Source organism: Vulpes lagopus, chromosome 5 (assembly GCF_018345385.1).
Source record: "Vulpes lagopus strain Blue_001 chromosome 5, ASM1834538v1, whole genome shotgun sequence".
NCBI lineage: Eukaryota > Metazoa > Chordata > Mammalia > Carnivora > Canidae > Vulpes > Vulpes lagopus.
Window position 1 is genome coordinate 20,336,130 of NC_054828.1, and position 72,089 is coordinate 20,408,218.

At 39.7% G+C, this 72,089-nt stretch overlaps 1 protein-coding gene and 1 pseudogene across 1 annotated transcript; both read right to left on the reverse strand.

Moving 5' to 3' along the window:
* Positions 1–28,252: 28,252 nt before the first annotated feature.
* On the reverse strand, positions 28,253–29,267 carry LOC121491646 (annotated as a pseudogene).
* Positions 29,268–43,199: 13,932 nt separating this feature from the next.
* LOC121491740 (N-acetylglucosamine-1-phosphotransferase subunit gamma-like) lies at positions 43,200–44,208 on the reverse strand. Its single transcript, XM_041756935.1, is given in 2 exon segments — positions 43,200–43,386; positions 43,389–44,208. Coding segments are annotated over 2 exon segments (876 nt in total). The 3' UTR covers positions 43,200–43,330.
* Positions 44,209–72,089: the final 27,881 nt, after the last annotated feature.

The following is a 72,089-nucleotide window of genomic DNA, read 5'->3' on the forward strand; positions in this document are numbered from 1 at the left end:
AACAACCAGATACCTCTGAGGGAAGGAGAGTAATGTACTCTATTCTCTTAATATTCCATTGGTGTCATTTCCAGGATGTGTGCCTTCTTCTGAACTGGTGGGTCTGGGGCAGTCAAAAAAATGGATGGACATAGATGTAGAGTCTGGTTCCACTAAATGGCTCTTGTTTGTTTATTTCTGGTTTCTTCAGGACTGTTTATTCAGGTCATTTTTCTTACATAATGACTTGGAATGCATGAGTCCAACTGTGTTTACTTGCTACTATAAATTTAGGAAATTGTATCTATTTTTTCCTAATTGACAGTAGCGAGGAAAGAAAAACAATCTGTTGTCTTCACCCTCTGTATGAGTTCCCCCATTTCCTGTTCCATATCCTTTGACAGTTCTCTTTTCTCATTGCCATCACCTTGAATTTGGGGTCCATATTGTTATTGTGCATGTGATTTGGTAATTAAAAGTTTTCAGCTCTTTATAAACCTTTAACATATGGTGTGATTATGGACATTGAATTGTGATATCATCTTTCAAAAATGTTTTTTATCTGCACAATATACTAACAATGCATATTTATAATTCATTCTTGATATAACTGGCTACATTTGTACCTGTTAATTTTTTTCTACTATATTTTTCCACTCTTGAATTCGTTGATAATTATTTCTTGGCTAAAATATGCATTTTTTCAGGAAGGGCTCAGGAGGGGGCATGCCTCATGCACCCTCCAAAAGGAAATTCTATTTTTATATTCATTTGCATATGAATGACAACTTGGAAATCTTGAAACAGACACTATTTGGTAATGAAGAAAGGAGGTCTAAGGTGGCCAATTTAAATGTAATTGAATATCCATGATTTTTTTCTATTTGTCTTAGGCTGAAAATTGTTACTGGTTCATTTATTTTAAATGGTAGTTTGTGAGCTGTTGTACCCTCTGCTTTACTGGAAAAAGGTTCTTCTATTAATTTGGGAATCCTATAAAACATTATCTCTAATTCCAGGATCAGTATGTTTGATACCTTTTCTCACCCCCTTTTCCCCCCCTTTAAATTCCTTTAAATCGCTCAAATCATCAACACTTTCTAGACAAAATAATTTCATAATAGTTTTAATATGGAATTCCTGTTTTTTAAAATTTTTCATTTGCATTTTTCTGATCTTAGACATCTTTCTCCTCAAAAATGAATGTGCCTTAACTTTCTTTGTGGGCAGACTAATCAGTAATTTTCTAGTTTTTCTCCTGTTTCTTAGAGTGAATCTATTTCAGAGGGGATTATATACCATGAATCTTCATAATGTTTTGTTGTTGTTGTTTGTTTTTTTGTGTGGATGAAACATCTTTATTGATTTGTCTGTCAAACACAAGAACTGATTTCCCCCTACTGAAGATAAGAAACAGCTGTGGCCTTACAGCAGAGTCTGCTGGGTCCACTAGGGGCCGTGGGGAAGACTGAAATGGTGTCAGCAGGCCTTCTCCAAGAGGGCTCTGCAGCACTCACACATTGCTTTTCAAAGTTGCTTTGACTTGCTGTTATCTCCTCACATGTAAAATACACTTGCTTTGTTTGCTTCCTTATTATGAGGATCTATGACCATCTCGTTGCTTTATAAATAAGAGTCAAGAGTGTGTCAGAAATTGCTTGGTTGGTCTCTGCAGACCCAAAGGAGGTAGAAGAAACCCATGGATCTGTTTTCTGCTCATTGTGACTGACAAACATTGGAAAGCATATCTGCAATGACATTTTTACTTCCTATCTCTCTACTGTATCCCTTGTTTCATTCACAGAAGGTAGGTTCATGAAGAAAAGTGAATACATTGATTATTAAGAAAGCTCTTTATAAAATTCTACATCTGTAGGTAATTTTAGAAAGGTCTCAGTAGGTTTTCATGTGCCAAATTATCCCTATTATCCTCTATTATTATGTCTCCCCAAAATGTATGTTGAGGTGCTAAGTCCTGCTACCTGTGGATGTAACCTTATTTTAAAATAGGGTCTTTATAGATGTAATCAAGTTAAGATGGGTTATCCTTATCCTGAATTAGGTTAGTCCTAATCCAATGACTAGTGTAGTTATAAGAAAAGGAAATTTTGTACATGGATACACAGGGAGAAGGCCATGTAAAGACAGAGGCAGAGGTTAGAGTGATTTCTACAAGCCAAGGAATCCCAAGAAGTGCCAACAACTTTCAGAAACTAGAAGAAGCAAGGAAGGATTCCTCCCTAGTGTCTTTACAGGGAACACAGCTCACTAATACCTTGATTTTGGACTTCTAGCCTCTGAGTTGTGAGAGAATACATTTCCGTTGTTTTAAGCCACCTAATTAATTCTTGCCTTCTCCTAGATTGCTCTCCTGGGCAAAGCCAGGTGCCATGTCGTGAGGCAGTCTTGTACATAGTTTCTCATGGTCAGGGATTGAGATCTGCTAACAGCCACTTGAGTAGGCTCAAAAGTACCATACCTTGTCACATTAGAGCCTTCAGGTGAGGTCACAGCTCAGGCCATCTTGCCTACAACCTCATGAGAAACATGGAGCCAGAAGTACCCAGCTAAGGCATACCTGCATTACTGGCTCAGTAGGAACCGTGCAATAATAGTGTTTGTTGTTGAAAGTCATTAAGTTTGGGGGTAATTTATCACACAACAATATATAATTAACATATCTAGGTACATCTGACTATGTTCACTTACCCATCTATTTCTATGACATAGACCTGGAATGAAATCAATAGCATATGAGTCTTCATGCATTCATTCATGCATTCACTCTATTTTGTCTTGCCAGTTACACTCTATCCTATATCTATAGCAGTGAACAAGTCCCAACTCTTATGGTTCTTAGGGTAAGCTACGTCATTTACTATAAAACTTAACAGACACCTCTGCTGAGAAATAAGAATGAATAGGCAAAGGAAAGCAACAGAACCTAATATTTGAGTGCCAATTGTGCTGTTTTAGGCATTTTCATGTATTTCATTCAATAAATACAAGTCTTTGAGATTTAAAAGGAATTGTCATTCCTTCTTTGTATATAAGGAAACTGTGCCTCATAAAGTTTTAGTTGCTTTATAAGTTTCCAAAGCTAATAAATGATGACTCTATAAGCCAAATCAGGCCTATTTTACTTATTTGCACATCACTCATTTATGAAAGTACCACTAAGTTAAAATCCTACATTTTTGTTAATAATGTGAATGCTAACTAGCATTTTCTGAGCATGTACTATATAACAGACATAGAGTTATAAATTATGCACACATTCTTTTACAAATAGATTATTTTTATAAAACTGGCATGGCAAGGCAGAGATAAGGCAAATCACATGGTATATAGAAATAATTCTATCAAAAAGTGACTGTGCCAAGTTAGCAAATGTTTTCAGAAAGGACAATGCAGTCAAATCCCATCCATTTGTGTATATTATCAATATGTCATAAACTTAGATACTCATTAAAATAAAAATAACCTGAAGAATGACCTACCTGACACAACCCAGAGGAATTTATTAAGCAAAACTGCAAGTAGCAACAATCTTTATATAATTCTGAAAAGTCTCTCTCTGAGATGGTAGACAGGAAGTGAGTTTGATGAGAATTATATTTTCCCCCAGATTTTGCTTTCATTAAAATGAGTTCCATGGTTCCCATGTGCCCATATGCATGGTTTTGATTGCTTCCTTGCAATTTTCTGCATTTTTCCACAATAAGCTATTACATTGGTAATCACAGAAATAGAATTTAAAAGAAAATTAAAATGGAACCATGTGTTTTTTGTTTTATTTGATTTTTTTCCCATCACCAAAATTTCTAGAGAAAACGTGCATACAGAAGGTGAGTCATATGACAGGCCATTCCATACTGTCTTCTTTGTTATTACAGTTCATTGATTCCAGGACAAGCACCTTCAAACATCTCTCAATTTGGAATGCATATTACAATAAATGCCGTGGCACAGTAAATGGTAGCATTTATTTTCCTTCTCAGTGGCATGTAAAGTAATGGTATATCTTAAAAATGTTGGCATCTTAGAACTGATAAAATTTGAGAAACCCGTACCAACCTTTTGCTCCTTTGGGAAAATTTCTTATATATGTAAACTCTGCTAACTATCTACCTTCTCTAACCAGGGCAGAATTGGCCTATGAGAACACAAGGCCAAAGGCTAAGCCCATTAATAAACTGATCTAAAATTTGCACAGCCTTGCTCAAAATAACAATCTCAGAAAATCATATTATCTTTCCCACTTGATTAAAAACCAGTTGTCAGCAAAGCTAACATGTATCTGGTGTGCAGCACTATGTCCCTACTACTTGCCTAGGACTCAAGTTCCTTCTTGTGTTCATAGCAGCTAGTTGGGGAGTATTTAGAATGCTGCCCCCGGGTGGTGCTAGATATTGTCTGTTGCATATTCTGTGTTTTCTCCTACTTGCATGCCTCTTCTCCCCAAAAGTCCCTTCTGATGATATCTCCTCCTACACTGGTGGCATTTCATATTTGTAGAAAACACCCTGTGTTTTTCTATGAATTCCCGAATTGAGGGGCCACTGTTATTGACCCAATGGCTTCCTGCAGTCTCCAGACCTGTGGCTGACCCAGAGGTAGTGGCCTAGCATCTGCCCCAACAGCATTTCCAATGACCTTGTGAGTATCTATTTTCCCCAACGCTTTCTGCTTGACTATCTGGAGTAATGTATAGGTATCCTGTGGCTACTGTAACAAATTACCATAGTCTTTGTGGCTTGAAACTACACAGTGTATTCTCTCACTGTTCTAGCAACCAGAAGTCCAAGATCAAGGTCTGGGTGAAAATGTGTTGCTGCCTCTTCCAGCTTCTGGAGGCTTCTGGCCTCATTTCCATTTCTACTTTGTCTGCACATCACCTTCCTCTGTGTATGGGTATCAACCACCTCTGCCTTCCTCTTATAAGGACACTTAGGATGGCCCACCCTGACAATCCAGATAATCTGCTCAGGTAAAGATTTTTAACTTAATATCTTTTGTCTAAATAAGGTAATTTTCACAGGTTCCAGGAATTAAGACGTGGATACATTTTGAGGAGCCATTTTTAGCCTACCACAAGCCCTCTCTGCTTCCTAAATTAAATCCTGATTGCTAGCATCTGTATTAGTTTCCTAGGGCTGCTGTAACAAAGTCCCATAAACTGGGTGCTTAAAATCACAGAAGTTTATTCTCTCACAGTTTTGAAGTCTGGACATCTGAAAGCAAGGTATCATCAGCAAGGCTGTTCTTCCAAAGATTTCCTTGACTCTTGTGGCTTCTGGTGGTTGCCAGCCATTCTTAGTGCTCCTTGGCTTGTGGTTTGAGGCTAGAGGACAAATCTCTGCATCTCTGTCCTACAGGGCTATCTTCCCTCTTTTAATGCTTATGTGCAAATACCCTCTTCTTAAATGGGCACTATTCATTGGATTAGCACCTACCTTAATCCAGTCTGGTCTAATTTAAATGATTACATCTGCAAATACCCTATTTCCAAAGAAGATCACATTCACCACTCTGGATGGACATGAATTTTGGGAGGACACTATTCTTCACAGTACAGAGTTACAAATACATGTGGCTTTGGGAGTTGGGGCAAACACTAAATGCTAAGGCAAATGTATAAGCAGTGGGATCTGTGCAAAGTAAGAAAAGAACGACCTTGATCCCTTTCAAATATCATGAAGCCCAGTCATACTTCACATCTTTAAGTTCTTGTGAGATTCTGGGACCCTCAGACAAACTGGATTCAAATGCTGATTCTGTCACTTAGTGGCTGTGTAAGCTTGGTTGAGTTATTAATCTGGTCACACCTCAGTTACTTCATCTCAAAAATGGGTATAACAACAATACTTGCTTTAGGAAGTTGTTGTGAGGAGTAAGTGAATGCATGTAGTAAGTACTGCCATCAAATAGTAAGTATCTGTTACAATTTTTTTATTATTTATTCATGAGAGACACAGAGAGAGAGAGAGAGAGAGAAGGGAGGGAGGAGAGAGAGGCAGAGACACAGGGAAAGGGAGAAGCAGGCTCTGTGCAGGAGCCTGATGTGGGACTTGATCCAGGATCCCAGAATCACGACCTGAGCTGAAGGCAGCTGCCCAACCACTGAGCCACCCAGGCGTCCCTGTTAGAATTGTTAAATGAAAACCTCACTAAAGTGGACCGAAGATACTAGAAAAGAGGTAGGGAGGGAGAGCCATACTGCTCAGTGTCAATTACAGAGCCCTAACAGAAGAGTCTCAACAGAGGAGAATCATCAGTTACAAGCCCCAACAGGGATTGATGTACATTGCATTTCCCGCCCGAAATCAACCACCCCTGCAACTCAGCCAATGAGGAACTGTTATCACTCTGAACCCTTGCTTCTCTCTAGTAGACTTTTGTTCAAAATAGCCCTCCCTACCTCGACCTCTACCCCCACTGCCGTGCCCTTGAGGAGCCTGGGTGGCTCAGTCAGTTAAGGGATGGACTCTTGCTCAGTTCAGGTCTTAATCTCAGGGTCATGAGTTTAAATTCTGCTTTGGGCTCCATGCTGAGTATGGAGCCTACTTGAACAAACAAACAAACAAAAACACTGCCCCCAACTTCCTCCTTCTTGACTATAAAATAATGAGCCTCTTTCATTTGTTGGACTTGCTTATGATTTTCCTATAGCTTGCATGGCTGGGATTGCAATTTTCTGCTATTCCCAAATAAACCGTTTTTGTTAGTATAATAACTGGCAGTTTTGTTTTTAGGGTTAACATATCCAATATATGTTAGCAGCTCTCATTGTTGCTATTGTCCCTAGGCTTTAAAGCTACTTAATTTGGTCTCTCTTTCTTGTAGTAAAAGAAACACCAAGTAAATCACGGATGGACATGGCCAACCTCTTAGTCACTGGAGAAGCATAGAACTCAGTTTTGAATTCTAACATATCGTCCCTTTGTTACTATAGAAATAATTTAGATTTTAATGCTTAAAATAGCAAAGGGTGCTATGTGCATGTTAATAGGTGTCTCTGGGTCTGTTTATTTTAGGCAAAGGCTCAGCCTGGGACCTTGGAGGCTCTGGAAGGTAAAGGAAGGCATGTGGATCAGTTAAGATACCTCAGTGATGGGACTCCTGGGTAGCCCAGTGGTTGAGCACCTGCCCCTGGCTCAGGGCGTGATCCGCAGTCTCAGGATTGAGTCCCACATCGGGCTCCCTGCCTGGAGCCTGCTTCTCTCTCTGCCTACATCTCTGCCTTTCTTCTCTGTGTCTTTCATGAATAAATAAATAAAATATTTTAAAAAAAATAGATACCTCAGTGATGAGAGGAGTTGGGTGATTGGGGAGCTTAAATATCCCTGCTGCCAAATAGCATGTCAATATTTAACATTTATAGAATTCCTTTATTGAAAAAAACAACACATCTTCACCTCCACCCCCTGGAGACATCATTGAGACAATGCAATCTTGTAGGGGCCAAGGGCAGGCTGCCCCCCCCCCCAAAAACGTGACCCTTTGGCATATTGGTTATTTAAAATAAAAGTTACAGAGTGCCTGTGTGGCTCAGTCACTTAAGCACCTGCCTTTGGCTCAGGTGGTGATCTCAGGGGTTGGCCACTCCTTTGGCCCCTCCCTGCTTTCATGCTCTCTCTGTCTCTCTCTTTCAAATAAATAAATAAATAAAATCTTTAAATAAAACAAAAGTTACATAAAAAAAAAGCCAGTGCAATAACACCTAGACTCTCTCTCTTCTCTGTCCTCCTGAAAACAGGAAACAAATCCCCTACATGAACAATACTGTCCTTGTGCTAAGACATGAAAAGACACCCTTATCACCAGAGAGAGGGACTTTAAAGACTAGAAAGCTGTAGAAACACACCTTGTTTTTGTTGTTTTGTTTTTTTCTTTACTACCTCAGCCTAAATTCTGCTTAAAGTTCCCCACTAATTAGGACTCCCAAACAACTGTTTTCTTTATCTCAACTCCTCACAAATCTATTGCATCTTTATGAAAATGTATAAAAACTGCCTGCCATAGCCTTTTCTTCAGGTCTCAGTTTCATTATTGGGTCTCCTTGTGCCCAAAATAAAAACTGTTTTGTTTTGTTTTTTGGTCCTATTTCATGTCAGCCTCTTTGTTTACTTAAGGACTCATTCATGAGAAAGACCCAGTGGAACGAGGGGTACAGGGAGAACAAGAGAGAGACTGTAGCTGACTGGGTGCTGAGCCTGGACTTGAGTAAGGGGCTAGATCCCACAACCCTGAGATCATGACCTGAGCCAAAACAAAGAGTCAGATCTCAGCTGACTAAACCACCCAGGTGCCCATCTCATGTCAATTTAATTCTTAGTTCAACTGCAGGACCCGACAGTAGAGGAAGAATTTTGTTTCTCTACAGTATCAGCACTGTTGCACTGATTTCAGCCACATTTTAGTTAAAAAAAAAAAGCCAAACACATGATAAATTTCATCTCTATCAACCAGAAGAGTTAAAAGAGGCACATTTCCTTAAAATTTTCTTCAATCATTCAGCAAACAGGAAGGATTTCCTGAGATTAAAGCCCTTCCCCCTTCTTCCTTTATGGCAGCTACAAATGGAGGTGTCCTTTCTCACACCCCGTTGTTCAAGTGAGGAAAATACAGTAGTGTAAGGCCCTTGCCAGGATCCCCAGAAACTCTGGGAGGCTGTAGAACCACTCTGCTTCTCAGAAAGAAAACAAAAAATGTCTTTTGAGAGCTGAGGGATGGTTCAATTGTAAGCTATTTGTCTGGCAGAAGTAAGGAACATTCATTGAGAATAACAGTGTTCTATCCCCTAAAAGTGGTCTTCCTACTTCTGGAGTTGCCCTTTAGACATGCCTGAGGGACAGGTATTAATATTGTAAGAACTTCAGAATGTGTTCAACATTCCTTCAACCTCTGAAACATAATCTTGCCAAGCCCTTTTAAAACACAAAGTTCTTTTTGTACTGTACCAAATAAGATTTTTAAAACTAAGCTCTTTGGGTTAAAAATGTTAACTATGGCAAAGAAAAGTCTTGTGGAGAATATTTTTAAATCCCTGTCTCCCTCACTCCATGGAAATGTGAGAGGCCACAGACAGGACCTGACCAGCCTTGCCCATAGAAGGCAAAATCACAGCACTGGGATGTCATCAAAAAGGTCTTTAGTCTGCACCTAAAGACTCTCTGGATTTTTGAATTTTAGCAACTCTGAGTTATCTTAGTGTAGAGGGACTAGACCACTAAATTGAGACCACAACTGACTCATTCCAGAAAAGCAAGACACTCATGATTAATAGAACTTGAACACTCTCCAAGGTTAATCCATTTTGGCCACAAAAAACTCCAGAGAAGCTGGGAACCTCCTTTCCACTTAGGGACTAATGATTAATGTTTTTGTAACCTTGTATGTAGTTAAATATACTCCCCCCCCCCCCCACACACACACACTTATTTTCCTTGCTCTTTGCTCTACTGTGAAAACCTCTTAGCCATGTTTTTTTCTAATAATTTATCTCCCACCACTCCCTCCTTTCAAAACATTCCACAAGACCCTAAAGGATACCTGTTACAGGATGAACACACTCCCTTAACACTTCAAATTCCTCATCAAATGTTCCTTTTAATTTTTTTTTTTTATCTCAGCAGAAGACCTGTTTCTTTCTATAAGACACCACATTCATTCTAGCCCTCCAAGTGTAAAGAGTTTTTTCCTTCCTATGGTATTTTCAAGACAGGGCTTCCCAGTGGCTTCTTAGGGTATCAAGTCTTCATTGTATAATAAAGACTGAGTATAGATAGGAACAAACACTTGACAGCTCCATCCTGGGGGGGAAGGCATTCCTTTGATACCTATACAGTCTCTGTCACTTGGTGTCCCTTTTCATTTTGAGCCTCTTATGATTTCCTATTCACTGAAGACAAGGGCACAAGGTCTAAACCTTTCTTGATATCCCAAGTACCGCTATTAATGGAACGATGTCTGTGACGACAAGGACACTTCACACAACACAATGTTCCTACTGGATCCTTGATTCTTCCTCTCCACTGGCCTAGTCAACTCAAATTTAACCACAACTTTACTCCTCCCTCCTGTTCCTCAACAACTGTATTGAAAAGACATAATGCAGATGGGCAAGCGGAAAGGGTTGAAATTCTCCTCTTGGGACTCAGAAGTGGAGAATGACCATGACTAAGATCTCTGTATTTAACATAGATTATGTACCCTTATGCAAATTAATTCCCAGTGCTCATCTGTGAGATTCTAGAATTCCCGAGGGAAGCACACAAAATAGGCTCTAGTCTGCAACTGAGTGATAACTATTTCTTTTATTCCAGATTTATTAGAAGAGGAGGAACAGGAAATAAACTGGGAGTGAAGCAGAGGAGCAGGAGTTGAGCCATCTGATGTAAAACAGTATGATTTAGGAGCTGAGCACATAGGGTTCAGAGGAAAAGACATGGGGGTAAGTCCCAGTGGTAAAATCCTATCCACATGCAATCTATATTTTTTAAAAGTTACGTAAGCTTCAGTCCCCTTCTGTAAAATAGATTTAGTGGGACCCCCTCTCAGGGAGTTATCCATGAATGAGATGTATATCAAGCATGCAGCATAGTGTCTACAACACAAAAAGTCCTCCAGAAAGTGAAGTTTGATGGTGGGGAAGATGATCATGGTTTCCAGACCTCGGAAGAGTCTGCAGTTTTGTGAGCTCTATTACTGACTTGGGTTCCAACCTTGTCTTTCCCACTAATTACTCAATTTGGTTACCTTCTTAGAGTTTCATATGCATCCTGTCTACAATGGGGATAATGATGCCTCTGCATGGAGATCTGTGTGGATTAAATAAACATACAGCATAGCTCATGGCTCAGTAGAGTTCAGTAGATATCTCTACCTTCCATCTCAAGCCCTATGCCAACCCCAAAACATACATAGTGTTTATATTTCAGACTGGTGGTTAATGTGGAGTCATTGATATTGAGCCAAAATAAATAAGTAAGTACCTTCCGTAGGTGCAAGAAGAGCACTATGTGAAAACCATGGCTATTGTTTATTTTATATTCGTATGTTTCTCTAATTGTTACATAACCTCATCTAGCATTCTGCACTTTTAAAGCCTTCAATGAAATGACTCTGCAATTATTTTGTTTTCACATCCAAATTCATAACACTAGATGGCTGTGGGCTTTTAATAATTAATTATACCTTGATGGATCAAATCTTAAATGCAGATGTATAGTTTTTACATAATAAGTGTGTTCCTGGAAAATTGTATGTGCTTTTGGATGTCAAATCAAACCATGTTTTATATGGACTTTAGTAACAAATACTATCAAATTGTTTTAGAATGCAAGAAATTATCCATTAACTTATGTCTCCTCTAATTCTGGGTTTTACGTTGGAGTTTTCTTTAAAGTGAAATTTGCAATATTGTGTATTATTATATTGCAGTTGATATAAAATCTTTTTTATGTAAGAACTGGAAATAGCTTTTCTTCAGAGAAGTGGCTTCCTCAGGTCATAAAAATGCGAAGAACTCAGCACAAAATCTGGCTTAACATCCATTGACTCAGGATTTAGCTGCCTATAAACATTTGCTGATCTATTCTATCTTCATAATTATTAATGTTATGCAGATATGCAAATATCAACCCATGCTGTTTATTTATTCAAATAGTCAAAATAAGTATAATGGGAAAACTGTAATATTTAAATTTTGTTCATTTTATTTCACAGAGTTCATGTCACATTTGAACCATCACCAAGAGTAAAAGGGTAAAAATGACAGCAGGCTTGGGATTTGATTAATTTCATTTTATGGCTCAAGTTAAGAATTAATCCATTTCTCTCTTGATAAATATGCAGAGAAGATTATGAAATGACACTTGATTTTCTCACATCTTAAAATCCACCTATTTTCTTATTATTTTGAGTGAGATGCTGAAGGGGCTGAGATTTTCAATCAATCTTCATTTCCATTGTTAACTTCCTTGCCAAACAAACAACAAAAAAAGAATGCATAAAACATGAATTTCTTACTTATTAAATGTTCATCCTTAAACTGTCAGCTACTTGATATTGGTTATTTGTGCCCCTTTCAGGTACTTGTATAACCATAACGATGTTCAGTGTTCCCGTCTGAAACTATATAGTCATTAATCAGTTGTCACTTCTCACCTATGATAGCAACTCCTTTACAAACACCTTACCTGGCAAAATTACACAGTAGAAGGTCTTCATTTTTCCTTATATTCAACATTTTCTTTTAGCTTTCCCAGATAACTTTTTAAATATGTTTTATATTAAAGAAGTTGGTGAGAATTGAGGAATGTGAGTTCTGTATTCAGTTATTTTATACAACTTGTGTTGGTTGTGTACAGTGTACTTTACTGGCCCAAAACATTTCCTGGTAAATTTTCTCCTCCCCCTCTACCCTCAACTGGAATGATTTAACTCCTATAATGTGCCAGACAGTAGGCACACAGAGATTAATAAGACGGGATTCCAGCTTTCAAGTTTAGTCATAGTTTTATAAAAAAGACATGCACAAATTACAGTGCAGTATGATAAGTTCTAAAGCTAATATTTGTCCAAAATATTAAGGCACCAAGGCAAAACAATTCAGTAAAATGTTACTTGAAAGTAATATTTGGCTTGGATTTTAAAGGGTATATAGGGGATTTGTCAAGTGAAAGATTGAAGAAAATAGTCCAACTACTTATGTTATTAAAAAAAAAAAAAAACTAGAGAGACAGATTTATCAAGTGAAAACTGAAGCCACCTAAGAATTAGGGTTTGGAATCACTTTGAATGGGATACAAAATACTATTAAATCTCATGTTCCTTTGGATTTGTAGCATGTCTGCATATCAAGGGATTCAAAGGTAAGACTGTCTTTCTTATGACTCTAAGTTATGTATGAATCATAGATTCCTTGGGTCCTTGAAGATTAACATTTTCCACAAAACTGTTAACAACCACAAGAACCAGGTTGTTTATGTTCAAAAAATGATCAGCTGAGGTTTTTGGTCAGCATTTCTTCGTGCATTTAGCCATTGATAAATGTTTATCAGCCACTACCATAACACTACTGTAACTGTCTACATTCCAGATGAAGAGTAGTTGTGAAGGGGCACCTGGCTGGCTAAGTCCATAGAGCATGAGACTCTTGATCTCAGGATTGTGAGTTTGAGCCACACATTAGGTTTACAGATTACTTAAAAAATAAAATCTTAAAAAAAAATAGTTGTAGTGGAAAACAAAGAAATGCTATTCAGCTGTGTTACTTATATGAAGTTAGAAAGGATTGCCAATATTTTGCAAAACTAAATGAATATCTAGAAGTATCTCTATGTGCTTGGACAATGAGTCACTTGGTGTACTTTGAATTAAAAGACAAATCTGAGAAGAAAGTAGTAATGATAATTTAACAATACTAATAATTAACATTTATAGAGTTTTTCCATGTATCAGGACTATGTTGAGTGCTTTATTTGGGTAATTTATCCTTACAATCTACATGGAAAATATTATTGTTGTTATGTTTGAGTTTGGTAATAAGAAAACTAAAACCTCAGGTATGCCAAAATTCAATCTGAGCACTCTGATTCCACAGTTTGAACTATCAACCTCTGACCTAACTCAACTGCTACATATGAGCTATAGTCTAGAAATTTTAGTACTCCATTAGTTTAGAATTAGTTAACAACGTAATATAGCCACCAAAAAGAGCTAATGTAACGTTAGCTATTAAGACGAGTAATAAATGCTGGGCAAGATTGGGTTAATCCAGTTGGGGTTACTCTCAGTCTTTCTGAGTCAGACTAAACATTAAGTATCCAAGTTGTTAGAGTCTCATTTTATAAAATGGAGCGTATAAAGGATGCTTAGTTTCTTAAACGTGGCTCCTGGGGTAACACTGCTGGTTATAATTGGAATATACATCACCTTTCCTAACACCACACCTGGGTACTAATCTGACACTGAGTCAATCGTGAATGTGGCCAAGTGAATGCCAGTTGCATTATTTAGGATCTTCAGGCCATTCAAAGTGATTATTCTTCATGTATCTGTATTTCCTGGTCACTTCAAGAAGTAGGAGCTGTGCTCAAACATTGCTGTTTTGTATTCTTGTGTCTATCCTGCTTTGTATTTCCTCTTTCTTGTCCTGTCCTCTTGCAGTGAAGACCCCCCAGCCAACTCCCCTGCAAAAAATATTTCTAGTGCTCCAAAGCCTCTATTCCATACTAGCCAAACACCAAATTTGATTCTCAGATTCTCTCTCCTCCATTGCTCAACCCAAATGAATTTCTATTTATTTATTTATTTTTTTTTGTAAGTAATCTCTATGCCCATCATGGGACTTTAACCCATGATCCTGAGATCAAGATTTGTAGGCTTTATGACTGAGCCAATCAGGTGGCCCTTTACCCAAATGAACTTCAAGTTCAGATTTTAGGCAGGGTCCCAGGAATGAAGAAGAACCATTCTCAGATCATCTGGAGCCAGCTTCTCTAAAGTTGTCAATCTGCTTTTAACTGCTTTTCCTCTTTTTCCAGGATTGAAAGCACAAATTCTCGAGAACAACTTCAAGATTTTTGCGACTATTAACTCATTATTGACATTATGTCTCCTCATTAACACTGCTAGGTGGCACAACAGTCACATTTATTTTCCCTTAGCTTTGCTAATCAACAATGGGCATTAGGAGCTAGAGGGGTTTGGAGGAAGTCAGAAGGCAGTTGGGAGATTCTGCATAGCAAAGAGGTTACACCTCTAAATGGGACTGTGGACTGTAAGAGACCTTAGAGTGGGTCTTCAGTACCCAGGCAACAGCTAGAACCTGAGACTTTGGAACCCTTGTTTAAAAGCTAGGAAAAAAGAAAAAAGACCTTTTTATTTATTTTTTAAAAAGATTTTATTTATTTATTTTGAAAGACAAAGTAGGGGTAGGGGCAGAGGGAGAAGGAGAGAGATAATGTCAGGCAGACTCTGCTGAGTGCAAAGTCCAATGTGGAGCTCTATCTCAGGACCCTGAGACCATGAGCTGAGGTAAAATCAAGAGTCAGACACTTCAATGACTGAGCTAACCAGGAACCTCTGGACCTTTTTATTTAAAGCTAAAAGATGCTTGCTAAAATTGTTAGTGGGACTTTTTTTTTTTAAGATTTTATGTATTTATTCATGAAAGAGAGAGGCAGAGACAGAGGCAGAGGAAGAAGCAGGCTCTCTGCAGGGGAACCTGATGTGAGACTCAATCCCAGGACCCCAGGATCACAACCTGAGCCTGAAGCAGATGCTCAACCACTGAGCCACCCAGGCATCCCTAGAGAGATTTCCCTAAGCTGAAAATAAAGGGTGTTAATTAGAAATTAGAACACATATGAAAGAATAAATCTCACTGGAAAAGTACACATATAGTAAAGGAAGTAGATTAATTACTTATAAAGCAGTATGAAGGTGAAAAGACAAAATGGTAAAAATAACTATGCTTATCATAATTAGATAAGGGGTGCACAAGAAGAAAAAATGTAAAAAGTGACATCAAAAATATAAAATGCAAGAAGAATAAAAATGTTGAGTTTTAAAAAGGGATTGAAGTTTTTATTAACTTAAAAAAACCATTACAGAGATGTTGTTATATGTAAACCATTTTAACCACAAAGCAAAGGCTATATAGTAAATACACAAAAGATAAAGGATTATAAGCGTACCAATAAAGAAAACTATCAAACTACAAAGGAAGAAAGCAAGAGAAGACAGAAACAAAGGAGCAATAAAAACAATGAGGAAACAGTGGGGTTCATGGGTGGCTCAGTTGGTTGAATATCTGACTCTTGGTTTCAGCTCAGATCATGGGGTCAGGCTTGTGGGGTTGGGATGTGTGCTCAGCTCAGAGTCTGCTCAGGATTCTTTCTCTTTCCCTTGCCCTCTGCCCTTCTCTCTCTCTCTCTCTCTATCTCTCATAAATAAATAAATAAATAAATAAATAAATAAATAAATAAAATCTTTTTAAAAAATAACTAGAAGATAATTAACAAAATAGAAAATACACATCTATAAATAACTACTTTCAATGTAAATGGACTAAATTATTTAATCAAAAGACACAAAGTGGTTAATAAAAAAAAATCCACCTATATGCTATCTTTAAAAGACACGCTTTAGATGTAAAAACACACACAGACTGAAGGGAAGAGATATTCCATGCAAATGAAAACCAAAGCTGGAGTAGCTCTACTTCTATAAGACAAAAGAAACCTTAAAACAAAAATCATGATAAGAGACAAAGAAGAATGTTAAGTAATGATAAAGTGGTCAACTTAATTAGAGGATATAACATTTATAGATATTTATGCACCCAACATACAAGGCCCTAAGTATATAAAGCAAATATTAATAGACCTGTAGGGAGAAATAGACAGCAATACCATACTAGTAGGGGTCTAACACTCCACTCACATCAATGGATAGATCATCTAGACAGAAAAATCAATAACGAAGCATTGGCCCTAAACAATACATTAGACAAGAAGGACCTAACAAATATATACAGAACACCATGCACAAGCAGCATGTGTACACTCTTATACACATGGAGCATTTTCAAGATAGATTTTATGTGTTGGGCCACAAAACAAGTTTCAATAAATTTAAGGGGATTGAAATCATAACAATCATTTTTCCTGACCACAATGATATGAAAGTAGAAATTAATTACATGACCAAAACTGGAAGATTCACAAATATGTGGAGATTAAATAATATGCTACTGAATAAACAGTGAGTCAATGAAAAAATCAAAAAAGAAAAACCTTAAAAACAAAAGAAAATTAAAATCTCAAAAACCTAATTTTATAAATGAAGGAATTAGAAAAAGAAGAAACAAATGAAGCCCAAAGTTAGTAGAAGGAAAGAAATAACAAAGATTAGAGCAGAATTAAACAGAGACTAAAGAGACAGTAGAGAGATCGATGAAACTAAAAGCTGATTCTCTGAAAAGATAAATAAAACTGACTAGCCCTTTGCTTGACTCACCAAGAACAAAAAAAAACATTGGCAACATCAGAAATGAGGGGCAGCCCAGCTTATGTCAGGCAGCCGGCTAAACCCTGGCTCAGCGGTTTAGCGCCACCTTCGGCCCAGGCCTGATCCTGGAGAGCCGGGATGGAGTCCCGCATTGGGCTCCCTGCATGGAGCCTGCTGCTCCCTCTATCTGCCTCTGCCTCTCTCTCTCTCTTTCTGTGTCTATCATAAATAAATAAATAAATAAATAAATAAATAAATAAATAAATCTTTAAAAAAAACCAGATATCACAACTGATTACACAGAAATACAAAGGATCACAAAATACTATTACGAAAAAGTATATGTCTACAAATTGGAAAACCTGGAAAGGATAGATAAATTTCTAGAAATCTACAATCTTCCAAAACTGAATCATGATGAAAGAGAAAATTTGAAAAGACTGATTACTGGAGAGCAATCATCAACAATCTTCCAACAAACACAAGTCCAGGACCAGATGGCTTCACTGGTGAATTCTACCAAACATTTATTTTTTGAAAGATTATATTTATTTATTTGAGAGAGAGAGAGAGAGAGAGAGAGAGAGAGCACGAGTGTGCAGAGGAGCAGAGGGAGAAGCGGACTCCCCACCAAGAGGGGAGCCTGACATGGGGCTTGATCTTGGGACTCCAGGATCACAACCTGAACTGAAGGCAGATGCTTAGCTGACTGAGTCACCCAGGCACCCTCTGCCAAACATTTAAAGAATTAATTACAACCCTTCTCAAACTCTTCCAAAAAATAAAGGCAGGATGTGGAGGACTCTTCCAAACACATTTTATGAGGCCAACATTAGCCTGACACCAAAACCAGACAAGAATGCCACAAGAAAAGAAACTTAGAGATCAACATCCCTGATGAACTTAGATGCAAACACCCTCAAACAATTTTAGCAAACAAAGTTCAATAATACATTAAAAGGATCTTATACCATGATCAAATGGGATTTATTCCAGGGATACAAGCATGGTTCGACATGTGCAAACTCATCATGGTGATACACTACATGAACAAAATAAAGAATAAAAATAATGTGACTATTTCAATAGATGTAGGAAAAGCATTTCAAAAAAATCAAAATCAATTTATGATAAAAAAAATTCTCAACGAAGGAGGTATAGAGGGAACATGCCTCAACGTAGCAAAGGCCATGTATGACAAGCCCACACCTAACATCATACCGAACACTTTTCCTCTAAGATCTGGAAGAAAACAAAGATGCCCACTCTTGCTGCTTTTATTCAACACAGTGAGAGAAAAGAGGAAAGAAAGAAAAAAGAAAAGAAAAGAAAAGAAAAGAAAAGAAAAGAAGAAAAGAAAAAGAAAAGTCATCCAAATTGGAAAGTAAGGAGGAAAACTTCCATTATTTGTAGATAATATGATGTGATAAAAAGAAAACCCTAAAGACTTCATCAAAAACCTGTTAGAACTAATAAACAAATTCAGTAAAGTTTTGGGATAAAAAAAATCAATACATACATAGCTGAGAGAAAAATGAACTCTCAGGAGGAGATATAATAAAATAATCCCATTTGCAATTGAATCAAAAAGAATGAAATACCTTGGAATAAATTTAACCAAAGAGGTGAAAAACCTGTACTCTTGAAAACAACAAGACATTAATGAAAGAAATTGAAGAAGACACAAAGAAACAAAAAGATACTCTGTGTTCTTTTAAATGTCTATACTACCCAAAACAATCTGAAAATTGAATGCAATACTTATGAAAATTCCAATGGCATTTTTCACAGGAATAGAGCAATCTTAAAATTTGTGTGGAACTACAAAGACTCTGAATAGCTAAAGCAATTTTGAGAAAGAAAAACAGAACTGGAGGCATCAAGCTACATTACAAAGCTATAATGATAATAATTATTTTTTATAGATTTTATTTATTTATTTTAGAGAAGCGGGCAGAAGAGGGAGAAGCAGAGGGGTAGGGAGAGGAAGAGAGCAAGAATCCCAAGCAGACTCCATGCCCAGCACAGAACCTGATGTGTGGCTCAGTCTCATGACCCTGCGATCTCATGACCTGAGTAGAAATCAAGAGTCAGATGCTTAACCGACTGAGCCACCCAGGTGATCCTAAAGCTACAGTAATTAAAACCATACAGTATCAACATAAAAACAGATACATACACCAATGGAGAAGAATAGAGGAGCCAGAAATAAACTTATTACATATATGATCAATTACTTTGTGACAAAGAAGCCAAGAATTTGCAATGGGGAAAGAACAATCTCTTCAATAAATCATACTGGGAAAACTGGACAGCCACATACAAAAGAATGAAACTGGACCATTACCTTACATTATAGACAAGAATTAACTCAAAATTGTAAAAACCTGAATGCAAGACCAGAAACCACAAACCTTCTAGAAGAAAGGGTAGGTGGTAAGCTCCTTGATATAGATCTTGATGATAAGTTTTTGAATCTGACACCAAAAGTAAAAACAACAAAATAAAAAATTAACAAGTGAAACTAAATCAAGCTAAAAGGCTTTTACACACCAATAGAAACCATCAACAAATGAGAGGGCAATCTACTGAATGGAAGAAGATCTTTGAAAATAATAAGGGGCTAATATCCAAAATGTATAAAGAACTCATACAACTTAATAGGAAAACTGGGCAGAAGATCTGAATAGACATTTTTCCAAAGAAGACATACACATGGCCAACAGGAACATGAAAAGATAGTCAATATCACTTATCATCGGGAAAATGAAAATCAAAACCACAATGAGATGTCCCGTCATGTCTGTCAGAATGGCTACTATCAAAAAGACAAGAAATAACAAGTTTTGCATAGGATGAAGAGAAAAGGGAATACTTAATGCACTGTTGGTGGGAATGTAAGTTGATGCAACCCCTCTGGAAAACACTACAGAAATTCCTCAAAAAATTAAAATGAGAACCACCATATAATCCAGCAATTCCACTTCTGGATATTTATGTAAAGGAAACAAAAACACTAACTTGAAATATATATATATATATATATATATATATATATATATATATATATCCTCATGTTCATTGCAGCATTATTCACAATAACTAGCATATGGAAACAACCTAAGTATCCACTAATGGACAAATGAAGAAATTTTAGTACACACACACTCACACCCACATACTCACAGAGGAATATTATTTAGTCATAAAAAGGATTGGGATTTTACCACTTACAAAACATGGATGGACACTGAGGGCATTAGGCTAAGTGAAATCATGTCTTGCTCATCTCACAATGAGATTACCTCGCAACAAACTTATCTTAAGTTGAAAACATCGTGCTGAAAATGTATTGAGTACACCTAAACCAGCAAACATTATAACTTACCCCAGCCTACCCTAAATGTGCTCAGAACACTTATTGACCTACAGCTGAGCAAAATCATCTAACACAAAGCTTATTTGATAATCAAGTATTAAATATCTCATATAGTTTATTGAAAAATGTACTCAAAGTGAGTACAGAATGACTGTCTAGGTACACAATGTTAAGTGTATTGGTTGTTTACTCTCAAGATTGCCTGGCTGACTGAGAGCTATGCTTCAATGCCACCACCTGGCACCATGAGAGTGTCCTACTGCATATTGCTAGCCAAGGAAAAGATCAAAATTGGAAATATGATTTCTACTGAATAAGTATTGTTTTAACAGCACCATAAAGTCAAAAAAATTGTAAGTTGAAGTATTGTAAGTCAGTGACCTTCTGTAAGTCATACAGAGAAAGACAAATATTGTATGAGCTCTCTTGTGTGTGGAACCAAGAAAAAGAAAAAAGAAACCCAATCTCATAGATACAAAGAGCAGATTGGTGGTTGCAAAGAGGCATGGAGTGGGGGAGACAGGTAAGCTGTTGTTATTGGCTTAGTTTAAATAAATAGAGTAAAAATTTAAAAATACAGAATTATACAGATTTAAAAAAATGTAAGTCTCCACAATCCCATCAGCAGCACTATTACCTTCCCAGAGACTACTACTATTTAAAATTTATTGTGTATCCTTCTTAAATCTATTTTCCTAAGCATTCATATATATGTGTGTGTGTGTATATATGTGTGTGTGTGTCCACAATATATAGAATTGTTTAAAATGTAATGTATAATTTTGCAACCCAGAAAGAATCTCTGACCAGAAAATAAATAATATTTTAAGTTAGAGACACTTTCCTGTTGTTGAAACATCACCAAAATGGAGCTTCTATATATGCATGTAAAGCAATGTCCCTTCCTATAACAGATCCAAAGTTCAGATATTTAAAAGTGTTTTGAAGATGAGTTTGTTTTTTTTAATAAAAAGAACATGAATTAACTTTGTAATAAAAAATAAAGTTGTAGGAGGACTTTATTTCCAGTCTGGTATAAAAGGAGTTTGGAAATTGTCACTTCCATCCCCACAACAAAAGACAAGCTGAGCACCATGAAAAATCAACAACCACTCATAGAACCATCAGAAAATCAAGGTCACATGAGCTGCTGCCCCCCGAAATTGGCAGGTACAGAGAATCATGACTTACCAGAACACAAGTTCAAAAGCAGAAACTTCCATGGGCTCTAGTACTGGGCTTGGGGTTGGGAACTTCAACTATAGTTAATGAGTTGCTAGAGGCTTAATTTAACTCAAGTGTGAGAGTTAAAAACTCCAGGAGGGATACCCAAACTTTTGAGAGTTTTATCTCCAGGAGTCCTATTAAGTTCTCATAATGAAGACAAGACATGCTTCCAGCAAAAAGAGTGGAAAAGCCATCATTTTAAAATATATCCAGAGCATTCTATTCCTAGCAGAGCACCACTGACTGGGGTTTCACCAAAGCCCAACCATCACAGTAGACGGGAAATACTCAACTCCAGCTGTGTCTAACCTTCTTGTTAAACGTAAGGTGTGTGTTCTGGTGATGTGGAGGCCTGGCCCAGGGCACTGGCTCACTGCAAACCTAAACCTAACCATAAAGGGATCCCTGGGTGGCACAGCAGTTTGGCGCCTGCCTTTGGCCCAGGGCACGATCCTGGAGACCCGAGATCGAATCCCACATCGGGCTCCCAGTGCATGGAGCCTGCTTCTCCCCCTGCCTCTCTCTCTCTCTCTCTCTCTCTGTGTGTGTGTGTGTGTGTGTGTGTGTGTGACTATCATAAATAAATAAACAATAAAAAAAAAACGTAACCATAAAAAGATAGAATACCTCCTTCACACCATAGCACCATATCAATAGGGATCCTGGAGGAGATCCCTAATAAGGAGGTAATACATGCAAAAAAATTACATATCTCAAGCTTATTTAAAGGAACTCCAGAGAAACTTGAAGGAAACAGACAAAACAAGGACAACAGGGGAAAATTTTAGCTTTTTAAATCTATAGCTATAGTACACAGTAAACACAGCCTAACAAGGTAAAACAGTGTAAAACATCACCTTAAGGTCCTATTTCCTTAAATGCCTTCTACTCAGGACATCACATCTGGCTTAAAAAAAAAAATTGCAAAGAACACCAAAAGACAAAAACAAAACAAAGTGAAACAGAAAACAAACAGACAAAACATAAATAAATAAAACACCCCATAGTCTGAAGAACCAAGCAAGCCCCCAAGCCACACTCAGATATGGGAGAGATGCTGGAATAATCACACCTAGAATTAAAACACCAATGATTAAATGCTCAAGGTAATAAAGGAAAGGCTGGACAACATGTAAAGGAGATGTATAATGTAGGTAGAGATCTAGAAACTCTAAGAAAGAAGACAAAAATGCTAGAAATCAAAAACACTGCACAAAAATTAAGAATTCTTTTGATGGGCACATCGGTAGACTAAACACAGCACCTCCACTCCCCCTCAAAAATCAGTGAGCCTGAAGAAATGTCAATAGAAACTTCCAAAACTGAAAGGCAGACAGAAAAAGAATGAAAAAGACGAAACAGAATATCAAGAACTGTGGGACAATTACAGAAGCTGTAACATACATGTAACAAATATAACAAATGTACCACCCTAATGCAAGATGTCAATAATGGGGGACATGGCGAGGAGTGGGGGGCTTATATGAGAACACTGTACTTTCTGTTCAATTTATCTAGAAATCTAAAACTACTTAAAATATAAAGCCTATTAAATTAAAAAATTCTAGAAGCAATGATTACAAGTCATCATATGCACAAATAAAGTTGTAATTAGCTAAAACAATAGCAGTGAGAAACTTTTAACATTACTTTGAGTCTAATATCACAAGAAAACAGTAAAAAAAGCAAGAACATAGTCTGAATACTGTCATTAATAATGATTCATTAACATATTTGACTTGTATCCTAGAAATGAGAATACTCATTCTTTTCAAAGTTTTATGGAATATTTATGCATATTATTCATGTACTAGACCACAAAAATGATTTTAATAAATTATCCAAGTCCTAGAGTTATAGATTATATTATTTAATTAAAATGCAAGTAAACTGAAAATTTACAGCATATGTTTTTAAACTCCCCAAATTCTAATCTCTTAGAAACTTTAAAACACATAAAACTCTCTTAAATAACCTAGTTTAAGAAGGAAATATACAACTGCAGGCTCTTTCAATATTAATATGGAATGTAGACAGATCTGTACTTAGAGGGACAGTCACAACCATACTTTGGCTTTCCTTCTTGCCAACACGTAGGATTTCCCAGGTTACAATCACTTCTAGAAATATGTGGATGAATTTACTGAAATAGTTTTCAGGTAAGAAGTGAAATACAATATTTTGGAAATGGAATAGAACTATGTGTGTTTCCACACATTATAGCAAACATCTTAAATCTAGAAAGTGTGGAAAAGTGGAGTTTCAAGTAGAAAAGGAAATTAGGGTTCAGGTACATTCCACAAGAATAATTTTATTTTGAGATGAAGCCATTTGAAACTTCAGCACACCTATTTTTACCCCTTTTCTCTTTCCCTGGTGAACTGATAGTCAGACCCTTTGAGAAAATTTTAAAAGTTCCTGAGCCTACCTGAGCCCATACAATAGTTGATCTGCAGTATGTGAGAAGGAGGAAAGAACCAGCTGGAAGCAATAACTCACACAGCCAGAACAAAATAGCGATGGGCTCCTGTGTGGAGCTCAAGGACCAAAAGATGAGGTGGCAGAGGGTTCTCAGCTCACGCCTACCAAGAGGGCCCAGCAGGCTTTCTCTGGAAGATGAGGAGAGGTGTCCACTCCAGCACCTCGCCTCCACCACTTTGCCTGCCCTCCAGCACCACTGAGGACAAGGGGTCGAAGATACCTAGAAACCAGCAGCATGTTTGGGAGAACAGCTTGTATGCGCTGAGTAGAAACTGAGAAAAAGGAAGAGGAAATCCAGGGGTCAGGGCCCACCAAAACAAACTGCGCAAAGTGCCTGGATATGAATGAGATCGGTAAGTAACTCCACCTAATTTTACACATGACCCCGAGAGTCCAGTTCCTATAGGGATCCTGGTCAGCCTTGGCCACAACACTCCACTCTCCATTGCTTTTTCCTGGCATGAGGGTTGTCCCATTCTCAAATGTTTGACATAGGAGACAGCATGGTCAAATGGGGACTGTGGTATCAAAAGTTTGGTGTGGGATCAAATAGCTCTTCTCCTGCAAAATGCAAAGACTCTCTGGGGTGAAGGATTTGCGATTTGGAAAGGAAAGTGATGAGGTACAGAATCATGAGTGGAGGAGCTGGCATCCTGCCTCCCACAGCCATTTTTCCTTTTTTTTTTTTTTGTTCCCCTTTACTTTGGGTCTGGTCCCAGCAAATCCTTTTGCCAGATAAAGCACTGAAGTAGAGAAAGCAGCATTTCAGCAGCATTATTGAAAAATGTTCTTTTCTACAGCCAAAACTGAGACAGAAATGCCAAGACGTTTGCACCCAAAGAAGAACTGATTGAGAGCCAAACACGTGCTGGGTTTGTTTGGTGTGGGGGGTGGTGGAGGGAAGAGAAAGAACATTCACACAGTATAAGATGACTCCAGACAACAGCACTTGCAAAGCAGAATTTGCAATATTAAGCACACTTTGTATTACCCAAGGGAACCTTCAGAAAAGATAAGCTGCTTGGATTTTCAACAAAAAGATTAAAGTATTCCAATTGGCATTCCTCCTCCCCGCCCCCCACTCCCCGGAGGCCCAAGATGTCGTTTTCTCTGCAGCAGCTGTCCCCTCCCACAAAGGCCCAGTGACTAGGAAAAGGGAAAATATAGTGGCTTCTTGTCAGAGTTCACTTGTGTCTTTGGCTTCTCCTAATTTTTTGGGCCTTCCATGTCTTAAGGACCAATTTGTAATTAGCCAAAGGAAATAAAAAGGAGAGCTTTAGAAAACGAATCACGTTGATTAGCATGTCCTAACTGGGATTTTGGGTCACCCCAGAGCATCCATGGTTCACTTAAGGGAGAGCAAATCCAGGGAAAATCCACTCTGATTTTAAAGAAAAAATAAATGCCCAGCATCAGTTGAACACTTAGAGAAAGGGAGAAGGTCTGGTGGAATCAACAGGTAAAGGAGAAATCTCATTGTGGTAAATGCCGAGATATTCTAAAACTCATTTGGATTGGAGTAATTTAATGAGAAATGCAGAAATCACTACAAGGAGGGCATTGACTGTTTCTTGAGAGAGAGGAGAAGAGAGAGAAGAAGAAAAGAAGAAGAAGAAGAAAGAAGAAGAAGAAGAAGAAGAAGAAGAAGAAGAAGAAGAAGAAGAAGAAGAAGAAGAAGAAGAAAGAGGAGGAGGGGAAAGAGGAGGAGGAGGGGAAAGAGGAGGAGGAGGAGAAAGAGGAGGAGGAGTAGGGGGAAAAGGGAAGGAGAGGAAAGGAGGAGGAAGAGGAAGAAGAAGAGAAGGCAAAAGAAGAGGAGGAGAAGGAGAAGAGGATAACATTTCTGTAAAATTTCAAGAATCTTTTATGTCAGCTCCCTTATGCGCGGCATTTTCCCTCTTGGTTCATAAATACACAATTCTTCTGTTTAAGTGCATGAGTGCCTTTAGGTCAGAGGGACACAATTTTGACAGCATTTGATCAGATCAACTCTGGATGGAAAACGCCTTGGAGATAATATGGGAAAAGTCCTGAGGTTGCCAAAGGAAAAACCCTCCACCCGGACCAGGAGGACAAAGCCTCCACCCGGACACACAGGACAGTTCCCAGCTCCAAACCTGTGATGAGAAGCCAGGGAGCTTCTCAAGCTCCCTTCACTGGAGGAAATGTGCCCTTAGCAGGTCCCTGCTGGGAAAAGCACAGCAAGAACAACTTTGCAAAGTAATCCACGACGACTATGCCAAGTGTGTTCTTCTAAAGTGTCCCTGATGCAAATGAAATAAAATACAGTGAGCAGCCACTTCAACCACCTTTCTACTTCTCTCTGGAGCTCTCTCCCCCCTTTTAAATCTCTCTCTTTGATGACTCTGCCATCATCTTCAGCAGCTGTGGTCTCAGAGGGGAGAGCCAGATTAGGAGGAAGAAAAGAACTATTTGAACAGAATGAAATTCTCAAACTCCTGACATGATAGGGGCCTCAGAGAGAGTGAAGCCCGTCCTACAGATTAGCACTGCCTGGCCCACAAGGCTGAGCTAATTGCCGGTGAATTGCTCCATTATACCAAACACCATACTGATGCCCAGAACATCATAGTTCAAAGCAAAGTATTTATCTTTGCAGTAGCGTTGGAAAAACAGTGATAGTTTATAAAACTGAAACATGAGGATCATTTAATCTGGAATCCCATTAGAGGGCAGGTACAGTGAGAACTGAAACAAGGAGAGTAGCTGGGAGATAGAGAAAGGAACATAAAGGAATTTTGCTTTAATATTAAACAGTTATCTAAGTAAAGGCAAATGCCATCCTTCAAAAGGAGAGAAGGAGGGGCACAGACCATTCTTGCTTGGAATGGCAGTGATGACCTGTATAAGGAGGTCACTATGCTACATACCCTAGAAGACTCGGAGCCCAGAATCTCAGTTGCTATCGACAACAGCTGATGACCCTACTGTAGAACTTCTGGTGGAAGGCTCCTCCCCACTCTGTCCCCATGCTGCCCCCTGGATCCTCCTCCCCACCCCCATTACTGGCTCTGCTTTCCCTCCCCATCTCCACAGCCAGTGTGACACACTGTGAGTGCACATTGGCCAAGTTGACACAGATCACCTTGTCAGACTGACAAGGCCTCAAGACTGAACAGTATGATCATCCTGCCTCATTTCCATGTTCCCTGCTTAGGAAGTAAGACAGAAAAGAAGGCACAGCCTTGTGAAACAGGAGCAGACACTTACATATGTTCATGCTAGAATCAGCAGTTCTCAAAGTGTGGTCCCTGGACCGGCAGCATCACATAGAAACTTCCTGTTACAAGTGCAGATTCTGGGTCTCACCTTGTAACTACGGAATCAGCTGCTCTGAGAAGGAGACCAGCAATCTGTATTTTAGCAAACCTTCCAGCTTAAGTGCTAAAATATCTAGTCTAAAAGATTTTTCTTAGGTAGTACAACATCTCTGACTCGTTCCTCTGCTTGGAATGTGCTCTCTTTATGAACCTTCCAGAAAAACTCTTGGCCTCTCAAAATGCGGTTCAAGTTTTAACACTGAATTCTTTTTTTTTTTTCACTGTTCAAAATTTATTTGGTATTTTAGTTGGTATGACAGATAGTTGGTTGCATTGTCTTTTTACATTATATTTTATTATAATAGTATAATATTATTATATTTTTATTATATTGACATATTTTTACATTATATTTTACACTATATTCTGACATATATCGTATACAAAATAAGATCCTTTAGAAGAGTTGTGCACAATACATGCAATATTGAATTTATACATTGGATCCTAGGATGTGACTGAAGAAAAAAGATGGAATAGGCATACTGGGTGTTGGGGTGAAGGAATCAGAAGTTACAGACCACAGTAAATACACATCTGGTTTGAAGAGTAACTGCAGCATATACGACATTAGCGGGGGGGTGCATCTGAGATGATAGAACTATATTATGTTAACCAATTTAGGACTACACAAGAGAGATATCATCCAGCATCAGGATATGACTGCAGGGTTTTGTGAACCATTCCCATTTGTAACTTTAGGAAACTGATGCTTTCTTAGGCCATTTTAATATTACTACTTGAGTAACAGGTCAGATAATAAGGACAATATACACAACCTCCAACTAAAATCTTGTTGTTAGTAACGTGGTACATTAGAAAAATTTTAAAACCGCAGCTCCTTTTGGATCCCCCAAAGTGTAGCTGCACTCTTCCTCAAACGGGCCTCTTTCTCAGGAGTCAGAGAGTCACCTTCACAACATCAGAGATTCCATTCTGTCTCAAGATGCAAGGAACACTAAGGAAGACATCATCTTTTATTCCATAGAGACCCTTAATCATGGTGGAAATTGAATGCACCTGCCTAAGACTCTTCATTATACTTTCTGCGAAATCTGCCACAGACAGTGCAATGGCCCAGGAAGGGTAGCCTTTCAGTTTGATCACCTCATAGGCACTGTCAACCACTTATTTGTGAACCTCTTTCCACTGTTCCTTAGCTGCATCAGTGCCTAAGTCAGGGTGCAGATTCTTCAGTGAGACACCAGAAACATTTATTCCTCTCCATACAATACACTGGAGTCTCCATTGCTCTCCAGGGACCCACCCATGACAGCTTAGTGGGTGAACCCCCAGCCCTTCCCCCATTAGGTAGCAGACCTGGGCTGAATCCAGATTCAACCACTTTTAATAACTCTGATTTTGGGAAAGCCACTTATCTTCCAAGCCACATGGGTCAAGATATCCACTGGATTGGAAACAACAAGCAAACTTGCAGTTTGGGCTGTATTGACAATATTAGGAATGATGAACTTAAAGATGTTCATGTTATGCTGGACCAAGTTAAGACAACTTTCTCCCTTTTGCTGACATGCCCCAGCTGTGATAATAACCAGCTTGGAGTTTGCAGGCACATTATAGTCTTTGCCAGAGACAATTTTTGGTGTTCTACGGAAAAGGCTGCCATGCTGGAGATCCATCATCTCTCCTTTCAATTTGTCTTCCATGACCTCAACAAGAGCAAGTTCATCTGCCAAGTCCTTCATTAAGATACTGATGGCACAAGCCATGCCAACAGCACCAACCCCAACAACTGTAATCTTATTCTAGGGGATATGGTCTTCCTTAAGATTCTGAATCAGCGGATCCTTGAGAGTTGCCATTTTGGACTTAGAACCAAAAGGAATCAAGAGTGCACGTCGGGAGGCGGGAAGCCATGGCGCATGAGGTTGGGTCGGGACTTTGCAGCAGCGGCTCTGACACTTAACACTGAATTCTTGACTAATTGTTTTCAGTGCTCTTGTGGCGGACTTTTATCATTGTTTTTAAGAACGGTTTTGAAGGCCTTTGTTTTCCTGCCTGGATGTTCCTCAGTATCCTCAAAACCTACAACGTAGATTGCTTATTTTAAAACTCAAAGAGATTTGAAATAAAACAGACCCTATAAAAGTGGAGTAGTTATGTTATATTTTCTTTGTGCCATGATTGAAGTTGATACTTTGGAGCAAAAAGGGCAAACACAGGTAAAACAGAGTAGATAAGAAAAAGGTAGATACGGGGATAAGGGACAGAAATTTGAGAATAGCACTTGATCGGTTAAATTTTTGAAGAGTATTTAGAAGGAACTGTTCTCCCAACCAGAGGTAATAAGCTCTCTGAGAGGTAATAAGCTCACCCTCACTAAGCTGTTCCAAAGGTGGATAGTGGATGATAAATATGAGTTGGCATTGCAGATAAAAACCAATTGATTGGAGGTAATTGCTCGGGGCACTGTGTTAAGAAGCATTATAATTGGATCAAGAACTAGCTGGACAATTCCAGTGAGGATTAGTAATGTCTGCTTTGGGTGTAAGAGTGGGGGCTTGTTGAAATGAAATCAATTCCTCCAGGCCAGTGATGCTAAAGACATACTTACTGTGGCAGGTGGTAGAAACATATTAAATGACTTCTTAGAAGTATACATTTCCCATGATAAAAACAAGAATTTTTAGATGGAAGGCACCATGGAAATGCAAAGAATTATTTTTAGCATACTGTTAATGATGAGCCCCTATAGATGAAGGCCTATGTTGAGGATGAGTGGCTCAACCCCAAGATGGAGAAGGGCAAGACAGTACAGGCTCACAATTGCCCGACTTGTAAATAAATATTTAATACCATGACACACTTTACAAGGCTACTAACAGGCAAACATAAAATACTCAGTGAATATAAATAATGAACAGGAAAGTAATTAGAGGTCTTTTAAAAAACAATCCATCTTGATTAATGTAAAAGAGCTTAAATGATGGTTCTCTATAAAACCAAGTAATCATCATTTCCATCATTGCCACCTGCTAGTGATGTGTTTACCCCAATTATTTATAAGCCACAGGAGGACTGGAGAGCTTAGGATGGCTACTTTGAGCTACCCATACCTTGAGCAGGTATTTTAACAAACAATTCCCTTTTGGCTTATATTTCTTTTTTGAAGGGGAGATACAGTTGTAAAAACGTCCAGACTGGGGAGGGAAGTCATCATTTTGTTTTAGAGGCAGTGGTAAAATGGACACTTTCTAAAACATAATCTGGAGACCTCAAGGACCATGTTGATATATTTCGACGATTATTTTCTACCCTGAATTTAAAACCACTCACATGGTAGTTTCCAGGCTTTAAGTTAGGAAAACCACCATCACTCCATATTTATAGACACCAGGATCCCCCCATGTCAGACACATCCCTCATCCATTCCCAACACAACATGGCTTTTTCCCTAACAAGTCATTTGATCAGGTTATTTTTGAGTATCATTACCTCCTTAATGCAACACAGATAAAACATTCTTTGCTATAAATCACCTGTGATCAGTGGTGGGAAATATTTTAAGCAATCCTCTGAATACATGTACTTTTACTCCACCATTATTTAGTACATTCCAGAAAGATCCCTCTATTATCTGGCCTGATGGCATCACGAAAGGAAGAGCTTCATTTCAGCAGAAATGGATACAAGTGCCAGAAGAAATTCATCTTTAGAAACCTGGATTCTTCTTTCTTCAAAAAGAAATATGAAGAGAACCATCCCATAGATTTTGAGCACGTCTTTGAACTTGGGTCTATCGATAAGTTTCCTTATTAGTAAAATGGGAGGATAGTTAAGTAGCTTACAGAGTTGTTTTGAGGATTTAATGAGGAAAGATATCAATAATGCAGGACCATATCTGCTGCAATGCAAATACTCAATAAGTTTTAGTTACCCCCTTTCTTTCTTCCTTTTCCATTTGTAAAGTGCTGGCCATCCCATTGTGGGAGGCTCAGTCCTCGTCTAATCCTTAGGGGGAGAGTATAATGTGATCAAGGCCAACACTGAGGCTCAGCAGTCTCCCTCACAGCAAGGCCACTGCTGATTTCGAATTTCAAGGCTTCACAACCTGATTTCTACCTTGTTATTCACCTTCTGTCTCCACTTTCTGAGGTCTGATTACCAGATGCCTGAGTAGAGGGCCACAATTTCAGTCCCATGAGTGAGAGCACCCATCTCTCTGGGACACCAGTCCTCCATCTCTCCATCATCTTATCCATTTCACCCTCATATGTCCATCCTAGAGCCCTAGTTCTGGCTCTAGCCCAGGGGCCGGGTGGTGCTGGGTGCTGCCACAGCTCCTTGATGCAGAACACCTGGCTGGCTTTCTGACTATGACTGCTCCTGTGCGCTCCTCGGCAGCGTCTACCCTAGCATGAAGACCACTCCATTACATCTGTTAGATAACCTGGTATCAACTCTCTGTTTAGAGCAGTTTGTGCTCTCACTTTTTTTACATGCAGTTTCTAAGGAATGGATTGAATGTATCCCTAGAAACTAGCATTGCTTTTGTCTCTTAAGTGATCGCCTCTCTAGACTGGCTCGTTTCACCAGTTCAACAATGTCTTGGCTGGCAATGGCAGTCAAACACATGTAATTCTTTACCAGATGTGTCTGAAGCTTTTACTATAAGGCAGGCATTACTCAGCAGCTACAGATAGAACAGTGAGCAAAATAAAACCACTGCCAAGATGTAGCTTCCATTGTAGGAGAGGAGGCTGGCCATGGCCACATGTGCTGTGAATGGTCCATGAGCACTGTCCATTGTACTGTTCACCCTCCCCACCCATTCTGTGCCCCCTGGATGCCGAACTCTGTGAACTGCTCTAGTGGTGGTGCCTCATTTGTGCTGCCTCAGGGGTTTGGTTGGTTATTCCACAGCCTCCTTTAATGCTGCCCACAGCTTATAAATAGCCCTCTATTCAACTGTCTTGTATTTACCTATTTAAATGTGCCATCTGTTTACTGCTAGGACCCTGATTACTACACCAAATGAAGAAATATGTACCATTGTGTCAGGCAGTGACATGTATTGTGAATTAAATAATGAAGCAGAAGAGGGTAGACATAGTGCTAGGAAGTGCTCTTTTAGATTAAGAATGGTCAGCAAAGACCTATCATAGCTGGTGACATTTGGCAAAGACATGAATGACTTGAGGTAGTGTTGTCACATAAATTACTGGATGCCCAGTTAAATTTGAATTTCAGATGGATGACAAATAAGTTTTTAGTTTAAGTATGTCCCAAATACTATATGGGACATACTGACGCCAAAAAGTTATTATGTTTAACTGAAATCCAAATCTCACTGGATGTCCTGTATTTTTATTTGCAAAATCTGGCACCCTAATTTGAAGATGTGAATGATATGAATGAATATCTGGAGGAAGAACATTCTGGGTAGAGCAAGTACCAGTTACAGAGACCTGCGGAGATGAGTCCACAGTTGGTGAATTTATGGAATATGAAGAAACAAGAGCCTGTTGTCTTACCTATTGTGTGTTGTTAATGGGCCATAGGGGTATTAGTGGAGGGGTAGGGGGGTGAGGTTAACGGTCCTGGGCCATCCCCTATGACCTGTGGTTTCTCTCATCTCTCAATTGCCCAATTCAGTTTTTTATGTTAATTATAGTCACAGGAGAAAAGGAAGACAGAGAAGGAAATCAGAATGCAATAGTCCTCAGTGTAGCAATTACAAATGAACCTGAAAACTACTTGAAAGTAGCCAATATCATTTTATGAATAAATACCAACTCTTATGCAAATCATATGCAAATTACTTCGATGGTCCTCTAACTCATGGAGCTGAGCGTAATTCCTGGAAACTCTGGGAGACCTGTCCTGTTTGCCCTACCCCTGCTGGTGGGTGAAACACCAGTCAGAGGGAGACACGCAGTCCATACTGACCCACAGCAGACAAAAACTCTCCATTGACCATCAGGTTCATAACACTCTCCTCTGGCCCAGAACCTGACCCTGAGGAGACTCCCTTCCACGCCCTCTCATTCTATTCTAAAAACCTTAGCTAAGGAGGTACCATTATCCACATTAAAAAGAAAGAACAGGGGATCCCTGGGTGGCGCAGCGGTTTGGCGCCTGCCTTTGGCCCGGGGCGCGATCCTGGAGACCCGGGATCGAATCCCACGTCGGGCTCCCAGTGCATGGAGCCTGCTTCTCCTTCCGCCTGTGTCTCTGCCTCTCTCTCTCTCTCTGTGACTATCATAAATTAAAAAAAAAAAGAAAGAAAGAACAAGGCTGTGCCCATAACATCAAGTCTATGGGGTTGATTCAGGGCAGGAGCAAATTGGTAGTTTGACTCAATGTACTTAATGGATTTAGCAGTTTAGCATGAACACTCTGACTTGGAGCCCTGTGTAAACACTTCAAAGGAATGAATTCAAAGTCAGACATTCACTACAAGGCATTCTTAATCATGTGTGTGTTTAAGTGACTAAAAAATATGTATACAATAAATCAAAAAAAGAAAATCATTCCTTAACGGCATACCGTATTTGCAGGCAATGCCTCTACTATGGTTGAAGCTCTGAATTGTAATAAGTGTGCCCTTTAACATCTGTGTACACTAAGTAAGCATTCCATATGGAACATGGTATGTAAATGAGGATCCACAAGAAGATGTATATGCACAATAAAATAAGATTCACTACCTACGGATAATAACTTTTACTAAGACAGATAGATAAAAACATTTTCTAAGATATATAGTAATAATTTTGAGAAGAGGTATCTCTTTCTTGCCATTTTTCACATGTGACCCCAAATAACAAAACAAACACAACAGAAAAGCATAAAGAGTTGATTTCTCAATGGTATAGTGTCCCAAGTCAACTAGAGGAGCAGATACCTAGACTGAAGTTCGCAAGTAGGAAGTTTACAGAGCTCTGGAGGGCAACGTGTATGGAATAGCATTAAGCTGTGATGACAGATGTCCTCACACCAAAGGTCTATGGTTCCCACAGGGAGCTCTGGAGCTGAAGTGAGGCTCGCAGAAGTGCCTCACATTGGGGCACGGGGCTTAGGCCTTAAACCCTCACATCAACCACACCTCAAATGCAGGCTGCCACCAAAATTAGTCATGACCTTGGGCAAGGCAGCTCTTCAGTCAAAGGCAATTGCTGTGAGAGTACACTCAACTGCCAGCTGCCAGCTTTAATGACCCCCTTGCTAGGGAAATCAGTGTCCCTGGTTGGAGAGGGGAGGAACACCTGCATGTACACAACAGCATCCACCATACCTAAACTTATGAGAGGGTAGGAAAAAGCTTGCTTTTTCTATGTTACAAGGGAAAAGAGTGAAAATGTATATACTTTGCTTTTAGGTAACTAATTTTTGCCCTGTTTGCATTCATTTTTTTAAAGCTTCTTAAACTGAGGTATAATTGACATATTATATTGGTTTAAGGCATGTAACATAATGATTTGATATTTGTATACATTGATAAATGATCATCACAGTAAGTATATTTAGCATCCATTACCTTACATAGTTATGAATTTTTTCCTGTGATGAGAATGTTTAAGATCTACTTTCTGAGCGTTTTTCAAATATGGAATATGGTATTATTAACTGTAGTACATATTCCCATGCCTTTATGTATTTTATAACTGGGAGTTGTGCCTTTTGACCATCTTCACTCATTTCTCCCACCCCCTCATTTTCACCTCTGGCAACATTAACCTGTTCTCATACAGAGAACATGAGCTTTTTTTTGGTTTTGCTTTGTTTTATTTTGTTTTGTTTTTTTAGAATATGGATCATATGGCATTAGTCTTTCTCTGTCTGACTTATTTCACTTAGCATGATGCCTTCAAAGTCCATCCATGTTGTCACACCTGGAAAGATTTCATTCTTTTTTTATAGCTGAAAAATATCCAAATTCTCTTTATCTATTCATCCATCAATGGATCCTTGAGTTGTTTCCATATCTTGGCTATTGTAAATATTGGCTGCAATAAACATAGGGGTGCATATGTCCCTTCGAGCTGGTCTTTTCATTTTCTTCAGATAAACACCCAAAAGTGGAATTGTTGGATCATGGGGTAGTTCTATGTTTAATTTTTTGAAAAATCTCCATACTATTTTCCACAGTGGCTGAACCAGTTTGCATTCCCACCAACAGTTCAAGAGGTCTCCCTTGTCTCCTCATCCTCACTAACACTTGTTATTTCTTATCTTTTTGAGAATAGCCTTTCGAACAGGTGTGGGGTGACATCTCATTGTGGTTTTGATTTGTGTTTTACTGATGATGAGTGATGTCTTGACTATGTTTTCATGTGCTTGTTAGTCATCTTTATGCCTTCCTTGGAAAGATATCTCTTCAGATCTTCTACTCATTTTTTAATCAGATTTTTATTTTTTATTTTTTTCTATTGAGTTGTATGAGTTCTTTATGTATTTTGGATATTAATCCCCTAAAACATATGATTTGCCAATATCTTCTCACATTTTTTAGGTTGCTTTTTAGGGTTTTTTTTATTATTATTTCTTTTGCTGTGCAGAGTTTGGATTGTTTTGTTTTGTTTTGTTTTAGTTTGATATAGTCCCACATTTTAATTTTTGCTTTTGTTGCCTTAACTTTTGGTGTCAGATTTAAAAAAAACATCCTCATGGAACCTATGTCAAGAAGCTTACCACTAAGGTTTTCTTCTAGAAGTTTTATGGTTGCAGTTGTGAACCAAACCTAAAAACGCCTTTCTGGCTGAAGCTCCAGGACAAAAAGATAGGCCTTCTTCACAAAAAGACTGTCAATGTGTTTCTTTCTGTTTCTGACAGTGCTGTGATGGTGGTAGCCTGCCAAGAACTTTCCAATTATTATAGTCCCATGACACCCTGGAACACAAGTTCTCCTGTCACCAGAGCCAGACAATCAAGGGGTGTCCCCCGGGGAGTAGCTGAAAAATCAGGGCACCAGATATGTGGGAAACTTTTTCTCCTTGAGATACTCATGGTCAGAAGTGCAGCAGGGGAGCGGGAAGATGGCATCTACCAGTCTCTGTCTCAGAGACTGTACCAGCAAGTTTTGAATATGTGTATTAAGTTTGTTGCCTCTCAGCCAATTTTAATACAAACAAATGAATCTCTTTCTCATGAAGTCTGAGCTGCCACTGAGCTGGGCCCTTGGGTGGGTGAGACTGAGCATAGGAGCTGTTTTACAATCCTTTCTCAGATTGCTATGTAGTCCTATGGGTCTCAAGGATGCCATCTTCATTGATTTTCAAAGCTAGGTGTTTTGGGGGCTTATTTCTCAGATGCAAGTCTTCAAAGCTGGGTGACTGGTGTGAGATTCAAATCCTTCACTCCTTAGGGAGAAGCTCCAGGTTTTGTGTCCTCTCCTCACTGTGTGTGGGAAGGGGGGATTATGGTGAGACTGTGTCTCAGCCTCTCCTACCCTTTCAATGTGGTTTACTTCTTGTTGTTTTCCTAGTGTATGTCATTACTCAGCCAGTCTTTAAATTTTTTTTCAGAGAAAATTCTTCCATATGTAGCTATAGACTCATTGGGTCCATGGGAAGAGGTGAGTTCAGGATCTTTTTATAGCACCATCTTGAAACAGAGCTTCACTTCTTTTATTATAAATTTAAAAGTAAACATGCTATTTTTAAAAGATTTTCTTGAGATAATCTATAATTATCCTTTAAAATTGTATTTGGCAACTTATATCAATGTATACCAACAACTTGTGATGTTTTCAAAGATAAATAATAATGGTAGTAGTGGCTGATACTGGATAACAGGAAGCAGTTTTCACTGATTATATTTATACTCTTCCAATTATATCCTTACATTATTGCCTAAACACTCTAGCACTTGAGAGATAAAATGAACAAAATGTTAATTTATATAGTGTATTCCTTCTATGGAGATAAGATTTCCTCTTCAGGGCAGCCCGGGTGGCTCAGCGGTTTAGTGCCACCTTCAGCCCAGGGCCTGATCCTGAAGACCTGGGATCAAGTCCCACGGCGGCCTCCCTGCATGGAGCCTGCTTCTCCCTCTGCGGGTGTCTCTGCCTCTCTCTTTCTCTCTCTCTCTCTCTCTCTCTCTCTCTGTCTCTTCTGTCTCTCATGAATAAATAAATAAAATCTTAAAGAAAAAAAAAAAAGATTTCCTCTTCAGTTCTACTCAAGTCTAATCTGGATCCTCCAAAAATAATGAAAAACAAAACAAACATAACTTCAGACTTTTAGTTGTAGGTTGCACTAGTTATTTCCTTCCAAAGAGTAAAGTCTAGGAAAGTAAAGAAAAAAGAAAAAGAAAAACTTTACAAGGAAGAAGCCTGATGAACACTGCCTGAAGCAAATAGTGAAAAGTCACACAAATATAACTCATATGGGTAACATGTACCTTTAGCGTGATGTGACAAAATGGAACTTTACCTTTGCAGTCTTTCCCTCAAAAAACCCATAATCATACTCCAATGAAGAGTAAAACATCAGACAAATCCTAACAGAGGGACATTTTATTGAACACCTGATCAGTACTCTTCAACACCATCAAAGTCATCAAAAATAAGGAACAGCTGAGAAACTGTAACAATCTAGAAAAGCCCTAGGAGACACAATAGTAAATGTAATGTTGTGTCCTAAGAACAATATTTTTATTTTTTTACTTTTTTAAAATTTTTATTTATTTATTATAGTCACAGAGAGAGAGAGAAAGAGAGAGAGAGAGAGGCAGAGACACAGGCAGAGGGAGAAGCAGGCTCCATGCCCCAGGAGCCTGATATGATATGGGATTTGATCCCGGGTCTCCAGGATCGCACCCTGGGCCAAAGGCAGGTGCCAAACCGCTGTGCCACCCAGGGATCCCAAGAACAATATTTTTAAAAAGTATCTTAGGTAAACACTAAGGAAATCTGAATAAAGCATATAATTTGCATCAATATCAATATTGCTTCACTAATTATAATAAATGTACCACATTGGTGTAAAATATTTCCTAGGGGAACTGAGTAATGGTTTATAGAAACTCTGTACTATTTTTACATTTAAAGAAATCATTTTATTTATTTATTTATTTGAGGAAGAGAAACCATACAGAGGGGAAAGGGATAGGGACAAGGAGGTTCCCCACCAAGAGCAGAGCCCGATGCACGGCTTGATCCCAGGACCCAAGGATCATAACCTGAGCCAAAAAGTCAGATGCTTAACTGACTGAGCCACCCAGAGGCCCCTGATCTTCACATTTTTTCTTTAAATCTAAAACTTCTAAAATAAAAAGTTTATTTAAAATGTAAGAAGGAAAAACTGGGTATACTTATAAATTCCCTCTTTACTGATATATTTTTGTCACCTAAATGATGGGATACATTTAGCTACTTAAAAATAGTGACATCAGGAATGAATCTTTTCAACTGGAGCACTGGTTTTCATTCATTTCAAATATAACTAGATCATAGTAGCAGAAAAATGTTTATTGAGTGAGTTAATTTCTTGAGCGTCTGGTATTGAGGACTTGGTCCACATGCAATTCACATTATTCAAGGTTGATAGGTCCACAAAATAACAAGCAAGTCAGTCATAAAGTCAAGCTCATGTCATAAAATTGCATACAACGTGCAACAGTCTTTTACATTGCACCCCAGCAATTTTTAAAATGGTATTTCAAACAAGTGTTGTCATGTTAAGAGGAAGATATGAATGTTGACCAAGTTTGTAAGGTAAGCATTAGTCAAGAAGATGTGACCTGACATGGGTCTTCAGAGATTAAAAAGTCCAAAAAAATGGAGAAGGGGGCAGTATCCCTTGACATGAAGGACAGCTTGAGAATAAGCGAGGAAATGGGTATGATCTTCACTTGTTCAACAAGCAGAAAAGAAAATATAAGATTCAAGTTGCATGCATGAGCTGGCAAGAGTGAACCAGTGTAGACCTGATACAAATTAATAGTCTAGAAGTAGTATGGGCCTTGAACACAGAAGCCGCAGCAAGGAACTGTGTTTAGAAAGAAAACTTAGAGGATGAGTATTAGGTGTAAGATGAGACAAAAAATGTGGAGGATATCAGGAACTTGAAGAAACATAAAGGGAGAGGTTGAGGCAGATCCAACAGATCTATGGAAACCAAAGTAACTTGGTGCCAGTGTTGGAACCATGGGTGACAGATGACAGAAAAGGGTGCGTATAAAAATATACTGCAAGCCTGTGTAACTAGGAGAACGTTCATAACATTATCCAATTTGTATATCATGGACTTGAAGCATTTGAAGCAAATTATGTCAGAAATAAGAAAAAAATGGGATAGATTGCTTCCTTAGCAGGTCAGGGAGTGAGTTCAGTTTGATTTCCTGGCAAATCTTGGGAAATTAGCAATGGTTTAGGGAAGAAGGTATTAGAAGCAATTTTGAATCATCTGTTTCTTTCTAGAAGCTTCTTGAAGAAATACTTTGAAATGTATCAGAAATTATGGCTTCACTCTCTTTGGCTCATGTTCTAAGGTCTACTTAGAATTCTTGTAAAGTAAAATGACTCAGAAATAGGTATTCTTTAAATGTGACTAAGGCCACAAGATAGCAACGGGAGATGAGTTAGTCTAGTGCTCAACTTGTTAAATGAAAAGTAAGTGAAACATGACCTAAATCTTCTCAAAGTCCATGATTGAGTCTGTCCATGTGTTACAGTGGTTTCTTTGATCTCTTAGGGCATTTAACCTGTTTTTTCTGCCCATGGCTTTAAATTCTCTTTTCTCATTTGGTTTTTTCCCAAAATTCATCACTGAGATGGCCTTAAAGGCAAGCCTCACGTTGCCAGACTATGAAGTTTGCTCATAGGATTGCAAAGAATGAACAATATTGGGAATATCATTCCTGGCCTTGTAATTCAAGGATAAATGTACAAGAAAAACTATTTTCAGGCCTTATTCCTTGAAAACTATATCAGTTTATGGAGGAATTAGATCAAAGACCATTAGTGGAACAAGAAATCTGAATTAGAATAAGCTGAAATACACACACATACACACACATGTCTATCAATAATGAGGTAATGAAACATTTTTCAGTAAGCAGAGAAGAGCTTATAAATCCAAAGTGAATGCTTATTGTTCATTTAGTGGGAGGGATACATAAAGAATGGATTTCTTTTAAGTTACAATGTCACTAACCTTACTCTCAAACATAACATCCCACACATCCAACAGGAAAAAAAAAAATAAAGTTTTATAACTGATGGAAATTTAGTAAAATGTGAAAATTGAGACTGAGTCAATGATGTACAGTGTGGAACATAATTACAGTTCTTTCTGAGAACAGTGTACAGTTACTCTGCAGGTACAAGGGATAGGTTAGAGAGGGAGCCAGCCCGGTCCTCAGCCTCTAGAATAGAGCACTGGTTCCCACCTTGAGTGTGCTTCTGAATCACCTGGGGCACAGAGCCTCTGTCTGGTTCTGAGGGTCACAGCTAGGGCCCAAGCGATATTTGTAACACTCTTTTTTTTTTTTTAAGATTTTATTTATTTATTCAGGAGAGACACAGAGAGAGAGGCAGAGACATAGGCAGAGGGAGAAGCAGGCTCCCTGTGGAGAGCCCGATGCGGGACTCGATCCCAGGACCCCAGGATCACAACCTGAGCCAAAGGCAGATGCTCAACCACTGAGACACCCAAGGGCCCCCATTGCTAACAATCTCCCCAAGTGATGCAGTAGCAGCTGAGCAGGGTGTCAATCTCACCTACATGTTTTTTTAAAATGTGCGTTCCTTGTCCTACTCTTGCGATTTCTGACCCTGTAGAACTAGGGACAGAGCCAAATGCTCTGCATTTCTGAAATGTTTCCAGGTAACAGTGGTCTAGGAACACTTTCAGAACAACGGCTTCAAATTCCTAAGCAGCCTGTAAAATTGTATAACTTCGTGCATTATTTAACATAATTTAACTAACACCTGTAAGGCTCAATTTCTCTATTGTAAAATAGATAACATGATAGGACCTGATCCATTAGGTTTGATCTGAGGATCTAGGAATAGGCCAACCACAGTTCTCATCTGGCCCATTGCCTGTTTTTGTGCCTACTCTGAGCTAAGGATGATTTTTATAGCTTTATGGGCTGCTCACAGGAATAAGGAAGAAAAGGAGGAAGGGAAGAGGGAGGAGGGGAAGAGAGAAGGGAAAAAAGGGGAGGGGAGAGAGAGAGGAGGGGAAGCAGCAACAGCAACAGAGACTGTATGTGTCTATAAGGCCAAAAGCATTTACTATTTGGGATTTAGAAAAGAAAATCACCAGCCCAGAATGCCTAGGTGGCTCAGACAGTTAAGTGTCTGATTTTGGCTCAGATTATGATCTCTGGGTCCTGGGATCGAGCCCCATGTCAGGCTCCGTGCTCATTGGACAGTCTGTTTGTCCCTCTCCCTTCCCACCCCTGCTAAGAACTCTCTCTCTCTCTCTCAAATACATAAATAAAATCCTAAAAAAAATCCCCAGCCCCTGAGTTATAACACACAGAGTACCAAAGCATACATTAATAGTACTAGTATTGAATGAGCATTGGCTCATTACAGTGGATTCCCTTTTACTCAAGCCTGCTTTCAGTGCAGCTCACAGTGTACTTCCTGCTCACTTAAGAGCTCACAGAGGCAGCCCACGGAAACGGCAAACACTGGCCTGGTAATAACCAGACTAATGACAATAGTGATGGTCATAATAATAATAGATGAGGAACTGAGGTGGCTTCATAACTGTCCCTTTAACTATTTTGGATTAGGAAGTAGAAATGCATATTCAAAAACAACATCTCTGCTTCAGAACCATTTTATCATCTCACCTTAGGAAAACTCCTTCCAGCTCTTAGAATTGTCCTCAGAACCTTGGCAGTCTTTGAAATGTCTTCCGTGATGGCATGTCTCTCTCTTCTGCAGGTGGAGGCATTATCACCTTAAAATTAAAATACAGAAATTACTTAAAACCAAGTTTATTACTGACAACCAAGTATATTTCCAAATATCACCTGAAGAGAAGGGACATATTAGGAAACATGGAACAATATCTTGACAACTAGGCAAATCCTAAAATGTGTTTTAAAAGACGTTTCGGCCACTGGCAGCCGAACCCCCCCCCCCCCCAGAAACCCTGCACATTCCTTCTTAGTGTCTTCTTCCTAGAGACCAGGCCAGCCACACCTGCATGTGGAAGAGTGCATATTTCATCGGCATACAAATCATGAAACTTCATCAGGAGAACGCACCCAGGTCAGCAGCATACAGATTAAGGAAAGGCCTTACCAGTGCCAAGCAAGTCCCCTTGCATCTCTGGACAGTTTCTACCCCCACCCAAGATTAACTGTCACCCTGACAGTTATTTGCATAATCGTGATACTAAAGCCTGAGAAAGAAATTACAAGAAAGAAAAAAAGCAACTAGAAGCCAGTCTCATGAAAATAGATGCAGACTCCTTAACAAATATTAGCAGATTGAATCCAGCCATGTAGCCTTTTTTTTTTTTTTTTAGCCAATAATACATCTGGAAGCTTGGCATCTCTTGGAACTATTCTCCCATTATATTTTTTTTTTAAATTTTTATTTATTTATGATAGTCATACAGAGAGAGAGAGAGAGAGAGAGAGGCAGAGACACAGGCAGAGGGAGAAGCAGGCTCCATGCACCGGGAGCCCGATGTGGGATTCGATCCCGGGTCTCCAGGATCGCGCCCTGGGCCAAAGGCAGGCGCCAAACCGCTGCGCCACCCAGGGATCCCTATTCTCCCATTATAAATAAAACTTGAAAACTTTAAAAAAAATAAGTTTTTTAAATTAAAAGTTTTTTAATTAAAACTTTGAATCTTTATTTGTCTGCCTCTTTGAGCTGAGCCTGGGGGCCCACGGGCCAGAAGGCAAAGGATGCACGCCCCAGGTCCCCCATCTCCAGTCTGGTGCTGCCCTCTGGCCCTGTCTCAGGTCACAAGGTGTTCCCACGCAGTCCCGCGTCGCCTCGGAGCTGTTCTGCAGTCCCATCTGTGGTGTCTTGGGGCCCATGTGCTCAGGGCTGGAAGTTTCTGCAGGCTTCGTGTAGGGGATGCCGTGCTGTATCAGCACACTCCTCAGTCTCCTGATCTCCTTTGACAGCTCTTTATGTGCCTCACTGCAGTTCTCCAAGGTCTGGAACACTGGGGCCTTAGCCCCTCCTTCCTGCACCGGTTCACTTTCTTCCAGGGTCTTTAAGTAGCCTGCATCCTCAAAAAGCGCCCTGAGCAGCTTCTCATGGCCCTGGGCCGTGATCAGCTCGTCGGCCAGGTCCTGCTCCACCTGGTCCCACCTCTGCTGCAGGGCCGGGGGCAGGGCCGGGTACACTAACAGGGAGTGTGGGTGGCAAACCAGAGGCATCTCGAAGGTCAGCGCGTACACACAGGTGCTGGGCTCAGACACGCGGGCCAGGCGGTGGCTGCTCCCGCAGGCCAGCTCCACCTTGCTCTGGCGGTTCCGGGTGCGGCAGGAGTCGCCGTCCCTCATCCACATGGCCTTGAAGGTGTAGTTGGACAGCTCCCACTCGTGCCAGATGCCCAGGATCCCGCTGTAGGCGTTCCAGCGGAAGGTCTGCTGGTGCTGCGTCACGTTGTGGAAGGGACAGAACTCGTACTTGTACGTGGACTCCACCAGGCTGAAGCACTTGCCAGAAAGCCTGAAGAGGTGCGCAGGCCCGGACACGGGCGAAGGCTCCCTCCTGGGCTCCAGGCGGCTGGTCTGGGGCAGGAACGGGTTATTGAGCCCACCACTGCATGGTGTCCCACTGTGATGGCTCAGGAGGCACTTTGTGACAGTAAGACAGGAGATCACCATTCTCTCACTCTCTCATGTCTTCACTTAGCAAACAGTTCACGAGACCCTATATTGGTCTGGGTTCTACAGAGAAACGGAGCAAATAGGATGTGTCTGTATATAGGGAGACATTTATTTTAAGGAATTGGCCTATGTGGTTATGGAAGCTGGCAAGTCCAAAATCTGTGGGGTGTACTGGCAGACTGGAGACCCAGGAAGAGCCTGCGGGATAGCTCAAGTAGGAACACTGTCTGCTGGCAGGACTCTTTCTTGCTGACGGAGGTCCGCCTTTTGTTCTGTTCCAGCCTTCAAGTGCTTAAATGAGGTCCACCGCATTGCTGGGAGACAATCTGCTTTACTCAAAGTCCACCAATTCAAATGTTAATCTCATCCAGAACCATCCTCAAAGAGACATCCAGAATCAAGTTTAACTAAATATCTGGGCACTAAGGCCCAGCCAAGTTGAGACATAAAACTAACCATCCTAACCTGCCAGGCCTAAGAGTATTATAGCACTGAATACAACACCATCTCTGTCTCTGTCTCTGACAAGCTCACATCTCCCAAAAATCAAATCTCATTTTTGTCTTAACTTTTGGGGGAGATTTTGAACGCTTTTGATCATCTAGGTAAAGCTGTGAACTTTATCCTCTGAAGAATTCTCATACACATAAACCTTTGCTTATAATTTCAAGAGGTATGGTATCACAGTGACATGCACAGCCTTCTTAGGAAGATTTTCTGTAAGTCACACACCCTACAGGCACATGCTGTGACTGGCGTGTTTGTGTCTCTACACTCTATAAAGGCTTCCTAGCTAGCTATGGAAGATATATAGCCTCAAACAGTCACACATTTATTTTAGATACAGGCTAAACATTTCAATGACATTTATTATTGGGATTTTTAAAGGCTGTCAGATGAAGGATCTTTTAATAAATAAAGGATCTCTCTAGTAGGTTTAATATTGTTAAAAATCCCTGAATATCTGTCAAATAAAAAGACCCTGTGACATTTTCTAATTCTCTTACTTCATTTGAAACAAATCTCCGATATGATTGTTGCTTGAGACTTCAGTCTGCAGTCTATGTATGTATAAATGCACTTTAAATTCTTATGTTTTAGTCAAATGGCTATCATCTAATGTCTCATATTTTTTTTTTAAATTTTCATTTATTTATTTATGATAGTCACACAGAGAGAGAGAGAGGCAGAGACACAGGCAGAGGGAGAAGCAGGCTCCATGCACCAGGAGCCCGATGTGGGATTCGATTCCGGGTCTCCAGGATCGCGCCCTGGGCCAAAGGCAGGCACCAAACCGCTGCGCCACCCAGCGATCCTGAATGTCTCATAATTTTTTTAATTGTGTACTCCATCTAACCATGTTTTCAAAGAGCATGTATGTTTATTAAATCATTGCCTCCTTTTTTAAATTTATTTTTATTTTTTTAAATCATTGCCTCCTTAACTGATAAATATTACTACATATTTCTTTTTATTGTAAATAAAAGAATATGTGCATAATATGACTAACCTAAGCTTTTTGGGCAAATGGCTATTCCAGTTGAAATGCTATTCCAGTTAAAAATTCTTCTCATTAGACTGTCAGCTCTAAGGTCATAATAGAGAGAGCTCTGCTCATAAAACCTTAGTAGGAACAGAAACAATTTCCTTAGAACACATCAGTGACTTCATTCCCCGGAGAAAATGCTGTTGTTTATTCCTTTCTCTTAGGGGAAAAAAAAAAGGATCCAGTATTGGGCTTTTTGTTTTTTGTTCCATTCATTGGTTGGTTTTGGTTTCTTAAAAGGTACAAGTTTGTTTGCAGAGTGCTTTCTAAAGATAAAGTCTTAACAGGCAGATACATGGATTATTGCAACCAAGTATTGATTTAGGTAGCAATGTGCTCCTTGTTCTCTGAATTGGGCCACTTCTTGGTGTGTACTCAGGGTACATCTGTGGCTCTGGGAGGTGTGGGTGTCACTTGGGTCTGCCTCGGGGCCGGGGAGCGGGGAGGGCATGCAGAGAGCAGAGAAACCAGGCAAACCACTTGCAAGGACACTGAGTGAGCCTCTCTGCCCTCTCACAGTTCCCCTAGTGGTGAGTGTGTCCCTATGAGCACTCCCACTGCTCCCCATCCGGAGCCCTGGCTGCCTTCCCCATCAGGAGTCCTGGCTGCCCCAGCCCCTTGGCTGAGACACTTCCTGGTGGTTATCCCAGGAAAAGGGGTAGAAGATGCCAGATGCCGCTTCTCCCAATTACATGTTGAGTATCAATGAATTAAATGTATTATCTGTTTTCTGACTTGTTGCAGTGAAAAGATCACCTGACTTGTTTTGCTTTTTGTAGAGCAAAACTGAGTCAACTGCTCAAGCTGAAATACAGTCAACACAACCCTGCCGAAGGTGTATCAGCTTTCCAGCCCTGCAAACATCCCTGCTCCCTCACACCTACTGCTCTTTCCTTCCATTTCCTTGCTGATTGTAATGAATATGCCAACAGGTGGGAAATACAGCAACTCTAGTCCCTTGTTGGTTGATAGCTTTTGAAAATTGGCAGTTCTTGCCCTTGAATAAATCTGAGTTGAAGACTGGCAAGTATAGCTCTTGTGCCTATTCTGAAATGTTTCTGTGGCTTTGAAAGAATGAGGGAAGAAAAATCCCCACAGATTTGGCAGACTTTGGCCAGTGACAATGCAAGCACCACTGAGCATGCTTGCTCCCTAGGCTACTTTATTTGTTTGTTTGTTTATTTGTTTATTTATTTATTTAGATTTTATTTATTTTATTTATTAGATTATATTTATTTTATTTATTTATTCATGAAAGACACACACAGAGAAAGACAGAGAAAGAAGCAGACTCCATGCAGGAAGCCGATGTGTGACTTGATCCCAGGACTCTGGGATCATGACCTGAGCCAAAGGCAGATGCTCAACCCCTCAGCCACCCAGACTGAGCCACTCAGTCTGAGTAGCCACTCAGGCTACTTTAATGTGTCAGTTGTCCTCACTCAACCTCAAAGGACTCTTTCCTCTGAGAAATCTGTGCTGAAGGAGTGCAATGATGTCCAGCTCCTCTGATGTGTTTGGCCCAAAGGTGTGTAGAAGGACACCTTACAGATACACATTTGTGCCCTCAGTAACCTCTTTACTCACTAAGGGCTCATGGAAGGTATTGGGCTGCTGTAAGGCTGGTCCCCAGTACAAAGATTGGGTATGGCTGCTAGAAGTTTCTTTTTAGAACAGTGTCAGTGGCATGTCTATCAAGTTGTTGCTTAACCACCATTCTGACAGTTGGGAGCTATGTACTAATGAGGGTCCCAAGAAAGGCTCCTGGGGGATAAGCACATTGTGGAGAATAATGATTAGAGTCATCAGCCTCTCCCAAGAACCAAGACCATGTCCATCCTGCAGGATCCCCTGCAGCTGGCTCATCATTTGTTGTCCGTCTGCAGAGTTCTTGCCCATATCAGAGGCCACGGCAGAGGGAGCCATATTTGTACCTGTCTGGGGGGATGGGTGGACCGTTCCTGATATCTAGATCCTGTAAGAAATATTTATAGTCCTACGTATCATTGTCCTGCCAATGAAACTAGATGTGACTTGTTTTTAAGTTGGCCAAGTTGGCTGTCAATTTAGTTCAGGTAGAATTTGTATCTCAGTTTGGAAACGATTTCTGTTTTTTGAGGAAGGGAGCTTTGTTTTTGCTTTTGTATTTTTGGTGGTAAGCTCTTTCTTCTTTACTGATAATAAGCTTCCTTATGTAGCTTGACCTGAACATAATTTGGTTCTTGTAAATTCTTTAGTAAATTTCAAAGTTCTGTGATTTTTGCTTGGGAAGCAATTAAGTCAAAAGAAACATGTGATTAACCAGTGAGCTCACAAGAACAGCGTGGATTTGTCAACTTCAAAGAAAAAGAGAATAAGAGAGAAATGGTTCAAATCACATTTTAGCCTCTAGAATATTTGGAAAGTAACCGAGTGGCATTTACAGGGGGAAAAAATACCATCATGGAATATTTTTCTAATCATTTATACTTGTTGTCAGTAAACTCCTGGATAAAAGCAGAGCTTTCAAGATGTCATGCATGGAAGAATAATGCTGTGTTTTGGCTGAGTAGTTTGGAACAAAAGAATAGAGGAGAACCAGGCATCTGGGGTGACTAAGTTTCTGCCTGAGTTTGTTCAGATAAGTCATCCCATTGGGTGACATTCCTTGCTGTCGTGGCTGCTTGCCCACACATCCTGTAGCACGGCACTTGGGACTTGTGAGGGCTTCTCATGGAGACCTGGGTGGCTTTAGGATATAAATAAGGTAAACCTCTTCCTTCTCAGTCCACGCTCTGAGTGTCAGTGACATGCATGCACCCTGTGCAGGGTGTCCTGAGAAGAGCCATGGAATCTACCATCTGAAACCTGATGTCCTCTTAGGGCTCAGTGTGAGTCCATCTGGGATGGGGAAGCTACCGGGCTCCTCCCTTAACTAGGGCAATGCAAACCTGTCTGAAAGTCACCTGATTACTTTTGACCTTTCAAAACTCAGAGCCATTAGATAGAAAATCATCTGCCAAATACTTTTTAATTCTACTTCTAATTTGTTTAACCCTTTGTAAGATGTCCTTCATAGTGCCAAACCCATAGTAGCAAGAATGAAGTACATTTTAATTCGCTGCCCTCAATTCTGTAATAACTCACGTTGCTAGCCTACATTTTGAAAGCATTTTTTGTTTGGAGTCTTCTGGCTATAATTCATAAACAGATTATTTATGGGGGTTAGGCAAGTGTAGAATAAAATATCAAGCAGTTTTCAAAATGTTTCCTTCTAACACATACTGGTTTTACATATTCTGAACTGAATGAATTTATCAACCAAGGCTGAATTCATAAGATGATTACAGTCCACACATTCATGTACTTTTCTCAAAATAAAAACAGCATTAGTGTGTACAAGACAATGAATATGTCTCAAACATAAACTCTCAAATCTAGAAAATCCAACCTGCCCGAGTGACCAAAGATCACAGCTATTCCTGAAGCCTTGTATATTCTTTTTAACAGAACACTGGGATGAGCCACGCATCCCCTAACATGGAGATTCTATCACATTAGCAAGCAAACCAACATCCCATAGAACAAAGCAAGGATTTTGTTGCTCTTTCTTTTTTTTTATTGTGCTCCCAGGAGTTTGGAGGAAATCAGGAATAAGACCAAAGACTAAACAGTTCCATATCCCAGTTCAGTCCATGTACAGTGAGCTATCTCAAGGAATGGCAGCATGTGCCAGAAAAGGGTTTTAAGACAATGCTCTATATTTCTCTTTCCTTTGAAATGTGGCACAGATAATTCTAAATTATCTGTGTTCCTAAATTCCTGCATGAGCAAATATTCTAAACTTTTATTACTCTTCCTCTCACTTTTCATGACATACACACACACACACATATACATGTATATATACACAGACATGGATATATGTAGTTGTGATGCATATGTATGTGTGTATATATATATATATATATATATATATATATATACTACATAAATTTGTGTCTTTGTGTGTGTGTGTGTATATATATATATATACACACACACACAAATTGACCTGTGTGTGTGTATGTGTATGCAGCTAAGGGGGCTCACCCCAAGTCCATATATATACAAACACACACATAAACAGACCACATATATACACATACACATGTTATCCACACACACGCACACATTGAAATGTACATATGTTAAAAACAACTGCAGCATTTGTCCTACATTTCTCATGTAGAATCTGGTATGTGCCTCCCCCAACACCACCCCTCCCAGCTCACCCATTACCACGGATTTTTCTTTCATACCAGATAGTCAAGTGGAATTCCCAGAAGAAACAGAGAACAAGCCAGCCTTTTAAGGAAGCACTACCTTACATCAATGGAAAGAGGAGAGACAGAAGGGACATTTTTATAGCACACATACCTGACAAAAGATTAATATGAGACTTATGAAGAATACTTAATAGTAAATAAAACAAGACCGATTCCAATGATGTGAGAGTTCAAAAACATTCACAAGTGAGCTATATATTGTAAAGGAGACAAAGTTTTAAAGAAAAGGAGTAATAATTTTAAAATTCAAAGGATAGTTGTCCTTGAAAAGGGATCAGAAAAGGAAGGGGTTGTGCTATTATCCTCCTTTTACAATTTGAAAATTAAGCCCCTGAGACAGAGGTGGGCTGACCCAAAGCCCGTACTTTACATACTTTACAAAGGCAGAGGTAACAAAACAAAAGTGAGGACACTAATCAAAGCATTTGGGGTGTAAATAGAATGGCTGGCCTCAGGAGGCGAGGACATCCAAAATAAGCTTCCCGATTGTGTCTGAAACTCAAAATACAGTGTAGTAATTTTGCCTCCCTGTGTGTATTGAAAGTAGCCAAAGTGATTGAAACATTCTGGGAGTCAAGCAAGCTTCAAGAATTATCACTGGCAGGGCGCTTGGGTGGCTCAGTCAGTGAAGCATCTGCCTTCTGCTCCTGTTACGATCTCAGGTCCAAGGATCACCCTGCCTCGGGCTCCCTGATCATCAGGGAGTCTGCTTCTCCCTCTCCCTCTGCCCCTCCTCTCTTTCATGCTCTCACTCTCTTTCTCTCAAATAAATAAATAAAATCTTTTTTTTTTTAAGGAATTGTCACTTGCATTCTGCTGTTGGCATTAATACCAATTAATGTGGTTTTCTGTTTGGTAAGAAAAACACTACTAGAGATTCTGAAAAGATTTACTTACTTGATGTTCATCATCCCTTTTTACTTAAAATCAGTTGTGAGATGAATTCTATGTCGCAATGCCATAAGGATGCAAGCTATAATCGTGTGCTTTCTTGTTCCAAAATAAGAAGTTAATTAAAAACGTCATGCATGGGAAGCATCGCTCTTATCCTTTCTGAAAGATTTTACATATTACTTCCTTAGCTACAAATTATTTTGTAAAAATAATTCTTCAGGATTCTTATTTCTAAGTTTTATTTTCTAGGAAGATAGAAACTTTCCCGTGTATGGTGTCAAGAGAGTTGGCTAAAAACAACATTAAAACTTCTTTGCTTTCAGCAGTCTAAAAATACATTTTTTCATTGCTTCATGAACTGAAGATTCCACCTGATTCTAATGTCTGTCTTTTTATAGTCCATATTATGTATGCCCTATATTCATATTTTGATACCGTAACAAAGGTGAATGGTGGGGGGTTCCCGGGACAGGGCAAGTCATTGCAACTTGTGTGAGACCTGTGTGAATACTGTCACTGACAAGGCATAGAAGAGCCTTAACAACAGCCATGCACCTGGACACAGCCAGTCTACTCCCAGGAACGTATCATTAGGAGAGAATCAGAAATGTGATTAAACACCTGTAAGCCAACATACATCTCATAGGTATTTATGTACTACCAAGAGATATGAACTGCTAAATACGCACCAGTAAGTGAATAACAAAATAAGTTATAGTACATTCACACATAGAGGCAGCTTATAGCCATTAAAAATAGCCTTCAAGAAATAGTTAATGATATGGAAAAGGCTCCTGATATAATACAAAGAGAAACAAAAAAATAATCAAAACTCTGTGGACCCAATGAACCCAATTACGGAAAAGCACATGTGTAAGGACAAAAAGACAATACACTAAGTGAAGTTTAATAAACTGGAAAAACCTTCCAGGTAATAGAATTATAGGGATTCTGATCTTTCTTTTTCTCCTATCATCATGTCCCAAAGTTACATGGAAAGCATTGCTATTTTTCTAAAAAAAAAATCATTACTTAAAAAAAAAAAAACCAGTACCATGGATAGAATGAAACAAACTTCTGCTATATATTTAAGGAAGAGTGTTACATCTAAAGTAAAATTTAGTTTTTTGATACAGATATCCCACACTAGTATTTCAAAACTTACTGTACCAAGGCACTGGATAGACTCAGCTATGTCTGTGTGTTTGTGTTCTGTGAGTGTGCGAGAGACAGAGCAAGAGAGAGAGAAAGAAGGAGACAGGCAGCCAAGAGACAGTAGAACAAAAGGATGATGAACACAAGCTTTAAAATCAGTCTGACTTGGCTGCTAATTCTCATTCTCTTGCTTGCTACCTCTGTGATCCCAGACGAGTCCTCATTTGTGAAATTGGGATAATTGCAGTTATTAAGAAGATATTGTAAATGCCATGTGAGGTCCTTAGTGTGACACGCAATTCAAGGTAGTTTACAGTTGATGGGACCATCATTCTGATTAGGGGAAGCCACGGCCAGGTTAGTGTCCAACTCCTCATCAAGATGAATATGACCAGGTGGGTATTAATGCAGCCACACCTCCTCTCTCACTGACAGCTTAATAGTGTTCTCATGGGGATGCCTGGGTGGCTCAGTCAGTTAAGTGTCTACATTTGGCTCAGGTCATGATCCCAGGGTCCTGGGATCGAGTCCTGCATTGAGCTCCCTGCTCAGCAGGAAGTCTGCTTCTTCCTCTGCCATTCTGCCCTGCTTGTGCTCTCTCTCTCATGCTTGCTCTCTCTCTCTCTCAAATAAATAAAGTATTAAAAAATAGTATTCTCATAGGACTCTCTTTTCTTCCTGCCTGGACTTTATTCAGAGACAAACTGTGGTTGAGCTCAGCCTATTGGGTTGGGCTGGTATGAAAGAAGAGATAGTGCCGGACCAGCCCCATGGGCAACTCCTAAGGAAGAGCTTGTCCCCAACTCCAGTGATTGTGGTAGGACCAGAAGGGCCACACGGCACTAAAAAAAATACAAAATGTAGAGGTGAGATCTACAGGCACCTAAGAATGTGTGAGGTCACAAGCTAGCTTTAAGAATACATTTAGGGGGATGCCTGGATGGCTCAGTCAGTTAAGCATCTGACTTCAGCTTGAGTCATGACCTTAGGGTCCTCGGAATCGAGCCCTGAGTCAGGCTCCCTGTTCATGGGGGAGCCTGCTTCTCCTTCTTCCCTCCATACCCTTGCTTGTGCTTCCCCTCTATCTCTCACTCTCTCTCAAATAAATAAATAACACCTTAAAAAAAAGAATATATTTAGGAACACCTAAGAATAGATTTCCCCATGAATGAATGAAGTAGCCCAATTACTCAGTATTTTCAGTCACATGAGCTAAAATACAAATTACACTAGCATATAGATAAAAAGCAAAATGCTATTAATTTGGAATATAGATAGTGGAATAATATCTCTCATATGTGATCCTATACCCAAAACATTAACTATCAAAACACACAGCTAAGACCTAGGGTATGGACAAATATAACTCCAAGCAGGACAAAATGCTTCCACAAAATTCAAAAGCCATGGATATGGATATTTATGCAGTTTATGATGACCTCTCATACTACACCGCATAGGCAGAAACTTGGGATTCTGGGAAGGGGGATACTACCGTGTGCTGTCAGAGCTCTGCAGGACTGGAACTCCCACTTGGCCAGGATGCAGACAGAGCTCAGCTAGCCCTGCCCTCAGCTGGAGGGCCTGGCTCAGGGTCAGTCAGCCTCCAGTGAATGGTCAACGAGAGGGTAGTGTCCAGCACCCTCCACCCCAGGGGATTAACTGAAATCTACGGTGCTCCAGGACACTTGGTAGGTCCCACTGAAGCCCTTGATGTGATGGTGCTCACTCCCCACTTCAGGCTCTGTTCCATCTCTGTTTTCATTTCTCCACACACATTGATTCAGCAGTACTCCTCAATAAACTCCCCACACATGAAACTGTCCCAGCCTGGGACAACTGACCTGCAACATCTGATTCCCACACCATGTGAAATCAGAAGTAGCATATTAGAATGGCTATGTTGGTACTTCCAGAAGCAGGAAATGTCAACTACAATCCTGGTAAGTAAGAGCAGGACAGCAATTAATAAAAATGATGAAAAATGTACATACAGTATTTTAAAAAAACCTGATGCCGCTACAAATAACTTCACATAATCCAATATTCCTTGAGGAGTTATAAACTTTATTGACAATAAATACTGAGCCTGAGATAAAGGGAAATGATTTAATTATATTCATTTATGTTTGAAAAAGCAAGGAACTATAATATTCTTTGTTTATATTTTCTCAGGAAGTAGTTTATGAAAAATGTGCAGGGTAACACTCCAGTATGGTTTTTAAAAGGATGATTTATAAGTGGATATTTATATGAAAAATGTAATAAGCTTGACTCCTCCCTCAGATTTTACACAAGGATCAATTTTAGATGGATTATAGATCCAAACATGAAAGAAAAAAAGCAAAGCTTATGAAGAAAAGCATAAAAGAATTTCTTCATAACCTCAGGAAAGACAAAAAATTGCTTAATTAGAGCATGAGAAGTATTAATCATAAAAGAAAAGTATAATATGTCAGATCACATTAAGAAACACAACTTGAATTCACCAAAGGTCATCTTAGAGAGAATGATCAGGTAAGCCATATATATTTTATATTTGACAAAGGACTCATACCCATAATATATAAAGAGCTCCTATAAATCAATAAGAAATAGAAAACCCAGATAAGGTTATCCAGGTAGCCACTAAGACTATGAAAAAATGCTCAATTATATTAGTCATTAGCTAAATGGGAATTAAAACCACAATATGATAATAATAAAATTAAAAGGACAAAAAATAATAAATATTGTTAAGGATGTAATTGGAACTCTCAGACACTACAAGTTCCAGTAAAATTGGTACTAATTTAAAAACTGTTAGAGTCTACAAAGACTGAATACTTTCATACTCCATGACTCAAAATCCCACTCTTAACATTAATACCTCCAAGGTTATGTACATGTTTTCATCAAAAGACACACTGAAGAATGTTCATAGTAAAACTAATTGTAATAGCCAGAAACTGGAAATATCCTGAATATTCATCAACAGAGGGTTGGAGGAAGAGATTATGGTGTATTCAAATAGTGGAACACTATAATACAATGTAAATAAAAAGCAGTAAGGATGAACATCATAAAGACAGTAGTTAAGTGAAATAAGCCAGACAGAGAAGCATTCACAAAAATTACAAAAATAGATAAAGCTAATCTAAGTTGTTAGAAGTCAGAATTGTGGTCCCCTTGGTGGGAAGTAATGACTAGAAGACAGCACAAGGAGGGTTTCTGGAATTTCTGGGAATATTCTGTTTCTTGAAGTGCTGTTTATATAGGGACCTTATATTTGTGAGATTTTCTTTACAGTATGTGCAATTTTCTGCATACAACATACTTCAATAAAAGGTTAAAAATGCAATGGCCCTTAAATGATTAGAATCTGATTTCTGCAAAACTCATTAGAATGAGATGTTACAGTAATTTAGGTAGTATTAGATCAAGAAAGAAGGAAGAATGGGACGAGGGAAGGTGGGAGGTTGGCTGTGAGATCAGCGGTTGCCCTCCCTTCTTCTGTGCTCTCAACAAAGGCTGTGTGTGTGTGTGTGTGTGTGTGTGTGTGTGTGTGTGTGTGTGTGGTTTGGAAGGACATTGAAGGACAAATGTCAGAAGTACAGTTTCACAGAGAAAGCCTGGTACAATTCAGGCAGGCTTATCTGCTTAACAAACCAACAGTCTTTCTTTAGTTTGGACAAAAAACCTAAAAAGTTATCATTTAAAAAAATAAAGAAAATTAGCAAACTATAGAAACTATCGATTGACCTAAATATCACACTAAATGCTTCATGACAGACTCCTTCTTTTTTTCTTTTTTTTTTAGCAAAATCGTGTATGAAGCTCAAGAACCTTTGTTTAAAAAGTATGCATATGTGCATATGCCTATGTGTGTGTATATGTATGCCTGTGTGTGCACGTGTGTATGCTTGCGAGCATGCGTCTCTGTGTGTGTGCATGTGTGTGCCTGTGTGTGCACATGTGTATGCCTGTGTGCATGCATGTGTCTCTGTGCCCGTGTGTGTGCAATGTGTGCCTGCATGCATAAATGTGTCTGCATACATGGATGTGCCTGTGTTTGTGCCTGTGTGCATGCATATGTGCATTTCTGTGTGCACAAACGTGCCCATGTGTGTGTTCGTATGTGCCTCTGTGTGTGCTTGTATGTGTACATGTGTGTGCCCGCTCATGTGACTCTGTGTAAAATCTTTCTGTTACAAAGAAAGTCCTCCATTTTCTCTTTTTCATTGTTGTTTAGACGACCCCCCAGGGATCGGGGAGTTCCCCGTTGCTGGCATTTTGGAGAAATTGTGAGTGGATGTTTCTTTGCAGAGTCTTGCTGGCATGGGAATCCTTGCTCACAAACGGCAGGGCACCGACGGCCAGGTTTGCAGCTCCTAACACAGTCATTCAGTAGTGAAAGCATTAGCCAGGAGGGGCGGTAGGAGGTGTGCAAGGCTGAATTCCAATGGCCAGCCCTGGCCGCTGTCCTGGGGAAGTTTGTTGGAATCTCGTGCACATCGGGACTTTAAGGGGCTTAGCTCTGCAGCCAGAAAATAAGTGGGGTGTGATGTTTAAGAACGAAAAATGGAAAATCAATTTTCCCGGGTACCTGAGCCGTGCTGCAGCGAGTGCGGGAAGAGCGGCTGCTGAATGGATGCCCCGGGGTGGGGGGTCCCAGCGAAACCCTCCAGAGCGCCTGCTGCCTCGATGGGCCCCCTTGCTGTGGCGTCCGCGCGGAGCTGCCAGACCCGGCGCACACAGCTCGGACCCAAGAGGCCGCCCTGTCCCCAGCGTGCCCTGGACCGCACTGGGTATTTTTCAGTCTAAGTATCTCCCTGTCGGAAGACGCTCACCTTGTGCGTGGGCACCTTTTATTTTTTCCAGCAAAGGGACTTTTTTTTTCTTTTTTCTGGAAGGTCTCTGAGAAAGAGGGTAATAAAATCCACTTGAGATGAATACTAAGACGATTACTGCTCCATTTTCCAAGACCCTATCTGGGGCTCCAGGGTTGGAACTAAATCTTGGAAAGTGAATCCTCCAAGTGCTGCTCTCCACACGGCTGGTCTGGTCGCTGACATGCATTCCTGCCGCAGGGGAGACTTTGGTTCTGCGTGCAGGTGTGTGTGAAGTAGAGGGTTGCACACCTTTTCACAACCCAGAGGTGCCCGTCCCCTCTCTGGGTGAGGACAACCATCGCCCTGCATGTGCCTGCTCTCTGTGGCACAACTGGTGACCCTCTCTCCAGGCCGAGAGTCCACAGTGTGGACCTAGAAGGTGCCTCTCATGCAATGGACACTTTTTGCAAATTGAGCATCTTAGTTTTATGGTGAAAGAGTTCTCTAGGTGCAGAAATGTATTTAACTGGCTGTTAAGCTTATTAAGCTCCTGAAGACTTTCCAGTTGGTGTTGTTCCATTAAAATGGCCACTTTTAAGGGCAATCAGTCCAGTCGCATGGAAGAGAGCACTAGAGGCTATCTTTCTGCAGACTCTCAAAGTCAATGTCATCTTTTCCCCGGGATTGTACCTCTAGTAGACAAATTCCAGACTATCAACAGCAAACTTATGATTTCAGAGCACTTTACTGTTTACAGAATATGTTCAGGCACCTCGTTCCTCTCATCGTCTCTAGTGTAGGTGTTAGAACCACTATTCCTACTTTGCAGATGTTGAAACTGAGGCTTAGGAAGGGTTGATGTGCTGAAAGTCACACACATAGAAGAGCAGAACCCAATCCAGACTTCTGCTGTAAATCGGGTGTGTTTGTCTTCAATATACAAATTTTCCTCGTATCAGCACAAGTGTAGAGATAGAAAAATAAAACCATTTTGTTTCCTAAACTTTCCTTCGCTATTCCAGTATGAAGAAAAGCGTTTGATCAACAATTGGGCTTTTTCTTAATTAAAAAGTTCCCGGCTGGTTGAGTAGTTGTATCTTTGAAAGAATGTTAATCTTCACTTCATTTTTTAAAAAGCCAGTTGCATAAACCTTGCTTCTTTCATGTCTTTTATGTAGAGTAAGAAAAGTTCATAAAACTCGCCTCAAGCTCGTCACCCCAAGTTGGGTCACATCACTTTTAAGTAAGCAGATTTTAAAAAGAAAATTGCTATTGTTAGAGAGAGCAAGATAGGGCAAAAGAGGCAATTAATTAAGAAAGAAACACAGGGAATGATGGGACATGACCACAGGCAGCAGCAACTCTTGGGATTTTCGATTTCTCTAAACTTTCCGATAGAAGACAGGGCGTCTTTTTGTTCTCACTGTGTTTTTCTTGCTGAAGACATCAACTTCATATTCAAAGGCAGCACTTGACCGTACACAAAGTGGTTCATACATTGCCTCACCTCGAAAACCCCACACAAACATTTCAAGTGAATTACAGCAGGTAATCTGCTGGTGGATCACTGCTTCTCTTAAGCTGTATCTGTTTCACTGCCCAGTGGGTCCAACTTCAGAGAAAGGCTTTCCTAAAAAGGGAGAGCAAAGAAGGCATGACGGAGTGAGGGAGAGGAAGGGAGGGGGAATTAAACAGATCCAGAAATAATCCCTATAAAGAAGCATACTAGATTTATTCTAAAAATTTTTATTGGAGTTAAATTTGCCAACATATAGCATAACACCCAGTGCTCATCCCGCCAAGTACCCCCCTCAGTGCCCATCACCCAGTCACCCCACCCCCCCACCTCCCCTTCCACTACCCCTTGTTCATTTCCCAGAGTTAAGAGTCTCTCATGTTTTGTCACCCTCACTGATATTTTCACTCATTTTCTCTCCTTTCCCTTTATTCCCTTTCATTAATTTTTATATTCCCCACATGAATGAGACCATATAATGTTTGTCCTTTTCTGATTGACTTATTTCACTTGGCATAATACCCTCCAGGTCATTCCATGTCCAAGCAAATGGTGGGTATTCATTGTTTCTAGTGCCTGAGTAAAATTCCATTGTATACATAGACCACATCTCCTTTATCCATTCATCTTTCGATGGACACCGAGGCTTCTTCCACAGTTTGGCTATTGTGGACATTGCTCCTATAAACATCGGGATGCAGGTGTCCCGGTGTTTCATTGCATCTGTATCTTTGGGGTAAATTCCCAGCAGTGCAATTGCTGGGTTGTAGGGCAGATCTATTTTTAACTCTTTGAGGAACCTCCACACAGTTTTCCAGAGTGGCTGCACCAGTTCACCTTCCCACCAACAGTGCAAGAGTGTTCCCCTTTCTCCACATCCTCTCCAACATGTGTTGTTTCCTGTCTTGTAAATTTTCCCCATTCTCACTGGTGTGAGGTGGTATCTCATTGTGGTTTTGATTTGTATTTCCCTGATGGTAGGTGATGTGGAGCATTTTGTCAAGTGCTTGTTGGCCATGTCTATGTCTTCCTCTGTGAGATTTCTGTTCATGTCTTTTGCCCATTTCATGATTGGATTGTTTGTTTCTTTGCTGTTGAGTTTAATAAGTTCTTTATAGATCTTGGATACCAGCCCTTTATCTGATACGTCATTTGCAAATATCTTCTCCCAGTCTGTAGGTTGTCTTTTAGTTTTGTTGACTGTTTCTTTTGTTGTGCAGAAGCTTTTTATCTTGATGAAATCCCAATAATTCATTTTTACTTTTGTTTCCCTTGCCTTTATGGATGTAGCTTGCAAGAAGTTGCTGTGGCCAAGTTCATAAAGGGTGTTGCCTGGATTCTCCTCTAGGATTTTGATGGATTCTTGTCTCACATTCAGATCTTTCATCCATTTTGAGTTTATCTTTGTGTATGGTGAAAGAGAGTGGTCTAGTTTCATTCTTCTGCATGTGGATGTCCAATTGTCCCAGCACCATTTATTGAAGAGACTGTCTTTCTTCCAGTGGATAGTCTTTCTTCCTTTTTCGAATATAAGTTGACCATAAAGTTGAGGCCCCACTTCTGGATTCTCTGTTCTGTTCCATTGATCTATGTGTCTGTTTTTGTGCCAGTACCACACTGTCTTGATGACCACAGCTTTGTAGTCCAACCTGAAATCTGGCGTTGTGATGCCCCCAGCTATGGTTTTCTTTTTTAATATTCCTCTATTAGGGGTCTTATCTGATTCCACACAAATCTTTAGATAATTTATTCCAAATCTCAGAAGAAAGTCCATGGTATTTTGATAGGGATTGCATTCAGTGTGTAAATTGTCCAGGGTAGCATTGACATTTTCACAATATTAATTCTTCCAATCCATGAGCATGGAATATTTTTCCATCTCTTTGTGTCTTCCTCAATTTATTTCAGAAGTGTTCTGTAGTTTTTAGGGTATAGATCCATTACCTCTTTGGTTAGGTTTATTCCTAGGTATCTTATAGGTTTGGGTGCAATTGTAAATGGGATTCACTCCTTAATTTCTTTTTCTTCATTCTCATTGTTAGTGTATAGAAATGCCACTGACTTCTGGGAATTGATTTTGTATCCTGCCACACTGCCAAATTGCTGTCTGAGTTCTAGCCATCTTGAGGTGCAGTCTTTTGGATTTTTTATGTACAGTATCATGTCATCTGTGAAGAGGGAGAGTTTGACTTCTTCTTTGCCAATTTGAATGCCTTTTATTTCTTTTTGTTGTCTGATTGCTGAGGATAGGACTTCTAGTACTATGTTGAATAGCAGTGGTGAGAGTGAACATCCCTGTCGTGTTCCTGATCTTCGGGGAAAGGCTCCAGTGCTTCCCCATTGAGAATAATATTTTCTGTGGGCTTTTTGTAGATGGCTTTTAAGATGCTGAGGATGTTCCCTCTATCCCTACACTCTGAAGAGTTTTGATCAGGAATGGATGCTGTATTTTGTCAAATGCTTTCTCTGGGTCTGTTGAGAGGATCAAATTGTTCTTGTTTTTTCTCTTCCTGATACGATCAATCTCATTGATTGCTTTACGAGTGTTGAACCAACCTTGCATCACAGGAATAAATCCCACTTGGTCATAGTGAATAATCTTCTTAATGTATTGTTGGATCCTATTGGCTAGTATCTTGCTGCAAATTTTTGCATCTGTGTTCATCACGGATGTTGGTCTATAATTCTTCTTTTTGGTGGGGTCTTTGTCTGGTTTTGGAATTAAGGTGATGCTGGCCTCATAGAATGAATTTGGAAGTACTCCATCTCTTTCCATCTTTCCAAACAGCTTAAGTAGAATAGGTATGGTTTCTTCTTTAAACGTTTCATAGGGGGATCCCTGGGTGGCGCAGCGGTTTGGCATCTGCCTTTGGCCCAGGGCGCGATCCTGGAGACCCGGGATCAAATCCCACATCGGGCTCCCGGTGCATGGAGCCTGCTTCTCCCTCTGCCTATGTCTCTGCCTCTCTCTCTCTCTTTCTGTGACTATCACAAATAAATAAAAAAAATTTAAAAAAATAAATAAATAAACGTTTCATAGAATTCTCCTGGGAAGCCATCCAGCCCTGGACTTTTGGGTCTTGGGAGGTTTTTGATGACTGCTTCAATTCCCTCCCTGGTTATCAGTCTGTTCAGGTTTTCCATTTCTTCCTGTTCCAGTTTTAGTAGTTTGTAGTTTTCCAGAAGTGCTTCCATTTCTTCTAGATTGCCTAATTTATTGGCATATAGCTGCTCACAATAAGATTTTAAAATCATTTGTATTTCCTTGGTATTGGTGGTGATCTTTCCTTTCTCATTCATGATTTTATTAATTTGAATCTTTTCTCTCTTCTTTTTAATAAGGCTGGCTAATGGTTTATCTATCTTATTAATTCTTTCAAAGAACCAACTCTTGGTTTTGTTGATCTGTCCAACAGTTCTACTGGTCTCTATTTCATTGAGTTATGCTTGAATCTTTATTAATTTTCTTCTTCTGGATGAAGGTTTCATTTGCTGTTCCTTCTCCAGCTCCTTTAGGTGCAAGGTTAGTTTTTGTATTTGAGTTCTTTCCAGTTTTAGAAAGAATGCTTGTCTTGCGATATATTTCCCCACAGGAGTGCTTTTGCTGTATCCCAAAGATTTTGAATAGTTGTATCTTCATTCTCTTTGGTTTCCATTGAATGTTTTTAATTCTTCTCTAATTTCCTGGTTGACCCTTTCATCTTTTAGCAGGATGGTCCTTAACCTCCACGTGTTTGAGGTCCTTCCAAACTTCTTCTTGTGATTTAGTTCTAGTTTCAAAGCATTATGGTCTGAAAATATGCAGGGTACAGTCCCAATCTTTTGGTATGGGTTAAGACCTGATTTGTGACCCAGTAGGTCGTCTATTCTGGAGAATGTTCCATGTGCACTTGAGAAGAATGTGTTGCGTTTGAATGTAAAGTTCTGTAAATATCTGTGAAATCCATCTGGTCCAGTGGATCATTTAAAGCTCTTGTTTCTTTGGAGATGTTGTGCTTAGAAAATCTGTCATTTGCAGAAAGCGCCATGTTGAAGTCTCCTACTATTAATTAGTCTATTATTATCTAAATATGTCTTAACTTTGATATACTTGGCAGCTCCTGCATTCGGGGCATAGATATTGATGATTGTTAGGTCCTCTTGTTGGATAGATCCTTTAAGTACGATATAGTGTCCCTCTTCATCTCTTACTACAGGCTTTGGGATAAATTTTAATGTATCTGATATAAGGATGGCTAACCCTACTTTCTTATGAGGACCATTTGAATGATAAATGGTTCTACAGCCTTTCATTTTCAGGCTGGAGGTATCCTTAGGTCCAAACAAGTCTCTTGTAGACAGCAAATAGATGGGTCTTGCTTTTTTATCCAGTCTGACACCCTGTACATTTTGATGGGGTAATTAAGCCCTTTCATGTTCAGAGTTACTACTGAAAGATATGAATTTAGTGTCATCATAATACATATTCAGTCCCTGTTTTTGTGGATTGTTTCCTTGGACTTCCTCTTTGTTTTACAGAGTCCCCCTTAATATTTTTTTGCAGTTTTTGCAGAAGTAATTTGGTGGTCATATATTCTTTCGGGTTCTGCCTATCTTGGAAGCTCTTTATCTCTCCTTCTGTTCTGAATGAGAGCCTTGCTGGATAAAGTATTCTTGACTGCATGTTCTTCTCATTTAGGAACCTGAATATATCCTGCCAGCCCTTTTTGACCTGCCAGGTCTCTGTGAAGAGGTCTGCTGTTACCCTAATACTTCTCCCCATAAAGGTTAGGGATCTCTTGTCTCTTGCTGCTTTAAGAATCTTCTCTTTATCTTTGTAATTTGTAAGTTTCAACATTAAATGTCTAGGTGTTGAGCAGTTTTTTGTGATTTTTGGGGGGATCTCTATATCTCCTGGATCTGAATGCCTGTTTCCCTTCCCAAGATAGGGAAGTTCTTAGCTATGATTTGTTCAAATACACTTTCTGGTCCTCTGTCCCTTTCGGTGCCCTCTGGAACCCCAATTAAATGTAGATTTTTCCTTCTGAGACTGTCATTTATTTACCTTAACCTATCCTCAAGATGTTTTAATTGTTTTTCTCTTTTTTCCTCAGCTTCCTTCCTTTCCATCAACTTGTCTTCTATGTCACTCACTCGTTCTTCTATCTCGTTAACTCTCATCGTTAGGACCTCCATTTTGGATTGCATCTCACTTAATTGATTTTTTATTTCTGCCTGATTAGATCTAAATTCTGCAGTCATGAAGTCTCTTGAATCCTTTATGCTTTTTTTTTCTAGAACCACCAGTAGCTTTATTGTTGTGCTTCTGAATTGGCTTTTTGACATCGAATTGTAATCTAAATTTTGTAATTCTGTGGGAGAGAGTACTGTTTCTGATTCTTTGTTTTGTGGTGAGTTTTCCCTTCTAGTCATTTTGCTCAGTGCAGAGTGGCCAAAAACACATTGTATTGGAAAAAGGAGAAAAAGAGAGAGAAAAAAAAGGGGGGGGGATAGAAAACAAAAAACAAGGGGGAGTATCCTCTGATTCTATATACTGTAAATCCCTCGACTTCCTGTGGAACTTTCCAGTGCTGCTTGGTCAAGAACTTGCTCTTCCCCTGTCCTTCTAGCTGGTCTTCTGGGGGGAGGGGCCTGCTGTGCTGATTCTCAGGTGTGTGCACCTGTGCCCCTTGCCAGGTGCAGGGCTCAGTGGGAGCTGTTTATCCTGTGAGGCCTCTGCTCCCTGGTGGCCCCGCTCTGTCCCAGGTAGAAGGTGACACCAGGAGGAACAACAGTGACGGCGGCCAGCTCTCCAGCCCTGGAGTCTGCTCCAACAGTAACTACCGCAGTCTCCCAGTCCGCAGGGGCCTGGATGCTCCAGGGGAGGGGGGCGCTGATCTGCTCAACTCGGGGCCGCCTAGTGGCCGGTGTCCTCACTGCCCTGGGTCCTTCCGGCCTCCGCTTGCCCTGGAGGGAGCACCGGATCTTGGGCTGTGGCCTGGCGCCCTGTGCTCCCGGGCCTGCCCCACTGGAATCGCGCTCCCAGCTGCGCAGCCCCCTCCGGGGAGCCTCCGTCTGAGCCCCTCGGAGCTGCGCCCAGGTCCAGCCGGGCGCACACTGCAGCCCTTTAGGGAGCTCGGCCGCGGGGTGTGGCTCACTGTCCCCGGGGCGCAGGTGTCTGTTAGTGTCCCAGGGAGCCCTAGGGTATCCCTGCTCTCCTGGGGTCCTGCTCCAACTCCCTGCGAGGGCCTTTTTGTCCGGGAAGGTTGGTGAAGCTCCTGCTTCTCCCGGTCGGAGCTTTCCTGTCCTGGGGACACTCGCCCTGGCCTTAGCCCGGCTCCTCGTGGGGCCCCTCCCCCTTGGATGCCTTTTGTTTCTTTATTTATTTTTTTCCCTCATCTTTCTACCTTGAAAGCAGCGCGAACTCTTCTTACTGTAGCATTCCAGCAGTTCTCTCTTTAAATCTCAGGCTAAATTCGTAGGTTTTCAGGATGATTTGAAAGTTATCTAGGTAAGTTGGTGGGGACAGGGGACTTGGGGACCCTACTCTTCTGCCATATTGCCCCGCCTCCTGCATACTAGCTTTTTTTTATATAGATTTTATTTATTTATACATGAGAGACACAGGGAGAGGCAGAGACACAGGCAGAGGGAGAAGAAGGCTCCCTGCAGGGAGTCGGATGTGGGACTCGATCCTAGGACCCAGGATCGACTCCCTGAGCCGAAGGCAGATGCTCAACCCCTGAGCCACCCAGACATCCCGGATACTAGCTTTTTTATTGCTTCATTGGATTATATTAAATCGCTAAATGCAGGATTTAAACTACCTTTTTCTCTTAAAAAGAATTCAGTATAGTAATTCAACAGACAGAAAAATGCTTTCTATTTTATTCATTTTGTACTCTGGTGAAAAATTATAGGGAAGATCCCCATCTTTCTTAGCTTTGGAGAACCTGAGAGCTCAAATGATGGAGATATTTTTTCTAGATTGAATAATAAAAATTGAATCCATTATCATAACCTTGTGGTAGTGCAAGAATCTATACTGACTTTCAAGTCAGTATAAGAATGTAATGTTGTTTGGTGCCTCTTTAGGTCTAAAATGCACTTTTTCTAGATTTTAAATCTTTGACTATTATCAGGCTATAGATAGATAGAATCTTGTTGTTATGTTTAGTTAATTAGAAAAGTGATTGTGAAAGTACTAAACATGGATGAGGGAGAATTGATTTCAGGTGAGATCCATAGTGTGCTAGTCACTGGAATGGGGGTGGGTGACCCGGTTTTGTAGTTTTGCCAATAACCAAGAGGCAAATACTCCACTCCTGACAGATTTCAAGCTGCTAAGCTGACGTCACTGAATGCAGAGCCAAGAAGAGATGTGTAGAAACCCAGCACTGTAAAGCATTTCCACTATATATATATATACACATATATATACACCGTAAAGCATTTCCACCATATGTGTGTGTGTGTGTGTGTGTATATATATATATATATATACACACACACACAATAAATCGGAATAATCTCGTAAGTGGAGATATTAGCAAAATGTAATGAGGAAGTGATGATTTTTGTAGCATCTAATACTTTTTAATAAAATCCATTTCATTGTAAGCATATGCAATTTAATTTCCAATAATGGCTGTGTTTAACACTGGGCTCACCAGCTTTCTGAACATATTATATGCCCTCTCCTGGGCCCCTAAGTGCTGGCTTCAGACAATACCAATTGCAGAATGTGTGTAGAAAATAGAACATACATTTTAACTTATTAGTTGAGAAGCTCTATCAGGCCTCCAGTGTTGACAATTGCATTTAGTTACCAGAAATGGGTCAGAAATGGCTTCTGGACTCAGAAAGCTAAAGATGTAGAGAAAACAGGCAGTGCCAGGGGGTGTTGGAGAAGTGCCACAGACAGACCGGGGGTATATACCCTGTGCCCTGCAAGGACCTACCCTGACAGGTGGGACTCTGAGGAGGGCAGTAGAGCCAGTCTTTAAGGAGTGGGCAGGATGAGAGATTGAGACAGAGAAAAGGGGAAAAGACATTCCTGTATGAGACACAGCATATGCAAACTCAGAAATAGTGCTTTTTTTTTCTGTTTTTTTCAAGCAAGGAAACTATAACTGTTAGAGTTGTTACTTCCTAAGGTAGATTTGACATTGACTTAATCACTCTTTCTTCTGTAAAAGTGTAACTAATGAGGGTTTGTATCTAGAACTTGGCATTTGTCTGGCAGTGGGGATCAGCTCAGCAACCATGGTGAAGGGAAGAGGAGAGAAAGCAGAAGGACAAGAGGGCAGGAAAAGTTAATTGCTTGTAAGGAGCCAAATGCCAGAGCCTGATCTCTTTCACCAAGAAACATTTGTTTGGTGTCTGTTATTATTACTTGGTGGAGGTGGGGTGGAAAGGAACTATGGAGCTCCCTCCTTTCAGATCTCAAGTTGTTCAGAAGTTTTCAAACGTCAGATGTGAACCTTTAGCTGTCTATTTTCAAATATCTTCCATCCTGCTAGATTCCCAGCCTGGTTGGATTTCCCACAATTTCCTTTACAGGCAGAAACCAATATTTGGGGCAACTCTTCTCAAAAGAGATGTTTAATATTCACATGCATTTTCCTAGACAATCTGGAAGGTCTCCTGGAGTTCCTTTGAGCTCTTTTCTAAGGAGATATTAAATGATTTCCAGGTGTCCAGTTTGAACCTGAGAGCAGAATATCAGCATGTTACAATGTGGCTCATGGTAAGTATTGCAAATCACTCTCAGCCAATACTAGTGCTTTGCCAGTTTGTCACTTTGGTACGACTGCATGAGTTTTACTTGTACATCGATGCAACAAAAGGTGCTTGTGTTGATTTTAACAAGGACCAGCCAAATTAGATGAAGACTGATGAATAGAACTTAGTTCTAATTACTTGGAAACAGCCGTGAGGATCCATTTCAGGAGGCACACGACATCCCTATTATGGATGGGTCAAGGCACTGAAGAACTGAGGTTTCATCAGAAATCACATCCTGGGATCCCTGGGTGGCGCAGCGGTTTGGCGCCTGCCTTTGGCCCAGGGCATGATCCTGGAGACTCGGGATCGAATCCCACATCAGGCTCCCGATGCACGGAGCCTGCTTCTGTCTCTGCCTCTCTCTCTCTCACTGTGTGCCTATCATAAATAAATAAAATAATTTTTTTAAAAAAAATCACATCCTGAAGATGTTTCCATCCTCAAATTTAGCAAATGGCATTTTGAGTGGTTATAGAAATGCCCTTAGAAATGCCCTTCCTTTGACAAAGTAACTGAAATGTAAAAACTATCAGCCTAGGAATGGAATATCTTCCAGATTCAAGTTCTCCTTATGGGAAGTCAATGCCTTTGGTATGATGTACCTGACTTTTACAAGAAAATTGTCTTTTTATGCTTTTCAACATGGATTATAATGTTCCAAATGTTTCTAAATTGATTGGTATTCAACCTTAATTTCTGTGTCAAAATCTTGTACAAAAGGAAGTTTAATGTCATGGATAATTTTAGTCTAATGATCACAATATCATAAATAAAAAGTTAAATAGAATTAAACTTTGTGTATGTATTTTTTTTATTCTTACAACTTTATTACATGTGTTGCTTCCCAGACTTTATTAAGCTATAATTAACATGACATTGTACAAGTTTAACGTATACAGTGTGATGACAATGCATGTATTTTGCAAAATGCTTACCACAATAAAGTTAGTGAATGTATCCTTCACCTCCTGTGATTACCATGTTGTTGTGGTGAGAACATTATAAACTTTCCAGTATACAATCCAGTATTGTTAACTCACATTTTGTGTATTAGATCCCTGGAATTTACTCAACTTATAACTGTAAGTTTATATACTTTGACCATCATCTCCCCATTTCCCCCACCCTCAGCCCCTGCAACCACCATTCTACTCTCTGTTTTTATATATTAAACTTTTTTTTAATTCCACATAGAAAGATGTCATGCAGTATTTGTCTTTCTCTGGAGGCTTATCTCACTTGCTGTAATGTCTTTAAGGTCCAACCATGTTTTCAAAAATGGCAGAATTTCCTCCTTTTTAAAGGCTGAATAATATTCTTGTGATATTATGTATATATTTCATTATATATAATAAATAATACACGTAATATATATATGTCACATACCATAAAGTTGATCTTGGTTTATGATCCTTTTAATGTGCTACTGAAATTGATTTGCTGTTTGAATTTAATTTCGTTGAGATTTTTTCCATCTGTATCCATCAGGGATACTGACCTGTAATTCTTTTTCCATAGTATCCTTATCTGGCTTTGTTCTCATGGTAATATTGACCTCTTAGAATGAGTTTGGAAGTATTCCATCTTCTTTAAATTTTTATAATAGTTTGAAGAAAACTGATATTAATTCTTTTTTTTTCTTTTCAAGAAAATGAATACAATAACATGTTCATTTTTTTTCTTATTACACAGGGTAAAGTCTTGACCTCAAATACTTTTCAGGTCTGCTACTCAAAGGAACTTTATAGCAGGACAACTTATGATTTTAAAAATACCTAGCCTCTGTGTAGTATAGGGTCCAATGTGAGCAGTCCTCCTTTCCTTCTTCAGCCCCTTAAGAGCTTTTGCAAAGAACTTTTCTGTTTTTATGCCCAGAACCCCCTGGGTATTGCATCAGCTTGTACAGAATACCAAGATCTTGTCTCCTACTGTAGGTTCCACATCAAATAAAACTGAGTTAGGTTTCCAAACAAATGGACCAGACCGGTTACATCAGATAGTGTGCCACAAAAAATTTTATATTTTGAACAAAATACATCTCTTGTCCTTTGCTCTAGACATGGATACTGGAGTCTTAAAGAAGTTCCTGGAGCTGGCAGAGGCAAAGGAGATGGATGTGATGGAGCCAGTGGAGAATCTCCAGCAGTTCCTGCTTCCAGTCCTCAGTGGGATGGGGGGGACATCCTAGGCTCTCATCCTGGAGCAACAGAGAGCACGCGTGTGGAATAGGAGCAAGTTGTGGGATGTGGACGGTATATGCTCATCCAAATAAAAACTCAGGTGGAGGTCTTGGAGGAGAGCACTCTGAATCTTCCAGAATCCAAATGATGTAGTCTGCAGCAGAATGACCAAAAATTGTGAGAAGGCCAAGGAGAAGGCCCAGGAGCTCATAAAGATGACAGAGATGTTGGTGGAGTTGGTCCTGCAGACAGAGAAAAGCAAATCATCCTGAAGGAGAGCCATAGGTTCACAGCTACTGCATTCTGATCAGTGGATGAAGATCAGCTGATCCCTATGAGAAGCTAAAACCAGGGAGTCTTTTGTCTTCTCTCCTTTTTAGTCTGTCTATACTCCATCCGCACTCACACTACATTTCTGCCATAGTCTCTGGTTGATGACCTCAATCTAAGTTTTGACTGTTAAATGTTCTTGTTTGAGGAAGGAACTTTTATTTGGAAAATGCTCTCATGGGAGAATTAGGGCCTAGACTGCAAGCTCTTGTAGCAGTCATATGTATTCTTGGGCTTCAGTTATTTCTAAATTTTGAAGTGCTTTGCTTTTTCTTGTGTGACTTGATAGCTTCCTGGAACTTTGAGTCTGTGTCACGTGAGACTCAGAGGAGAGTTATCCAGTCTGGAGGTGCTGAAAGAGCTGCATTACTTCTAGAAACTTACTTCACACAGCAACTGCTAAAGAATCTGGAAAAGTGATCAAATGTGAATGGGGCTGATCTGGCTAGGAGGCTAGGGCTGATGAATCAGAAGAAGGGGCAGAGGTTGGAGTCTCTGTATGTTGGGACTTTAATTTCTGCATGAGACCAGATGTTAATTCTTTTTTTAAAAGTTTGGTAGAATTCACCTAGAAAGCTGTCTGGGCCTGGGTTTTTCTTTGTCAGGAGGCTTTGAACACTCATTTAGTTTCCTTCCTTTTATTAATTGGTTCAGATTTTCTATTTCTTCATGATTCAGGTGTGGCAGATCGTATTTTCCTAAGAATTTATCAATTTCTTCAAGATTATCTGATTTGTTAGCACATAATTATCCTAGTATTCTTTTATGATCCTTTATGTTTCTGCTGTGTCAGTTGTTATGTCCCCTCTCTTATTTCTGATTTTATTTATTTGAGTTTGCTATTTTTTCTTTGTAATATAACTAAAGGTTTGTCAATTTTGTTTCTTTTCAAAAAATCTACAGTAACTTTGTTAATCTTTCCTATTTGTCATCTATTCCGTATTTCATTTATGTGCTCTGATCATTGGTATCTCTTTCCTTCTGCTAATTTGGCGTTTAGTTTTTCTTGTTTTTCTCATTCTTTGGAGTATAGGTAAGGTTGTTTATTTGTTGAATATCTTTTACTATCTCTTTATTTTGAACCCATGTGTGTCTTTGAAGCTGAAATGAGTCTTTTGGAGGCAGCATATAGTGGGGTTTTTTTCTTTATCCATAAAGCCACCAGGTGCCTCTTGATCAGATAATTTAATCTAATTACATATACATTACTGAGAGATATAGACTTACTATTGACATCTTATTGCTTTCTGGCTGTTTTTAGTTACTTTGTTCCTTTCTGCCTTGCTTGCTCTCTTCCTTAGTGAATTAATCATTTTCAGTAGTAGTAAACTTTTTAAAAAATCTTGTGTGTAGATTTTTGTTTTGCAGTTACTGTGAGATTCACTTGAAACATTTTATAGATATAACTATTTAACAACTTACTTAGCTCTATTTTTTAAGACTTTATTTATTCAGGAGACACACAGAGAGAAAGAGGTAGAGACATAGGCAGAGGGGGACAGGATCCTTGTAGAACCTGATGCGGGACTCAATCCCCAGACCCGAGATCAAACCCTGAGCTGAAGGCAGGTGCTCAACTACTGAGCCACCCAGGCATCCCAACTTACTTAGCTTTAATCACAGGTGACAACTCTACCCTTTATTCTCCTCCCATGTTTTATGTTTTTTATGCCACAAGATACATTTTTATATAGTGTATCCATTGCCAAATTATTGTAGCTATAGCTATTTTTAATATCTTTGTCTTTTAATCTTTACACTAGAGTTAAGTGCTTAACCCTACCATATTACAGTATTAGAATATTCTGAATCTGACAATACACTGTATATTTTTACCACTATGTTGGATAATTTTATGTTTTAAAGATATTGTAACGTCTTTTATTTCAGCTTGAATAATTCCTTTTAGCTTTTCTTGTAAGGCAGGTAGAGTGTTAAAACAAAAACAAAAACAAAAACAAATCTGACCTCAGTTTTTATTTATGAGGCAAAATCTTTATCTTACTCTCATTTCTAAAGGAAAACTTTGCAGGAGAAAGTATTCTTGATTGACAGCTTTTCCTCTCAGTGCATTGTATATACTACCCACTCTGCTCTGACCTGTAAGGTTTTTGCTGAGAAATCCCCTGACCTCATGGGGGTTCTCTCTTATGGGATATTTTTTGTCTTTTCATGCTTTATGATTCTCTCTTCATTTTTTTCTGTATATTTCTTTATTGGAGTTTGATTTGCCAACACATATTATAACACCCAGTGCTCATCCAGTCAAGTGCCCCCTCAGTGCCCATTACCCAGTCACCCTAAACCGGCCGACATCCCCTTCCACCACCCCTTCTTCATTTCCCAGAGTTAGGAGTCTCTCATATTCTGTCA